Source organism: Miscanthus floridulus, chromosome 7 (genome assembly GCF_019320115.1).
Source record: "Miscanthus floridulus cultivar M001 chromosome 7, ASM1932011v1, whole genome shotgun sequence".
In the NCBI taxonomy this organism is placed as follows: Eukaryota; Viridiplantae; Streptophyta; class Magnoliopsida; order Poales; family Poaceae; genus Miscanthus; species Miscanthus floridulus.
The window spans coordinates 96,888,443-96,960,531 of record NC_089586.1 but is presented as its reverse complement, the minus strand read 5'-3'; the positions used below and the strand labels follow the sequence as shown (position 1 = coordinate 96,960,531).

Sequence of the window (72,089 nt, the reverse complement as noted above, 5' to 3'; positions counted from 1 at the left end):
AGAAAAATCAAGGTTTGCTATTGGAGCAACTGATCTCAGATGAAAGCGCTGCTAGCAAAACAAAGATATTCTCATTGGAGGAACTAGAGGAGGCGACTAACAACTTTGATGCTACTCGTGTTCTTGGTCGTGGAGGACATGGAACAGTTTATAAAGGGATTCTATCAGACCAACGTGTGGTGGCCATAAAAAAATCCAAAATAGTGGAGCAAACAGAGATAGACCAATTTATCAATGAAGTTGTCATTTTGTCCCAAATCATCCATCGTAATGTGGTGAAACTGTTTGGTTGCTGCCTAGAAGATGAAGTTCCCTTGCTTGTCTATGAGTTCATTTCAAATGGCACTCTGTATGAACTTCTTCACACGGATACTACAGTAAAATGCTTGCTTTCATGGGATGATCGCCTGAGGATTGCAGTGAAAGCATCCGAGGCTCTGGCTTATCTACACTCAGCAGCTACAATACCAATTTTTCACAGAGATGTCAAGTCTTCAAATATACTCTTGGATGACAACTTCACCACAAAGGTTTCAGATTTTGGTGCTTCAAGATCTCTTTCACTTGATGAGACCCATGTGGTTACAATTGTTCAAGGAACATTTGGTTACTTGGATCCAGAGTATTATCATACCGGTCAACTAACGGAGAAGAGTGATGTATACAGTTTTGGAGTAATACTTGTGGAACTCTTGACAAGAAAGAAGCCAATTTTTATTAATGATTTAGGTGCAAAGCAAAGTTTGTCCCATTTCTTCATTGAAGGACTTCAGCAAGGGTCTCTTATTGAAATAATGGATACTCAAGTTGTGGAAGAAGCAGACTAGGAAGAGATTAGTGAAATTGCCTCACTTGCAGAAGCATGCTTAAGGGTAAAAGGAGGAGAGCGACCGTCTATGAAAGAAGTGGAGATGAGGTTGCAATTCTTAAGAACAATGAGGCTGAGAAAAAGACATCATTTACCCGAAAAAGATGGAGATATTGAGCCTTTGCTATGTGGAAAATCTAAGAACTCACTTAAACATATCGATCTTATTAATGCTGCACATATACCACCTCAAGAGACCTCGATATGCTATAGTTTGGAACAAGAATTTGTATCTTCGTTTAGGCGACGCTAACTGCATTAGGGTAAGATTATAGAGGGCTTGCTTATATACTGCTGCACCTGAGATATCATATATTTAGAAGTTGCATTTAATTTCATATCTTTGGATGAGATTGTATCACACAGATTCATTTTCTGTGTAATATGCACAATGTATTGTAGACCAGATGGCTTGTATCCTTCTATATGATGGCTTGTATCCCTTCTATATTTTCTGTAGATGCATATAGGGTATAGCATCAGGTCTTGTATTAAAGATAAGGTTCTATAAGAACATAGTTGTGGTTGTCGACAAGTCTATTGATAATTGGATATCAATTGCCAATGGCTCAATCAGTGGCTCCGGTAGGCATCAGACTAATACATGATTTCAACTGCAACACTTTGCTGCACTTTTTGTCATAATCAGGCTAGCACATGATTCCAGTAGGCATCAGACTAATGTGCATTGACACTCATATATGAGAACAGAAAGATATGTCAAACTCACTCTTCCCTTCAATGTCCTTGCATGACAGTACCAACTTCGTTGTCCTTTCATGACATTATCAATAGCACGGCCATCACGTGTATTCAACACAGAACTTCAAAGTCGCATTTGCAGATACGAAAGTATGTACAAGTCTACCCTATAGATGCAACTGATCTGCATATGGAAAATCTGAATTACTAGCTTGTCGCATTTTAGACTTTTAAAACTTCTGCAAGTGTGAGCGCGCGTGGATCATCAATACCTATATTTTGAATATTTTGTACCAACTATCGGTATTACATACATGAAGCAATACATTCCACTGAAAATGACCATGGCGCAAGGGAGCCTACCAATTCAAGGAGGCAACAGTAGCCAAGGCCACGGGGGACGCCTCAACCGGCTGCTCGTGATGGGAGCCATGAAGGGGAGAGGAGGAGATCCCGAGCCCGAGGGGAGCAGTGGAGCAGGCCCCGCTTAGGCGCTCAGCCTGTTCCGCTTGCTCTACTGACTGGCGACTACCGACCTTGCGACGACCTATCAACAGCAAAGTGCAGCACTCAGCAGCGTCGGCGACGAGGAGTGGAGGACGGAGTAAGTAGCATTGACTGACGGCTTGGTGCAGGAATTGTTGGGCCTCAAAGGATTTTCTTCGGTGGGCCAGGGTGGTGCTTGTGTAAATATGGCCAAGAACTGCTGTCAGCAGCTTCGGTCAAGGAGGACTTTTAACACGGCAAGCATCCAGGTAGCCAGCATGGTCACCGCGCTTGGGCCTCATCCTCACGTCACCAGACAATCCTACTACCAATTCAGTGTTGTTGGTGCTTTGCCTTGATTTGCTAGCAAGGTTTTCCTTAAGTCACTGGATCACCTAACATGATTGGATCCAAGTTATGGCTCTGACCACACTGCGATGCCTGCAAGCGTGACCCTAGTAATTGGGTCGTGGTATAGTGTAACCAAATGTTTAAAGCACTACTCTGCAAATCCAATGCTAAGCACAGGCACATTTCAGTTGTCCGAGGATATGAAGTTATGAACTTTGTTCTAAATTCAGATTTCAGAGTCGTGAGTGCATCATGGTAGGTGCCTGCTCTTTGTTTAGGCATCCTTTTCATAAACTGATCCTCTCAGTCCATATGGATTAGAGTGAAAAATGTACTAATTTTCTACCTTGAATTGAAGGCCATTGATATGTTTTCAGACATAGTGGAAGCCACTAGAGAGTCATGCCTAACGTAATGACCCACAAAATTCTGAGAAGCAATGGGGCACTTAATCGTGATACTTTGGTTTTGTCGTTTTCCATACCTACAAACGATCACGATGAACTAGTGGGCTCTAATGGTGGTAGATGTTTCAAGCGACAGACTTGACTTGACTAAGAGCATCTCTATTAGCTTCTCATTAATAATCTATCTATACTCCAATATATAAATACTAAGGTAACATAATATACTTTTTATGGATATAGACAGTACATATGTGTACATAACAGCTGAAAAGTGATGGTTCAGGTGGGCCATTATTCGGCTGCCTTCCACTCTGTAGATGATGAGATGCCGACCCTATCGAGTTAGGATGGATGCTCTCCGAGTAGTGGACATTTTGTTGGTTTTTAATTTCGGTATTAGAAAACTTTCAACCACCTTCAAAATTACTGGAATTCAGCCAAAGTTTCGCCATTTTAGAGAGTTAAACATGAAGTACGGTTTTTTCCTAGAAATTTCTAGATCTAAATAAAATATTAGCACAGTTTAAGACCACATGTATTGTGTAAAAGAATATGCAATATAAGACATAGAAAATATGAGTCTACAGTTGTATTGCATGTATAATATGAAATGTTAGAATTTTTATTAGCCGCCATCGGAATTCATGAAATTTCGCCAAAAGTTGGAACCCTGGTTCATGGCCTTTAGGTGTGGAAACACGGAGACGTGTATCTGTATGTGATCCAACCCAGTTAATAACTGTGTGATATCCGGACCATGGCCTTTCTCAACCGTGTATCCTTTTGGGCTTTGCCTATGTATACACACCGCTGTAGTGACAGCTGCTAAAAAACTAGCGATGGAACGTATCGAATACACATATGAAATTGATATATGAATGTTACTACTCTCTCCATACTGGTAATTAAGGTCGTTTTGGACAGGATTTAGTATACCAAGGAGCAATTAATTAGGGTGCATGTTTCCTAGTTTTTCCATATTAAATAGGGTTGCGGGTATGGTACATGCAACAACGGTTTACAGCTAGAGTGGTTAGCGTATCGAGACCGAAGGCAAGAGACCAATGTTCTCGAACCCTCTTTGGCGCGGTATTTTTGCTGGATGCGTGAATTTTCCCTGCCAGTGTGCGTTGGCGCTCGTAGAGGATTGGTGCTCGCGTTGCATGTTGCATGGAAGGGGGAGCGGAGGGACCGGCTACCGAAGGGTCGTGGTTAATGCGCGTACAGTAAACCATGAGTTGAGGGGCATTAGCGTACCAGTTTCGTTCAATCATGCGCGGGCGCAGACGGCTTCGCACGCGCGCCTACATGGAATTGTCCAAGTTCTTTTCACGGTTGGTTCTTTTGACGTAGGTACTGGTGGTTGGCTGACGTGTCACCGATCAAGTTTGCCCCTGAACCCTCCCTCAAAATCGTGATTACTCGTGACCATGAATGGTGAAGTGCGCCAGCAGCACACGAACAAGATGTTGTTGATGGACTCCGTGAACTGGACCCACTCGGGCCCTCGCAGGTACCGTTGACAGCGCACGCGTGCGTGCTGAGCCCTGCGACGAAGAAGAAGCGCCAGTCGATGTTCCGCGGCGCGGTGGCCACGTATTTCGATCTCGCGAGGCTGCGGAGCTTCGTGGTTTGATCTGCGGCAAGATCCGCACGAAGGGGTTGGGGTCCTCGTACTCAAGGACGCCGACGACGGTGGTGTTGTCGAACGTGCCTAGCGTGTCGTGTACCACCACACCTTCCCTTCATGTAGTAGCTCGCGCCGGGGTACATCGGGCTTGACATAGAACGCGTCGACGTCGACGACGGTGAGCATGTGGTTGGCAATAGAGAAGAAGAGCTCATCGTTCAGTGTGGCGTTGATGAGCCGTGGCGTTCATGAGCCGAGGCAAGAATTTCTTGTCGGGCTTTATGTACAAACAAAATTCATGACTCCGTGCGACGCACAGGCACATATCACGTACTAATACTAAACATCTAGTTCTCGTATGGATTCGCATCTAAGTACCCATTTAACTTTGTTATATGTAAATATCCATGTAATGAATTTTAGAAATAAATCATGTAATGAGATATCAAAATCTCTACTATAATGGACCAATCAAAATTATACTAGGTTCCCCCCAGAAAACGTCCCCCGCTGAGAGCTTCCAACCATTGTGTACCCAGAAAAATACACACAGCAATTCATCTCTATTAAAATCAAGGGCTAATAAAACACCTAAATCAAATCCGATGGCCACGATTCGATGTGGGATGCCAGGCTTCTCACCCTGCGCCCTCCATCCCACGCACGCGGGCTGTTTCTTCCCTTCAAACGCCCACGCACGTCGCGATCAGGGTTCAAGGATCGAGCCTGCGAACACGGAAAAAAGAAACGCACCACGCCTGACTCCCAACGCTCCACGCCGCCGCCGCCAATGGACGCATTGAGGACGCCATGGATCCCTCTTCTCCGGCTTTGAACCAACCGCTCCGCCGCCTCCTCCCGGATCCTCCAGACCATCCCGCCGGCCGGCCGCGCCTCCTCCCGGATCCGCCAGACCAAGCAAAGCACACGCTGGTCCCGCACGGGGAGGCGGCGGCGGCGGTGGCGGCAGGTAGGCAGGCGAGACCCGACGCCGCGGGGACCTGCTGGCGCACGACGGCGCTCGCGTCCATGCCGTCGGCCGGGGGTCGTAGTCCGCCAGCGTCTTGCCGTCCTCCATCTCCGCCTTGCCGAAGAAGAGGGCCATCCTCCCTGCTGTCCCCATCTCATCTTCGCTGCCGCCACCGCATTGGCGTCCCCGGACTCCCACCGCCTCGACCGATCCACAACTCCTCTGCTGTCACCGTCCGCATCTCCTTAGCCGCCACTGCATGTGCAAACAGTTGCGTCGGTCACATGTTGGGGCCTCTGTCTGCGCTCACCCATCCTGCCATCCCCGACGCTGGCCGCTCCGCCGCTGCCGAGCCCCCACACGGCAGCACGACGAGGGATCCATCCTCAGCCCCTCCGTCGCGGCATGCCTCGGCCCCCTCCGTCGCGGCATATGGCCGTACGAGCAGGACGGCGGCCAGCCATGGACGACGGCGACCTATCCTGCCATTGCTCCTTCAGGTATAGCCCCTCCGTTCCTGCCACCATCTGTCCAGATTACATTGTCATAATGTCATACTCAAATTTCAGTGGGTCAACGGCATGCTCTTGAAAATTATTTTGCTTTTGGCATTTTACATTGGCATGCTCATATTTAAAAAATCTCGAAAAAATCAATTTTGTTTCATGTATGGCATTTTCTGGATTGTTTGAACAGATGGGCTCTTTCTCAGGTGCACTCATACGTGCTTTCTCAGCTCTAAGGTGCAAAGCCCATATGCTGAAACTCTAGAACCGAGAAGAAGTGCACTTCAGGATGATTTTGAGGAAGAAGAGGAAGACAAGGAGGATGCCCACAGCCTGACACTTTATTCAGAGTATATGACCAGCAGGTTTACCTTTCCTATTATTCCAATGCTTCATTCAACAAATTGCTTTCAACAACAACAACAACAACAACAACAACAACAAATTGCTTTCACATCTTTAGATTTGTGGTAGGATCATGGATACCATATCTGACATTGGAAAATACAGTTTGTCACTTTTTCATAATAGGTTCTTGCTACAAAATAGCAAAATGCGTCAATTGTGGGCCACTGAATTTTGTGGGCAGTTCCTTCATGTTATAGCGGACTTGCAACCATGGGGATTTGAAACGACCTGATTTTCGCGAAGGGAAATCCACAGAGTCGAAGTGTAATAAGACCGTTGTAGATCATATTACCCAATTTTTCCAGTCGAATACCACATCCATACAACGATAATATCAGAGTTCAAATAGTGCGGAATTACATAATTTATTACATCGCCGCATTGGCGGAATCAAAAGTAGCATTCATTCAGAACAGCTTGAAGATAAGATTGCCAACTCGAGCATAGGAACGAACCCCTCAACCGTCAAGCTCCTCGGAGCTATACTCCTCAGCAGAACCTGTGTGCCAAAATTTAACAGTACGGTTTGTACTGGCCACTCCCACCCTATGAGCATTGCTTTGTGGAAATTGGATGCAAGTTGGATATAATCAAAAGGAACCTATAAGGCTGGGGTTTCCTATGTATTAGCATATCAAGTATATAATAGTATAGTCAAGTTTTAACACCATTCCCACACACGTTCCACCCTATTCCCATTTAGAGCCAGGTTTCGATCCTGGGATTGATATACCACCATCTCCATGTCATCACCACATCACCACAATACCATCGCTTAGTCGACAGGCAACTCCCTCTTGGCACTGTCTCATGGCCTGTAGCCCCTGGCTACGACCGACACTCTCTCACGGGGGAAGAAGAGAAGGACTCATCTCGTTATCTAGTTTAAGCAAAACCCAGGAAAGGTCCATAGCCGACAAGTCGGCACATGTATCGATCGATCAACCATACACTCTGCAGAGGTTTTACATAACCACAAGATCTGTCTTCCTCGCTGACCGTCGTCAACTAGGCTGATTTCGGCCGCTTGCTAGCCTAGGATGATGCCACTCTACCATTCAGCCCTGGTTCACCCCAAGTCTAGTCTGGGGTGGCTGAAACTGTGAGTCATGAGCCGGGTCCACAAGGTCTCCATGAAGTCTCGGAAGGGTGTGGGGGAAATCCTCCACGCCCCGTACCTTCTTACACTATCCGCTATCAACCTAGCAGTAGTGGCAAAATCCTACCAAGTAGTCCGGCCATCCCGCACCATATAGGGCGAGTGGTACGTAAGGCTTCCTAGTGAATCTGAGTACTAGTAAGTCCTTAGGGTTGACCAAGCTAGAATGTCTCCATCAGAGTTTCCATTTATCGTGCCACCACAACACCTCCATCCCGGGCTCCTCCCATCATAGGTTCACACCCAGGACCACCTCATATACCATTTACCCACCACAGGTATCCATTCCCAGGGGTGCCCAGGTAGCACCCCATGGCAAGACTTGCCCCAGGCTCATCGTACACTCCAACTTGGTCGACACAACCCTCATCCTCCACACACATAAGTCACACACGCAGCACTCTCCCCATAGTCCAGATAACATCAGTTTCCACCACACATTAAAGTAGTATAAGCGTAGTAGAAGTGTAAGTAATGAAATGTAGCAGCAAGCGTGTGTCTAGCCTAATAGCAGGGTATGCAGGGGTAAGGTTGCGTCAAGGTAAAGGCCATCAAGTAAGCAAACTACCATGCAAGTCCTAACATGGTATGATTATAACAGTAAAGTAAAGCAATAGCAGTTCTATATTAGCCATGCATAATAGGTGCTACGAGATTGGGTGGGATGTGGCACCTTCAGTGTAGTCGTCTCCATTCTCCTCACGGTACTCACGATCCTCGTCCGTCTGGTTCTCCTCCGAGTCTGCATACGTTCGTATTATAGTCGCGTTAGCGACGTCTATAGAATAGCACAAAGAGCAATGAAAATTCAAAAGATCCAAATGCACACAAACATGGGTTCTTTGCGTAGAGCTCGATTTTAGATGAATTTTGGTCCTAGTTTCATATTTTTCTGAGGTCGTATGAATTAGTTATGAATTTCCAAAGTTTAAATCCTCTCTGAAAATAATTAAGGCTGATTAATTCAGGGCTGACACGTGTTACACTGTGACTGGTCGACGCGGCATGCTGACGCTAGCATGACGTCATTATCTCGGTTCTGAGCTGACTGGTGGGGTCCCGCATGGCGGTGTCACTGACATGTGGCCCCGGTCAATGGTCAACGTTGACCGGCCAATGGTCAATACAGGCCGGGCCCAAACTGGGCCGGTTGGGCCTAGATACGGGCTGGGCTTTGGCCCGCCACGTGGCGCGCGCTGGTGCGGCCATGTCATCTTACTGGGCCACTAACGGGCCGTGGTCCACGGGCGCAGGTGAGGCGCAGTTCATGGTGAACCCGCCTGCGTTGGTCCATAGACCGCAGAGCCAGTCTATGATGGACTTGGTCTACTTACTCCTTCCTAGGGTTTGGCTCACGTGCACAACGTGGTTGTGGTCGGGGCTCGGCGGAGCTGCTCAGGACATGGTTGGCGTGGTCGTGGTCGGCGAGGTCGTGATCGGCGAGGTCGTGGTCGGCGAGGTCATGGTCAGCGAGGTCGTGGTCGGAGCTGCTCGGCGGAGCTGCTCGGGACGTGGTCAAAATCTCCTTCTCTTCCCCGACGGGGCTCCTGTCGGCGGTGAGGTCACCGGCGAGCTCCCACGGCGGTGCTAGCGTCCGATTAGGGTCGGCAATATCTTCCCCAAGCCTCGGCAAGTGCAGTGGTGGGGTCAAGGTGGCGGCTAGGGCTTCCTAGGGCTCTGGCCACGGTGATCGGCGGCGTGGGTTCGTCGGCGTGCATGGATAGGGTTGTAGTGGTAGCGAGAACCCAGTTGGAGGAGCGTGTGAGCTCCACGGTGCTTCTACTTCCATAGTAGGCGTGTTGAAGGAGCTCCTGGTGCTCCCAGTGGTTCCGGCCATGGTGGTGGGGGCAAAACAGAGGTGGTGGCGCTCCGACGAGGTGCGGTGCGACAACACAGGGCTTCGTTGGGCTTCTACCTCGGCTAAGGTGAACGCGGTGTGTCTCTCGTCATGGCGGAACGAATTGGGGTGTCGACGTCGCCTTTACCGCGACGTAGAAGATGCGGTGGTCCCGCCAGGGTTGTGCTCTCGGCCATGGTGAGCGTGTCTATGCATGTGCGCTCCTGCTTTGATGTTCAAAGTCATGGCTGGGGTCCTCCTTTTGGCTGATGGCAGTGCGCATGGCGCGTCCTAGGTCTCGGCAATCGTGGCCATGGCGGTCTCCCTATCTAACCAGTTGGGCTAGGCCGGAGCTCAAAGCTTCAGCAAGGTTGTGATCATGGCAGTGCACGTTCCATTTGGCTAGGGAGGTGGTCTCAGCAAGATGGCTCACCGTAGGGTTCGTGGCGGTAGGATGGCGGTGCGGTGGCGAGGCGAGGCCATGATGAGGCGATGCAGTGCTATGCCGAGCAGCTACGTCGCTGTAGCTGATCGGGGCGGCGCTCCTAGCTCCGGCGAGGTCCTCCCGCAGCGGCTTCCTTCTCCTCCTTGCTTCTCCCTCCTCCCTCTCTCTCGGCTTGACGCTGTGTGGTGCTGTGCCACCAACGGCAGCAGCGAACGGGCTGAGGGTTAGGGCTCATGGACATTGGCTTTTATAGCCGAGCTCTAAGGGCTCCAATGGCGGTCGGCGACCGGGTGGTGGTGATACGTGCAGCGCATCCGATGGCCCACATGCGGTAGCGTAGGCGCGGCGCAAGAGGAACAAGGTTAGGCGATTTGCGTGACCCCGTGCCCATGCCTACCATGCTGGTCGGCTCCTGGTCGTGTGGTGGAGAATGCGTAGGCGAGAGGAAGAAGATGCTACTGTGCTGACAAGCGGGGTTGGGTCGTCAGGCGCTTGGCGCGATGTGGCTACGTGCTGCGCGTGATGGCTGACGAGCGGGCTCGGCTTGTCAGCGGCTGTGCACGTGCGAGCGGCGATGCTGGGCCGGCTTCGTGGGCTACACGCGTGAAAGGGCAGGCGAGGCTGGTTCGCAAGGCCGAGCAGGCCTGGGCTGCTGCTGCTCCCTCTTCTCTCCTTTCTCTTTTATTTGTTGCCAATTTGGTTAGGGTTTATCATAAATATTAAGTAAGTTAGTTAAACATCACATAAGGCAAAAGAATCCAAATCACATGTGGGTTTAAGGATGTATGCATGATTTATTTATTTAGGAATTTAATTACACATGTGGCATCAAACCAAACTATGCTTATGATTTCTAACCTAGTTGGGTCACTTCCAATCGAAAACTAGGGTTGGGTTTCTACATGTGTCACTCAACATCACATAGGGCTAAAACAAAAAATTTGTAGTTGTGATTTTTGATGTGTGGATTTTTGGGTTGTTACAGTCCTACCCCCTTAAAAGAATCTCGTCCCCGAGATTAAAGCGTAACGTACTCTTCGAAGAGGTAAGGGTATTGTAGCCAGAGGTCAGACTCTTTCTCCCATGTTGCTTCTCTCTTAGTGTGATTGCTCCATTGGATCTTGCACATAGGAATAGTTTTCCTTCGGGTCTCTTTGGTGTCTCTCCCTAGAATTCTGATAGGATGTTCTTTATACTCGAGTGTATCTTGAATGTTAAGTGTATCAGTTGGAACTACTTCATCGGGCATTCTCAAACACTTGCGTAGCTGTGAGACATGGAATACGGAATGTACACCCGCCAATTCCTCAGGTAGCTCAAGTTTGTAAGCGAGTTTTCCAATCCTTTTGCGGATCTTGTATGGCCCAACAAATCTAGGGACTAGTTTTCCTTTCACATGGAATCTGACAGTTCCACGTAGCGGGGATACCTTGAGATAGACAAAATCTCCCACATAGAACTCAAGTTCTCTTCTTCTTTTGTCAGCATAGCTCTTGTATCGACTTTGGGCAATTCTCAAATTCTCCTTCACTTGAGCAACTCCTTCTTCAGCATCTTGAATCTTAGCGGAGTCAAAGAACGATCTTTCTCCTAGTTGGGACCACATTAAAGGTGTCTTACAAGGTCTGCCATATAGAGCTTTAAATGGTGACATCTTGATACTGGCTTGGTGGCTGTTGTTGTAAGAGAACTCTGCATAGGGTAGGCATTTCTCCCAATCAGAGCCATAATTCAGCACACTAGCGCGAAGCATGTCTTCTAAGATCTGATTTACTTGTTCTGTCTGTCCATCTGTCTGTGGGTGATAAGCAGTACTAAAATCAAGTTTGGTTCCAATGGACTAGTGCAGAGCTTCCCAAAATCAGGACACAAACTGAGGACCACGATCAGATACAATACTAGAGGGAACTCCATGCAGTCTAAGGATATGCTCAACATATAGATCTGCTAATTTTTCGGCATCGGTCTTGGTCTTAACTGGTACAAAGTGAGCAATCTTGGTCAAACGATCAATAATCACCCAGATGGAATCATTGCCTTTCTGTGAACGGGGCAATCCACCTATGAAATCCATGGATATTCTCTCCCATTTCCACTCAGGAACATCAAGAGGCTTCAGCAATCCTGCAGGCCTTTGATGTTCAGCCTTGACTCTATTACAGGTGTCACATCATGCCACATGTCCTGCAATGTCTGTCTTCATGCCCTTCCACCAAAAGTGTTTCTTCAAGTCTTGATACATCTTTGAACCTCCAGGGTGAATACAATACTTAGAATCATGGGCTTCAGACAGAATCTCCTCTCGTAGTGCTGGATCGGAAGGGACACAGATTCTGTCCTTGAACCAGATGGTTCCTTGTTCATCTTCTTGGTGGTTGGTCTTGTAGCCTAGTTTCATCAGACCATGGAGATATTCAATCTCTTCACAACTTTTCTGAGCTTGACGGATGCGATCTGTGAGGTCATACTGTATGCAGAGCTCATTCAACAAGTCATGCGGTAGTATCTCAAGTTGGAAATCATCAATCTCTTCTTTGAGCTCAGGTGGTACGGATTTAGTGATCAAAGTGTGACAGTAACTCTTGCGACTGAGAGCATCTGCGACTATATTAGCTTTTCCTGGATGATAGTGAATTTCCAGGTCATAGTCCTTAATCAACTCTAGCCATCGGCGTTGCCTCATATTTAGATCTTCCTGAGTGAAAAAGTACTTCAAGCTCTTATGGTCTGTATAGATATCACACTTGTTGCCTATCAAGTAGTGTCTCCAGATCTTCAAGGCATGCACAACTGCTGCTAACTCAAGATCATGGGTTGGGTAACGGTTCTCGTGTTCCTTCAACTATCGGGAAGCATATGCTATCACTCTTCCACCTTGCATCAACACACAACCAAGTCCTTGACGGGATGCATCACAATAGACCACAAAATCCTTGCTGATATTAGGCAATGCTAGCACAGGAGTTGTGGTAAGCTTCTGTTTCAATTTCTGGAAGCTTTGTTCGCACTCGGGCATCCATTCAAACTCCTTAGTCTTCTTTAGAAGGTTGGTCATTGGACGAGCTATCCTGGAGAAGTTCTCAATGAATCGGCGATAATATCCAGCCAATCCTAAGAAACTTCTGACTTCTGTCACATTACGGGGTTGATCCCATCCTTTCACAGCTTCAATCTTAGCTGGGTCAACTGCGACACCTTCAGCTGATAGTACATGGCCTAAGAAGGCAACTTCCTGTAGCCAAAATTCGCATTTGCTAAACTTTGCGTAGAGCTGATGTTGTGCTAATTTCTCAAGCACGGTTCTCGGATGATGTTCATGTTCTTCGGCGGTGGGTGAATAAACAAGAATGTCATCAATGAATACTACCACGAACTTATCTAGATCATCCATGAAAACCTTATTCATCATGTTCATGAAGTATGCGGGAGCATTCATGAGTCCAAAGGACACCACGGTGAACTCAAACTGCCCATACCTAGTCACAAAAGCTGTCTTTGGGATGTCACTCTCTCGAATCTTCATCTAATGATAGCCAGATCTGAGATCAATCTTGGAGAAATACTTGGCACCTCGAAGCTGATCAAGCAAATCATCGATCCTTGGCAGAGGGTACTTGTTCTTGATGGTGACTGCATTCAAGTTCTGGTAATCAATGCACATTCTCACCGAGCCATCCTTCTTCTTAACAAACAGAATAGGGGATCCCTAGGGTGAAGCACTGGGTCTGATATACCCCTTTGATATGAGCTCATCAACCTGTTTCTTGAGCTCGGCTAGTTCGTCCACTGACATGCGATAAGGTCTCTTGGCAATGGGTCCTATTCCCGGCAAAAGATCAATGATGAACTCCACATCACGGTTTGGTGGCATACCCGGTAATTCTTTAGGGAATACAGTAGGATAGTCTCTAACCACAGGCACATCATGAACTGTCTTCTCCTCTTTTTGTGATTCTAAACTGGCTTTAAGGGCACATAGGATAGAAGTGGACTTTTCGGACTGGGGTTCACATCTAATAACTTGGCCTGATGGGTGGGTCACTTGGACGTATCTAGGTGAACATGATATGATACCTCGGTGAATGGTTAGCCAATCCATGCCTAAGATGACATCTAGGTTTGTGGAAGGTAATAGGGTTAGGTTGGCTTTAAAGATAAGACCCTCAATGTTAAGACTCACTCCCTTACAGATGTGGGTGCATTTTAGGTCTCCTAAAGGTGAACTGGTGATGATAGCCTTTTCACGTGGGGTTACAGACAGGTCATGCTCTCGTGCAAACTTGGATGATATGTAAGAACAAGTTGCTCCAGAGTCAAATAGAACTGATGCAGTATTGCCATTAACTAAAAACATATCGTACATAATGTTAGGGGCAGCCTGTGCTTCCTCGGCGTCTAGATGGTTGAGATGTCCACGAGTAGCAGATCCCTTGAATTGAGACTTCTAAGTGGCTGAGTTCTGAGGGCACTCAACGGCTTTGTGACCCGGTTGGCCACAAGCGAAACAGGTGAAAGGTGTACCGCATGTAGGGGTTGGCGCGGGTGTCTTCCAGTTTCCAGTGCTTGGTGTGGAGCGGTTCTATGCTAGGTGTTCATTCACAGAGCGGGAATGGTTGAAACGGTCTTGAGTGTTGCAGTCCTGAGCATAACGGTCCCGGGTGTAACGATCCTGAGCAGGGCGGGAGTATTTGGTGGTGTAGCCTCCACTACCCCTTCTCGATCTAGGGTTGTCATCCCTGTCGTGGCGAGAGCGTTCCCTAGATGGTGCTTCTCTGCGGAACCTCTTATGATCACGTCCACGGAAGGACTCCTCGGGCTTACGCTTCCTCTCCCTATACTCCTCTCTAGCTTCAGCACGGTCCTTCTCGATCTGAATGCAACGATTCACCAGAGCATGCAACGTGTTACTCTCAATACCGCCAAACTTCAACTTGATGTGTGGGTTGAGTCCCTTGCGGTAATAGTACAACTTCTCCTTCTCAGAGTTCACAACATAGGAAGGTGCATAGTGCAGAAGGTTGGTGAAATGAGTGGTGTACTCAGTCACCCTGTCCTTTCCCATCTTGATGTTGTGGAACTCCTCAGCTTTGGCCTTCATGATACCCTTGGGAATGTGATACTCAGTGAATGCTTCGGCAAACTCATCCCATGAGATGTTGGCAGGGTCCTCATGGGAATCACTAAAACTATCCCACCAAGCGCATGCTGCACCTGTGAGCTGGTGTGCGGCTGCTCCAACACACTCATCGTCGGTGAAAGTAGTGAGGTCAAGCTTCTTCTCCATCTCCTTGAACCAGTCATTGGCTACGAGCAGGTCAGGGTCAGTGCCATCATAGGTAGGTGGCCTTAGCTTCAAAAATCCTTCCAGCTTCCTTTGGAAGTCATTCTGCTGACCTCCCTGGCGATGGTTTGCTCTGTTAACCAGAGCTATAAGAAGTTGGGTCTGTTGTGCCATCACTTCTTCCAGGTTCGGTGGTGGTGGTGGTGGAATGTTCTCCTCAAGCAGCGAGGTATTCTCCAGGTTGAAGGGTATCCCTCCACGTCCACGGCCACGGCCATGGCCACAGTTGTTGCCACCATGCCCCCATTTGGTTCGACTGGTTTAGGGGTGGGCGCACGTCCACGGTTCATTAGGCGATCAGATCGGCGGTTCGGCATCTGCAACACGGATCATGGGAATTTTAGTGCTTGTGCCATAAGTGCTTATAATTTAGTATGATTACATGATTTTGACGATTTAAAGAGAAACATTTATACTATCCGACATTCATTACAAAGAAGCAATAAGATCCATAAAATGCAATACGATCCAAAACATTACATGGGTTTTATTACATAGCATCATCTCCAGTAGCTACACTTGGAGACTCACGAGAATCGTACTACGCATAGTGTCTCATATTACATCTCATAAGGGGTACATCATGGGGTACAACTTATGGAAGCCACTGACATGACTCATGACCACATAGGGTCATCTACTCTAACTCGTACACCGCAGCTGGGATACGACTGTTCTGGATCTCGATCTCCTCGTCAAACTTGTGAAGTCAGGACACGTACTTCAAGGCCTTGGCGAGCTCCTCAGTAGGCTTGGCTCTAGGTAGGGTAGGGCAGACGTCTAGGTTGAGGCGAGTCGGGGCTAACTCAAACTCCTCTATCCTAGGCTTCGTCTTGCGACGAATCTCCTTGGGTAGCTGATCCCACATACCCTTCATCTCATTGAGGCGCTTCCTGTTAGACTTCTGCCAAGCCTGCCATGTCCTCTCACACTTGTCCTGTAGGTACTCGTTCTGCCTGAGTGCCTCGATCAGGTGACCCTGGTTGCGAACAACCTTCTTCCTGAACTCCTCTAAATCCTAAGTCATGGTTTTGTTCTGAGATTGGATTTTCAGCATATCAATCCCCTTGGACCTTTCTCTGTCTCCTCTACAGTTGAACTCGGCCTTCTTGTCGTCCAACTCTCTCTGCAACTCCAAGACCTTGCTGTCGAGGTAGCAGTTCCTATTGCCTAGGTCGGTGGCTTTGCCCTGTAAGTCTGCGACCTCGGTTCTGTGGACTTCTTTACGATGGTTGAGCTCATCCTGTAACTTGGCAACTGTCTCAAGTAGACTAGCTCACTCCTATGCTCCCTGCGAGTCTCGCTCCTAGTACTCCCACAGAAGGGCCTGGTTCTGATGTCTCCTCTGCTCTAGCTGGGTCACGTACCTATCCTGCTCTAGTAGGTGGATAGCCGAGACGCGAAGGCATCTGTCCTCCTCGGCAAGGATAACTCTACCGGCTGTGAAACTCTACTCACTGGGGGTAAGGCTAAGGTCAAGGGCCTAGGGAAGTAGACGAAACTCGGTCATCTTCAGGTGCTCGTAGTGGTCCCTCATCACTCCGCGAAGTGCCTTGTGTGAGATAGCTTGCAGTCCCTCCTCGACTATGTCCTCTATAGTCAACTCGGTGAAAGCTGGGACAGAAGGTAAGGTAGTGCTAGCTGGGAACTCGACTGAGGTGACAATCGGTCCTTTGATTCCTCCTTCCTGAGCTGGCTTCCCGGTGTAGGTGACCTTGACAAGCTCGTCGTGGACTCCTAACGTGACAAGAACTCGATAGAGGGTTTGTGCAAAACCCCCGAGCTCACGTAGGTCGAAGGTAAGCTTGGCGTGGTCTAGAGGTAGCGGTCCTAGAGGCGGCCAATCGACGTTCGTTGCCATCTGCATGTTTTAAGGAACAGGTGTTAGCAGGTCAATAATAGATAAGCCTTGCATAAAAGTAAATGCAGGGTCGGTATATAGCCGAAAGAAGGGCTATTCACATCCTATTCTATCATCCATTTCTGAGGGTTTCGTCCTATGGTCAAGTATGGCTCTGATACCAACTGAAATGAACTGATTTCCGCAAAGGGAAATCCACAGAGTTGAAGTGTAATAAGACCATTGTTGATCATATTACCCAAATTTTCCAGTCGAATACCACATCCATACAACGATAATATCAGAGTTCAAATAGTACGGAATTACATAATTTATTACATTGCTGCATTGGCGGAATCAAAAGTAGTATTCATTCAGAACAGCTTGAAGATAAGATCGCCAACTCGAGCGTAGGAATGAACCCCTCAACCATCAAGCTCCTCGGAGCTATACTCCTTAGTAGAACTTGTGTGCCAAAATTTATCAGTACGGTTTGTACTGGCCACTCCCACCCTATGAGCATTGCTTTGTGGAAATTGGATGCAAGTTGAATATAATCAAAAGGAACCTATAAGGCTGGGGTTTCCTATGTATTAGCATATCAAGTATATAATAGTATAGTCAAGTTTTAACACCATTCCCACACAAGTTCCACCCTATTCCCATTCAGAGCCAGGTTTTGATCCTGGGATCGATATACCACCATCTCCATGTCATCACCACATCACCACAATACCATCACTCAGTCGACAGGCAACTCCCTCTTGGCACTGTCTCATGGCCCGTAGCCCCTGGCTACGACTGACACTCTCTCACGGGGGAAGAAGAGAAGGACTCATCTCGTTATCTAGTTTAAGCGAAACCCAGGAAAGGTCCATAGCCGACAAGTCGGCACATGTATCGATCGATCAACCATACACTCTGCAGAGGTTTTACATAACCACAAGATCTGCCTTCCTCGCTAACCGTCGTCAACTGGGCTGATTCCGGCCACTTGCTAGCCTAGGATGATGCCACTCTACCATTCAGCCCTGGTTCACCCCAAGTCTAGTCTGGGGTGGCTGAAACTGTGAGTCATGAGCCGGGTCCACAAGGTCTCCATGAAGTCTCGGAAGGGTGTGGGGGAAATCCTCCACGCCCCATACCTCCTTACACTGTCCGCTATCAACCTAGCAGTAGTGGCAAAATCCTACCAAGTAGTCCGCCCGTCCCGCACCATATAGGGCGAGTGGTACGTAAGGTTTCCCGGTGAATCTGAGTACTAGTAAGTCCTTAGGGTTGACCAAGCCAGAATGTCTCCATCAGGGTTTCCATTTATCGTGCCACCATAGCACCTCCATCCCAGGCTCCTCCCATCATAGGTTCACACCCAGGACCACCTCATATACCATTTACCCACCACATGTATCCATTCCCAGGGGTTCCCAGGTAGCACCCCATGGCAAGACTTGCCCCAGGCTCGTCGTATACTCCAACTTGGTCAACACAACCCTCACCCTCCACACACCCAAGTCACACACGCATCACTCTCCCCATAGTCCAGATAACATTAGTTTCCACCACGCATTAAAGTAGTATAAGCGTAGTAGAAGTGTAAGTAATGAAATGTAGCAGCAAGCGTGTGTCTAGCCTAATAGCAGGGTATGCAGGGGTAAGGTTGCATCAAGGTAAAGGCCATCAAGTAAGCATACTACCATGCAAGTCCTAACATGGTATGATTATAACAGTAAAGTAAAGCAATAACAGTTCTATATTAGCCATGCGTAATAGGTGCTACGAGATTGGGTGGGATGTGGCACCTTTAGTGTAGTCGTCTACATTCTCCTCACGGTACTCACGATCCTCGTTCACCTGGTTCTCCTCCGAGTCTGCATACGTTCGCATTATAGTCGCGTTAACGACGTCTATAGAATAACACAAAGAGCAATGAAAATTAAAAAGAGCCAAATGCACACAAACATGGGTTCTTTGCGTAGAGCTCGATTTTAGATGAATTTTGGTCCTTGTTTCATATTTTTCTGAGGTCGTATGAATTAGTTATGAATTTCCAAAGTTTAAATCCTCTCTGAAAATAATTAAGGCTGATTAATTCAGGGCTGACACGTGTCACACTGTGACTGGTCCACGCGGCATGCTGACGCTAGCATGACGTCAGCATGGCATCATTATCTCGGTTCTAAGCTGACTGGTGGGGTCCCGCATGGCCGTGTCACTAACATGTGGCCCCGGTCAACGGTCAACGTTGATCGGCCAATGGTCAATACAGGCCGAGCCCAAACTGGGCCGGTTGGGCCTAGATACGGGCTGGGCTTTGGCCTGCCACGTGGCGCGCACTGGTGCGGCCACATTGTCTTCCTGGGCCACTAACGGGCCGTGGTCCATGGGCGCAGGTGAGGCGCGGTTCATGGTGAACCCGCCTGTGTTGGTCCATAGACCGCAGAGCCGGTCTATGATGGACTTGGTCTACTTACTCCTTCCCAGGGTTGGCTCACGTGCACGACGTGGTCGTGGTTGGGGCTCGGCGGAGCTGCTCGGGACGTGGTCGGCGTGGTCGTGGTCGGCGAGGTCGTGGTCGGCGAGGTCATGGTCGGCGAGGTCGTGGTCGGCGAGGTCATGGTCAGCGAGGTCGTGGTCGGAGCTGCTCGGCGGAGCTGCTCGGGACGTGGTCAAAATCCCCTTCTCTTCCCCGACGGGGCTCCCGTCGGCGATGAGGTCACCAGCGAGCTCCCACGACGGCGCTAGCGTTCGATTAGGGTCGGCAATAGCTTCCCCAAGCCTCGGCAAGTGTAGTGGTGGGGTCAAGGTGGCGGCTAGGGCTTCCTAAGGCTCTAGCCATGGTGATCGGCGGTGTGGGTTTGTCGGCGTGCATGGATAGGGCTGTAGTGGTAGCGAGAACCCAGTTGGAGGATCGTGTGAGCTCCACGGTGCTTCTATGGCCATAGTAGGCGTGTTGAAGGAGCTCCTGGTGCTCCTAGTGGTTCTGGCCACGGTGGTGGGGGCAAAACAGAGGCGGTGGCTCTCCGACGAGGTGCGGTGTGGCAACGCAGGGCTCCGGTGGGCTTCTACCTTGGCTAAGGTGAATGCGGTGTGTCTCTCATCATGGCGGAACCAATCGGGGTGTCGACGTTGCCTTTACCGCGACGTAGAAGATGTGGTGGTCGCGCCAGGGTTGTGCTCTCGGCCATGGTGAGCGTGTCTGTGCATGTGTGCTCCTGCTCCGATGTTCAAAGTCATGGCCGGGGTCCTCCTTTTGGCTGATGGCAGCGCGCATGGCGCATCCGGGGTCTCAGCAATCGTGGCCATGGCGGTCTCCCTATCTAACCAGTTGGGCTAGGCCAGAGCTTGAAGCTTCAGCAAGGTTGCGATCATGGCAGTGCACGTTCCATTTGGCTAGGGAGGTGGTCTCAGCAAGATGGCTCACCATAGGGTTTGTGGCGCTAGGATGGCGGTGCGGTGGTGAGGCGAGGCCGTGATGAGGCGATGCAGTGCCGTGCCGAGCAGCTATGTCGCTGTAGCTGATCGGGGCGGCGCTCCTGGCTCCGACGAGGTCCTCCCTGCAACAGCTTCCTTCTCATCCTTGCTTCTCCCTCCTCCCTTTCTCTCGGCTTGACGCTGTGTGGTGCTGTGCCACCAACAGCGGCGACGAACGGGCTGAGGGTTAGGGCTCACGGACGTTGGCTTTTATAGCCGAGCTCTAAGGGACGGCGATCGGGCGGTGGTGATACGTGCAGCACATCCGACGGCCCGCGTGCGGTAGCATAGGCGCGGCGCAAGGGGAACAAGGTCATGCGATTTGCGTGACCCCGGGCCCGCGCCTGCCACGCTGGTCGGCTCCCGGTCGCGTCGTGGAGAATGCGTAGGTGAGAGGAAGAAGATGCTACTGTGCTGACAAGCGGGGTCGGGTCGTCAGGCGCTTGGCGCGATGTGGCTGCGTGCTGCGCGTGATGGCTGACGAGCGGGCTCGGCTTGTCAGCGGCTGTGCGCGTGCGGGTAGCGATGCTAGGCCGGCTTCGTGGGCTACGCGCGTGAAAGGGCAGGCGAGGCTGGTTCGCAAGGCCGAGCAGGCCTGGGCTGCTGCTGCTCCCTCTTCTCTCCTTTCTCTTTTATTTGTTGCCAATTTGGTTAGGGTTTATCATAAATATTAAGTAAGTTAGTTAAACATCACATAAGGCAAAAGAATCCAAATCACATGTGGGTTTAAGGATGTATGCATAATTTATTTATTTAGGAATTTCATTACACATGTGGCATCAAACCAAACTATGCTTATGATTTCTAACCTAGTTGGGTCACTTCCAATCCAAAACTAGGGTTGGGTTTCTACATGTGTCACTCAACATCACATAGGGCTAAAACAAAAATTTTGTAGTTGTGATTTTTGGTGTGTGGATTTTTGGGTTGTTACAGGATTCATATACACACTTGGCAACATTACTTTACTAGATAAGGGTTCTCTTTTTTAAAGGAAGGTTTATGATTTTATTTACTAATCCATCTTAGCTATTTCAACAATATTAGGCCATATGGTACCAAATGCATGATTGAGTAATCTTCGCTATTACATATTCTTATCATTTTGGAATTGATGGCAGTTACATTCTTTTCATGGTCTGGTAAAAAAGTCGATTTAAATTCTTTTGTAAAGACCCAAGAGCGGGCAAGGCAGCTATTACTGCCAAGGTTTCGAGATGAAAGGGCCCCAGGGCAGCACCGCCCCCACAGTGCCAGGGGTAAACCTGCTCTCGCTCCTTGCTCACTGCCTCACTGGTGTTGGAGAAAGATGAAGCTACTCTCCATCAGCGTCCGATTACAGCTCCACGTCTGCTACAGGTTCAAGGTTTCTGAAAAGAACTTTAACCTGGAATGGAGCATTTAAAAATCTAAAACTTGATACTGATTTCATTCTATCATTGGTTTGGTTCTGAACCTTTCTTTCCTTTCACATTCATATGTGTGGATTCGTAACATACTCTCAAAAAAAATATTGTGTGCCTGTGCAACTAGATTTCCATTTGCATTCATTTGTTGCCTACTGCATCTGTTTTCCTCACCGGCCAAAACCGGTTCTATCAGTTACCATGTTCTTTGTAACTGACAAACTTTTAAAAAAAATTGTCTTCATGTTTCCTTTTGCGCATATCTCTACTATAATAGACCAATCAAAATTATACTAGATCCCCCTAGGAAAAAGTCCCCCGCTGAGAGCCTCCAACCATTGTGCACCCAGGAAAATGTACACATGAATTCGTCTCCATTAAAATCAAGGGCTAATAAAACACCTAGACAAATCGGATCGCCGCGATTCGATGTGGGAAGCTAGGCTTCGCACCCTGAGCTTCCCACCCCGTGCCCTCCATCCCATGCACGCAGGCTTCAACGCGCACCACGCACGTCATGACCAGAGATCGAAGCCTGGGAACACCAAAAAAAATGAAACGCCACGTTCGATTCCCACCTCCCCCGATCTTATTCCTTTTTTCTGAAAAAACACAAGGCACGTGCGGACAGGCTATGGCGCCTGGCTGCGGGGCTCTAGGGGTGCACGCGGCGGCGGCGGCGCCAGGCTCCCGCGGTGGCTGCCCTCTGACGCGGACGGGCCCCGGCGGCTGCTAGCCCTTTACCCGCGCCCCGCGCGCATCTCTGTCTCCCTCTCTCCCGATGCGAGCCGGCCTGTGGCTTGGGGGCCGCGGCGGGCACGGGCGAGGAGCTGGGCGCCCTGCGCGAAGTGCTGGCTCGACTGGGCTTTGGAGGAGCAACCGCCGGCGTCGGAGCGGCGCAGCCGCAGGGCGGCACGACGTGGAAGGGAGTGGAGCGCGAGGAGGAGGAAGAGAAGGTCCTTGATGCGAATTTGCCGTAAGTTTTCGATTTTTGACACATGTTGTGGTTCCTGGACGAGATCTGTGGCTGGGGCTGCAACAATCCCGCCTGAATTTTAGCTTTTCGGAGAGGTAGTTTAATTGCTACGGTTTCTCAAATCTTGGGGATTTTTTTCTCACCATTTTCTATCACAATTTCTCTGTCCAAATTGGGTGAGCACGCCAATGCCATCATGGCGAACGGGAGGCTGCAGAAGCAGGCGTTGCTTCGCCGCGGAGCCTGTTCCTGGTAGCTGCGCCAGCGCCACACGCCGAGCTCAGCCCGATCGCGTGGCCGTGAGACGCGCACCACCGGCACAGCTACCAGTGCACGTCGTCCGAGAGCTTCCTCGCCGACGAGTAGGCGTCGTCGCCAGACGACCTTCTCAACGAGCCCAAGACGCCGTCGTGGCTGGACGACCTACTCCAGTATATTGCATAGGTCAAGAGAAGAGTTCAGCCCTTACAGGTAATCCTTTTTTTCCGGAAACCAACCATATTAGTCGTTTGTTGCATGAGTTAGAAACCTTAAACATCCTATATAATTCTTAAATTTTTATGATTGCAGACAGATGGGATAGAAGTAACTGCTTAAATGGATTTTCTCGGACAGCAAAATATCATGTTAGACTTAGAAAATAAAGCCTTGAAGCAACTGCTTGAGAGTTTGTCTCACGAGCATTTCATTAAACACTGTAAGTATTCCTCTTTCTTTCCCAGAGTTTCTTTGGTGACATATGTCTCCTGTACTTAGGAATTATGATAGCAGTCAGGTTTCTGATCTCTGAGTTTGGTGAATGGATGTTATATGTTAAAATTTTATTTTGAAAATGATTCTTGTGATGGAGCTGTAGATATGTTAGGAACCTGTAAAAAATGTTTTTTTGTTGTAAACTAAGTGCCAACTATATGCCTACAGTGCACATGTTCTTATAATGTTTTAGTTCTAGCTAAAAACAGAGAGGATTACCATATTTCATCAATATTTTTTTCATTCTAGATCAATATGTACCAGTGCCAGTGTGCAACACTGCAACTTGACTGATATAAAAAAATACTAAATAATATTCATGTGTTGCAAATGTCAGAATTTCTTTTATTTGTGAACTGAGGTACTATAGAATTCTATATACAACTCAATTTACCGAAACCAAAAGTTCAGTATTCAGATGGGACAAGAGTAACTATCCCATGATCAATAATCCTGATTTGTTCTAATTGTTCTGAATTTCATTGCATGACTATGATGAATGCTTGAGCTACATATCAGTACTCACTTTTGGGGTCTGTCTATATAAAAGAAAAATAAGTAGAAGGAAAGAGGAAAAAGATATACCTCCCTTGCATGTTTTTTAAGATCCTACTATGTGGTCCTCCTTGACTTTCATGCTTTGAAGTTCCAGTCATGTGCTCTGTCTGGTACTCTGGTTACAGATTCAGTTACTAGCACAACTTATAGCTAACACAGATAACATATGTTTCTGGCTTAATTTTGATGCATACCACGAGTCTATTAAATTTGTATTTGACACATAATGTCAAATTAGTTCTGTGCCAAACCAAATATCCACTTAAATCTGTACCCAGTTATCTTATCTTGGAGGAAACCCTGCTGCCCGCCACTACTGCCGGCTGAAGATCCTCGCTGGTACTTCGCAATGTCTACGCCCAGAGATACACGCGATGCGCTAAGCAATATCACCAACATCGCAGGTATGCTTTCAGTATAAACAACACTTTCGTCTGAATTATGACATCTGAACTTTGGGATATTTACACAGACACCTTTCATTCAGCGGGTTGAATGGAGATGTATCATTTTACTTTGCCAAACTCAAAGCACTCGAGTATTTGTAACTACATTTTTTCAGTCACGTTAATTCTGCAGTGAATTTTAGTTAGTGAAGATAAATTTGTGTTTCTGAATTCTGATATATTTTTAGGGATTTATCACATAATAAGTTGGAGGGCTCAATTCCTGATGTCTTTTCACAGCTGCCATCTCTCATGGTTATGTGAGTTTTCTGATCCACTGGTCCATAATTTTTAGGACTACACTACTTGATTTATGGTGGAGGCGGGTGCCTGCTAGATGCCTGGCCTGCAGCACCAGGATCGCCTCTGCCATTGCTTGCTCTTTGCGAGTTTTACTGATGGGTACGATTTATGAATGACAGGTGTCAGGAGCTGTTACGACGAGGAAATTAATAATTTAGCTTATTATCTGCCATGTACAACTATCAACTTCACTGAGGATGGAATTCTTGGCGAACATTTTGAAGAGCCATGCAAACGAATGTTTTGATAGCTTCCCTAAAGATCTCCAAGTCATGATTAAGGACTTAGGCAGAATGTAACTTAGATGGTTAATATGAAAAATAACTTTACTATGCCTTCTTATGCAAAAGTGTTTCTCGGATTGTAAACATGCTCAAATACAATTGTGTAAAAGTTGAACTATGAAAAAAATCATTGGTTGTTTTCATGTGGATCCCCAAGATAAAGCCGTGGCGTTAGCACGTGCATTATACTAGTATAATAAGTATACTAGACTTTTTGGGGCTCATGTTTTCTTAAATTACTCCCTCTATTTTAAATTGTAAGTCATTCTATCTCTTTTTAGTGTATATCTAGGTATATCGCAATAGTAATATGTCTATAAAAGTCAGAATGATTTATAATTTAGAATGGAGGGAGTACTAAATAGTGTTTATAGCAGCTATAATTATTCCACAAAAATAATGTCTAGTAAGATATATATAAAAATGACACTATTACAAGATAACATTCCAAATATCATTAGAATTATTAAGATAAAATTTTCTATTTGACACTAAAAAAATTTATGCTCTCTTATTTGATAACCAAACTTGAAATCTTTCTTATTTGTCTACCCTTTCAATTTTTTTACCTATCTGATACTTCCATCAGTTTCAAGGTGTAACGGTGAAAGGTCCTAATGGCTAAAGTGGGGTGAATTGCCTATAAAAATTTCTATAACAACACTTAACAAAGTGGTTAGACAATTATGAAGCAGAGCGAGTGTTGTGCTAGCCTACTAAAAAATGTAAGCCACCTACCATAATTCTAATTACTATAGTCTCTAATTCACACAAGGGGCTAAGTCACTACTAATAAGTTAGTGAGCTCTCAAAGACTAACTAAAGAGCCTCACTAACCACTACACAAACAAGAAAGGAAGCTCTCAAAACTAACTACACTAAAGAGCTTAGCTACACTAGAGAATGTAAAAACAAGTGAGGGTAGTGAAGATATACCGATGTGGCAAGCGATGATCAATCAATCAATCACAAGAAAACCAATGAAATCCTCGGGACAAGATGACACAACGATTTATCCCCGAGGTTCACTTGCTTGTCGGCAAGCTACGTCCTCGTTGTAGCGATTCACTCACTTGGAGGTTTACGCGCTAATAGGCATCACATGCCTAATCCGCAATCGGGTGCCACACAACCAACACAAGATGGGGATCCACAAGCTACGAGCAATCCACTAAAGTACCTTTTGGCTCTTCACCGGGGAAAGGTCAAGAACCCCTTATAATCACCACAATTGGAGCCGGAGACAATCACCTTCCTCCACTCAATGATCCTCGCTGCACCAAGCCGTCTAGGTGGCAGCAACCACCAAGAGAAACTAGCGAAATCCACAGCGAAACACAATCACCAAGTGCCTCTAGATGCAATCACTCAAGCAATGCACTTGGATTCACTCCCAATCTCACAAAGATGATGAATCAATGATGGAGATGAGTGGGAGGGCTTTGGCTAAGCTCACAAGGTTGCTATGTCAATACAAATGTCCAAGAGAGTGAGCTAGAGCCGGCCATGGGGCTTAAATAGAAGCCCCCACAAAATAGAGTCGTTGGGCTCTCACTGCAGCCCAACTTGGGGCGACCAGACGCGCGCAATTAGGTATGATTGGACGCACGCCTCAGCGTCCGGTCAACCATCGCCATCCACGTGTCACCTCCGTTCAACCTCGCGCATACGATTCCAACAGTCAAATTCAAACCCTCGCGTGTTAATTTAAGACCAGACTCGTGGCAACATGACCTGACATGCCAACACGGCATCTGATCGCTCCTACGCCCGAGCCAGCCACACAGTGATCGGACGCGCTGCTCCTCGCAGCTTCTCAGCATTAGGTCACTTCCTGTAAGCATCTAGAGGCAAAATTTCATGACCGAACACGTCAGATCACATGTGACCGGACGCATCGGTTAGTTAGGTCAACTCTGCCTCGCTCTATTGCTTGCATCAGCGTACGTCATACACGACCGGACACACCTCCATCGCGTCCAGTCACTACTTGCGCCAGCGTCCGGTCAGGGACTGACGCCACGCTCTTAACTGCACCGATGACCGGACGCGCCGAACCCCGAGTCCGGTCACTGCGTGACCTGCGTCTGGTCAGAGGAAAACAGCTCCTCCACTTCACCAACTTCTCCACCCTTGAACAAATATGCCAACCACCAAGTGTATCACCTTGTACACATGTGTTAGCATTTTTTCACAAACAATTTCAAGGGTGTTAGCACTCTACTAGATCTAAATGTACATGCAATGAGTTAGAGCATTTAGTGGCACTTTGATAACAGCATTTCGATACGAGTTTCACCCTTCTTAATAGTACGACTATCTATCCTAAATGTGATCACACCCACTAGGTGTCTTGATCACCAAAACAAAAGGGCCCTATCAAATTCACCTTTGCCTTGAGCCCATTTTGTTTTTCTCTTTCTTCCTTTTCAAGTCGAGCACTTGATCACCATGGCCATCACTACCATCAACAAGATCTTCATTTGCTCCACCATTTGGAATAGTGCTACCTATCTCATGATCACTTAGAGAAAATAGGTTAGCACATAGGGTTTCATCAATTCACCAAAACCAAACTAGAGCTTTCAAACGGTGTTAAAATCCAATGTAAAAGACCGTTTTGCCCCTGCTGCCTCACGTGCCGCCATAGCCACCTCACCGACGGTGTGGTTGGAAGCCGATGCGATGCGTGGGCCGGGTGCGCAGGGGAAGCCGGCAGCCGGTTGCGCGGGGCATGGGTCGACGGCCAGGGAAAGGGCATGCGGGCGAGACCGGGCATGCGCGGGCGGCGGCCTAGGCATGAGCAATCATCGGCGCCGCATGGGGCCATAGGTGGTGGCAGCTCCGGGGCATGAGGAGGCTGTGGCGGCGCGTTAGGAGGCAGGGCGTGGGCGGTAGCAGGCCGTGGAAGCGCGTGGGGGCCACAGGGCGCATCGGCAACGGGCCATGATAGCACGGGTGGCAGCGGCGACAGCTAACCACGGCGAAAGAGATGGCCAGTGGGGACGGCCAGTCACGGCGAGAAGAAAGGGAGAGAGAGGAAGAAGAAAGAGACAGAGGGCAAAAACATCATTTCACTAATGTTCTCTCTCCTCCTAAGCCAGAAATAAATATTTTAATGCGTCTGGTGTCCTTCGGCAAATTTGACACAAACTAGAGTGTTTGCCAGCAAATCAATCTTTTTCGGTGTCCGCTGGCAAAGCGACCTCACTTTCAGTGTCCGCTAGCAATTTTTGCCATGTTTTTTTTTCTTAATGCTAGAGATAAGTTCTTTGAGAATAATTATATAATTGAATGCATATTTATACCCATTATTCATCATATATATGCTTAAATTTAATGTGATTACCATATGCCGCTATTAGAACTTAGCATCCGCAATAGTGCCTCCTATCTCGACACCAATTCACTACCAACTCGCGCTATACACTTTTTAGTACCTTGTAGTTCAAAGACTACAATGACTATTCTGCCTATATACCACCAAAACAACGCTTGACCTAGTATTAAGGTTTCGTATTTCTTATGTTGCCGATTCCCACTTTCACATGCAAGACTGGTGAACAAGATAAGGAGATCTCACTTCTTTTCTTGTTTGGCTAAAAATAACCATGCATGCAAGATCTAAAGAGACTCGCATACACGTATTAACTTTGCAGGTTAGCTTCTCAAAGAAGATAGCGTGAGGAATTGATTTCAGTTCTCTCTTTTTTTTTCAATCAAAAAAGAAAAAAGATACATAGCATGAGATGCAGACCAGACGTGTAATCCTTAATCATCCAGCATGACTGTGTTGCCAAATGAACGCACTTGGCGAGCCGTTAACTCGTTTATTTGGTTCTGCCATGGCCCATTAGCAATGAGCTTTGGGAGCTAGCTAGTGAGCAACGCACTTGGCGAGTCGTTTTTGGTCCCAGCGACGACTGAATTATAGCTTGATAGGTATGCATTTAATAGAAATGAAGAGCTCGTAGATTTGTTTTTCAACTCTAGAGTAAACTAAAATTCGAATTTAATCAAAATCTTTGACCGGTATAGTATTGTTTCGGACCTCACCAAAATAGATAAATTTCACAGAAATTCGATCATTTCGGGCCTGAACCCTGGTAAACTTTCAATCACGCACTGTGATATGCCTCATAACTACCAGACCACACACAGTCATATAGACGCTAGCCAAAGCGACCGCGCGTGATGTACCTGGCAGGCGACGACCATAACATCTGCTGGGACAGGAGTATTATGGCGTTGGTGTGTTAAGTTGCTCCTGACAGGAGTATCTACGCGTGCACGAAACTGTATCGATGGCCTTTAAATATGCGTAGTCCCGTAACCCAGAACCCCGACACTAATAACACCACGAAGACAAGCTGATTGGCTTAATGATGAGCTCAAGGAGAGTAATGGTTTGTGCCATGGCGTTCGCTCTGGCGTGCTTGGCGGCCATGCCGGCTGCATCTGCAGTGTCGGGTGTCGACAGAGGGATACTGTATATCCCGTCCGCTGCCTCCTTAGCTCATCACTGCCCCTCCAGCTGTGGGAACGTCGACATCACCTACCCCTTCGGCATAGGAGCCGGCTGCTTCCGACGAGGCTTCGAGCTTACCTGCAACTACACCACTCAACCTACAAAGTTATTTCTGGGCAACATCACAACTCAGGTTAATCACATTTATGGTACCAGTACCACAATTTACACCCATGCTGTGTTCTTCAACTATACTCCTAACTTGGAGGAATCTAGTATGAACACCTACAATATATCTTGGGATGCTCCCACTAAGGGCTACTTTGGCAACGATAGGGTAATTAACCCTCGGAAGTAATCGGAGGGGAGGGATTTCTGTGGACAATGCAATCCCTCTCCAATCACATGGGGAGATTCCACGTGTGGGGAAGTTTCCCTGCTGCTATTTGGAAGGCATGTCCCGGAAAGTTATTAAGTTACGCACAGACTAGTCAAAGTCTATATTAGATATCCACGAGGTAAGATATGATATATATATAAAATGCAAAATGCTAAACCTAATTGGAACAAGCTAATACATCATCACCACATCATAAACAGTCATCTCCATCAACACATCGAGACAGATAATCCAAAATAAATCGTAATGAGTCTCTTTAACAGAACTTTGACACTGAAAATCATGGCTTTCATTGCCTTTCCAGAAGCTTCTCATATAGGCACTTAAAACATCCAGAAGATTACAGATGGACGTATGTTCATCTCCGTACATCCCGATATATCAAAACCCAAACAGAGAGATTAGTGACACAAAGGCTTCTCAAATCATGCATTGCTGTGACCCAGAGCTCTGCAGTTAACATAAGGAAAGCCATTAGCACAGCCAAAATTCTGTTGTACTACAGTAACTATAACTAAACACAGTTTAACAGTGTTATCACTTATCAGAGTAAAGTAATATGAACACGCCGACACAATGAGTGACCTAACATGAACACATGCACCCATAAAACTAAACTGCTCGGTATATATATTTAGACGCCAGAAGCCCAGAAGCCTGAGGGGCCTATCAGTACTAGCTTACATGAACACAAATGTACTAACGTTCCATGATAACACAAACACAGTAGCAGATGAGCACCAGGTTGCTGTCAAGAATTCAGATCAGACCAAAAAAAAAAAAGAAGTTCAGTTGTGCAGAACAAGCTATTGCTGAATGGACAATAGTAGGCTGCTTGCTCTGAACTGAAACAGAACATAGGACTATAATCGAGCTGCAGTTCAGACAAGAAAAATGAAAGTGCCTAAACTAGCACTAACAATGTACCTGCATAGCTTGTTCAATTTAGCAACACATAGCTTAAACTAGCACTAACAATGAAACAAGGATTATAATTTCATATCATGAACTGGTGAAGTTTCATATACAATTATTCAGAGGAATGGTTAGCATATACAATTATTTCAGAGTGAAGTTTCATATATGCCCTAAAATAAAAGTCAGGGGTTGTCATAAGCTAACAACCTAGAGCTATTGTGAGGAAAGCTTAGATTTTTCTCAGACCATCTCATGAAAAAACTTGCATTAATCTTTTTAACTTATTACTCAAAAATGCTAAAGAGAACAATACAGTGAGCGGAACACTTCAAGATACAGCCATACAGATAGACTAGAAAGCTGGAAAAAAACTGCTAGTGAGAAATCCAGAAGAGTATCCAGGAAATTTCATTAGTTCTAATGCAGCAGGAATCATTGTACACCAGCATAGAGCAAAAAACAACAGATGCAGCAAGCAACAGTGGGGGGAACTAACCTGACACCAGTCACCCCATCCCAAGACACAGCAGAAAATCACTCCTGCAAAAGCATCATGCCCTTATTAGTCGGAGAGATTTAGCAAGCACTTGTCTGAGATTTAGCACGCAAATTATTAGATTGAGTGATTGACGACTATGGACGCCACTGGAATTAAAAAACAAACTCTGCTTAAGATCCCACGTCGTGACTTCTGACTCACGTCGGGACTTTCGACGGCCACAGTCACTGCGCAGGCTAAGGGACTGGGCGTTAGGACTTCCGGCATGAGTCGTGACTTCCGACGGTCACGAGTCCCGGCTTATGTCGGGACTTCCGACACCAACAGTCACTGAAAAAAATTCTACGTGCCCGTGGAGTGCTAGAGTGTCTCTCTTTTGATTTTATTTTTATGCTTGAGCACTCTATCTTCCTCAGACCAACTAAGTTTGCATCCCTCTTTATAGTGCGGCGGATCCTAAACTCAAAAACAAAAATAAAACCTTTGGAGAGCGCTTTGAGTTCGTCCGCCTTTACAACTTCAAGAATTGAGGAATACCATTTCATCTTTATCAACTCTTTGAATCTTTCATGGGACTAATAGCTGCGACATATCACATGAAGATCACATTAGTCCCTAATTTGGATGTCATCAATACACCAAAACCCACATAGGGGGCAAATGCACTTTCAAATTCTCAGTCTGAAACATACTGAGTAAGCAACTCATCATCCGAGTACCAGTCCTCTACCACAACCTCATTGCTATGGCTAGGCTCACCTACATTGCTCTGACCTGCGTGTCGCCTGTAGTAAGCGGCCTCCGCTTCATCTACAGCCTCTACGGCCTGAGTGAAGAACGCGTCGTCATCCTCCTCCACCTGCAAGCCCGCCTTTGCTAGAGCGATTAGCTCGCTCAGCCTGCCAGTGTCGTCCTCTGCCTCCTTCGCTTGCAAGCATGCATCAGCAAGAGCGATGAGATCGCTCAACCTGGCAGTGTCGTCCTCATCCTCGCCCCCTGATTAGACAACACAATCGGTGATTGAACAGTGCGACCAGCTCGCGTTCTTTGCTCATCTAACTTCTTGTCCCCATACCTTGCACGAGCCACCTCTGCGGCATGGTCCTCGTTGCATCCAATCCCTTCATGTATAAAATACAATCAGTTAGCAACGCGATTATATTACATTTAAAATCAAGCAACGAAAAAAGGCTTTCAAGCACTCACTGGTACATAATGCAACAACATGCTCGTTCAAGACTTGAATCTGTACTCTTGTCTTCTTCCTTGCCTCCTTTCTTGCCCTCTCCTCCTCTAATGTCCTCCGTCTCTCCAATCCCCATTTGTCAAGCCCAACATCGATCGTGTTACGAATACCGCACTGTCTAGCAAACTCACGCATCTTGTTTTTGTGATGTTTAACGAATAGGTTGACGTAGTCAGGTCCATATCCCCTCTTCCATGCAATTACTTGCCTCCCCTTCAGTTCATCCAAGAACTTAGCTTGACCATCATAACATTCCCACCTGCATTTCCTAGTGCTCTGTTCAAACAAAAAATTATATCATATATGTCTTAGCAAAAGAAACAAAATACGATTTCATGTTTACCACAAAAATAATCAACCTCATCATAGTCAAGCATATGGCCGCAATAATGGCATATTCCAAGCTTCGAAGGGACTAGACCGTAGTTGGATTTAACACCACATTCGCACTAGACTGGAGGTGCTTTGTAAATTAACCTTTCTTTCTTCTTTTCCTTTGCCTTTGGTGGCTCCGGCCATTGATTCTTAGGACCGTAGAGCCACTCATTGAAATGACACTTCACAAATCAATAATGCTACAAGATAATACATTAGTACACACACCTATAGAGATAAACATTTAAACAGATACACTTTCCACTTACTTCATGTTTGTTCGGACACACAAACTCCAACATAGTCTTAGGGTTTATCACATCTCGATCTCCGCATTTGCACAGAGGAGGTTTCTCGAGTTGTCTCACTACGGCTAGGTGCTTCTCCTTAGCCGTCTTTGGCGGGGGGTTAGGGGGGTTGGAACCCAACGCTGGAAGTGCTCACGTGGATCTCTCCTTCTACACCAATCGTCGAAAAGGAGGTACCTAGGGCCAAACTTCTCTACACCGTCGATCCACTGCAAGAAAAAGCACCTCTCGTGGTCCTACACAACAAGATTCCAACAAAATATTAGTAGCCTACTTACACAAATGAAGAAAAAAAAGATAGTGGAAACAATTACTTACATTAAAACGACTGCATGTGTGGAAGCAACACGCCGCTGTGTCTGGATGTCTCGATTGAAACACGTCGGCCGGAAAACCACAGTCACAGTTAGGGACAGGGAGGTCAGGAGGGATGGGGGCATCTTTGCTAGACGCGTCGGGGTATAATTCTTGAGGATGTCGACACAGAATTTTTGTCCCGTGCCGAGGACACACACAACAAGCCGGAAGGGTCCGCTCGATGGAGCAGATCCGCCTAGCTTCAGCGCAGGGGTGATCGATCTTGCGCACTCCTCCCGAGACGTGTTAGTCAATTTGACCCTATAATTGACAAGGAGAGAAAGTTCATTAGTAATTAAGGGCGAAACTTACCGGTGTTGCTAGACAGTCCCGAATGTGCGGCTATGAGAGCCGATATGAAAGGAGATCGACTAAATAGTCAATTCCAGCATATTCATGAGAATAAATCGATTAAAGCTCATTGGGTTGTATAAGAAGAATCGGTTATCATTTAGGGCAAATATCATTAATCGAACAGATATCAATCAATGGCAATAAGATGTCAACAATGATCGGTTTGTGCTGAGCCAATGATTATGTGTAACCGAACCCCTTTTATATAAAGAAACAATTCAACATCACTTAACCGTTTAATAAAGATAAATCTAATGAACATGTTAGATCTTATCTATCACTATGACCAGTGGGGCATGAGGCAGAATCATTACTAATATCAGTGGGGCATGAGGCAGAATCATGTAGGCCATAATACAATAATAAGATCATGGGGCTAACATATCTTTCAACCTATCTTTACTTCAACGATCTCGTGATGTGAACTGTTCGTGAAAGCACTCGATATCGGCTAAAATAGCCGATTCAGGCATAATGCATAGTTAAAGTCATGCCTTACCAGGAATAGATCTACTAAATAACGATTCCCACTCCATGGTGCTAACGGTGGGGTGTGAGGTAGAATCACATAGGCTATGATAATGGGCCATGGAACGATTCTCGCTAGCCAATAGATCTACTCGAGATGCAACATGCCTTAACCGCACGTTATGCATGATTAAGATTGATGTAAAACAGCCGATAAAACATAACTCATCGTTTAAGGTGTAGATTAGATCAGTTTTAGGTTAGCAAACGATGGGTCAAATAAGATATAAGGCCGATCTAAATCAATCTGAACGGACAGAGTGATATTGCTGTAATTAGATAAATAATGAAAGCAATAAGCAATATCGGTAACTTAATGAATCTACCAAAGACTGTCATTCTAAGGTAGAGCCGATAACTTGACCTTGATCTAATTCAAGCAGTGGGGTGTGAGGCAGAATCACACAGGTCATACTTGAATTAAACAAGAGTCGATAACTAGCTTATACCAGAGCCGCAGTGGGGGTCGGCCGGATCGATGCAGCCATACGAATAGAGGTATAAACCATGACGGTACTTATAGACAAGCAGTGGAGGTCGACCGGATCGATGCAACCGTACTCACTGAAGAACTCACCGAGATCTACTCTACTCCTACTCCTGAGGGGTGGCCGGAGCTGAAAAAGTAAATAACTTGTATATTGGATTGATTGGTTGTCCCCTTACAATAGCCGGGGTTTGGTATTTATACCCGGGACCTGTGCATGACTTCTGTCTAAGCATGACTCATTACAATTTTTTGACCCTAGAGAAAACATTCCTAATTTAAGATAACTTGGACTCTAATCTTTCCCTTTCTGTAGAGTCTGTCATGTTTCGTCCTGGCGCCGAACGTAGCCTTTGTTGTTATCCGCTGGAGCTAACTGAGCAAAGCCGATTCCAATTTCTACATCCGAATCAGCTGTTTCCGATCTGCACGCAACTGATTCCTTAGTGACATGATCTTGGGAGCTTTCAAGTCCCCGCAACATCTTCTTCCAAATTTTGGTGTAAACACAAGCCCCCCAATTTTGGGATAAAAGTAATTTTATTCCAAAATTATCATGTCTGTATCTCTGATTGGTCCACAGTCATGGGTAGAGAACCTTGATATGGGGCCCATTGTTCGTCGCCGCTTGCGTCAACTCATGAGCCTATGCCTCAAAACTTTTACAAGAGCGTTACTGCTTCAAGGGCACGTGGATTCATCTTTCCGAGCCAGCTATAAAACGTCTATCTGACCCTAGCGAGAGCAACTCAACAATTCAGCCATGCTTTTTTTCCACGTGCTCCCTCAAGTGCTCCCGGCTCCGCTGGACCCTCCATGGTCTATCTTATGAAGATCTCAAGCGGTTAGAAGAATTCTTGTGTATAGGGTGATTGGGTCACTTATCCTAGCGCCTCGTTGAGCAAGAAGACCAGCCATTGCGGTTAGAAGAATTCTTGTGATATCACCTGAGTCTTCTCTTCATGCTCACAAAGCTGTTCTAGTGTTTGCGAGGGCTAGAATGTGTGATCACCTTCCCCTTATTACTCCTCCAAACACCCACCGGGAAAGCCTTAGGCTTCTTCCCCATAGTTTCTCAATTTATTGAGAAATTTATTGAGCATATGTTAGGCGGGCGACCTTTCTTCTTCTCGGGTATAACTTTATTGATGGGCCGATGTGACTTGGTTTACGATGACCCTCGGCCTTATGGGGATCCGGACTCCCTTCAATCCAAAGAAGCCTTAGTGGGTTGATCTCTGCTCCATGTAAATTCTTTGTATCCGTCCCACGATGCTTCATAATTTGGGGAAGCGATAAGTTTGAGTCTGTTACCTCTTCGTTATCCGTCCCCTAAATTCTAGGAGTGTCGATCCGTCTCCATCTCTGATTTCAATTCCACACCCCCGGTGAAATCTATCTTCTTGCCTTCCTAGGCTATATATACAGGTTACCGCTGTGGATCAGAGAACAACTCGCTTCATCTCACGCCTTCTGCGTCCTTAGTATAGCTCCTGCTTTTTCATAGGTTTGAGATTATGGAGAACAACAAGAGGTCTACTAAGGAGGTTTTCACTGGATCTGCATCATCGCGCCAGCGTCTTCGCCGCTAAGAGGGTACAACTCAGGATGCTCCTTCTGTTCCAGAGCAGAGGGCTGACTCTGCTCAACCTTTGGGGTTACTGGCAGCACCAACTTGTCGCCAGCTCCCCTGCTATCAGAGGAGATAGATTGACAATGATGACTTTCTCGCCGCCACTGACCGTCACGGCCAGGGCCTCGCCAAATGTTTCTCGCTTGCGGAATCAACCCTGGCCATGGCTTGATGTCGATCGCCTCCCGAGGCTGATTCTGTGGAGGATAAGTTGGCTAGAGCCGAGGCTAGAATCACATGTGAGATATCATAACTTTTACTTCCTCTTAATCTCATCTTAAGGATTTTGATCATTTCCTTTTTGAACCCCTTCAGATCTGTCTGCTCAACTTGAAAGCCTCCGATCAGCTGCAGACTATGCGGCAAGATTTGTCAATGCTAGGGGCACCGTTCTAGTGGTTCGTTTGAATGACATCCCAAATCACGTCAGAGAGGTCGCTCTTCATGGTGTTCGTCATGGTGCTGCCACGGCGTTGGCTATTGCACAAGCCCGTTCTGGCTACAATCTTTGGCTTCTTCCTCCTAGTTTTCCAGACACGGTGCACCCTAGACATCATGAACGCTTGATTGAGGATTTCCTTAGCGCTGCCAACTCCGTAGCCTTTAACACCCTGGCCGATGATGTAGTAGGAAAATTGTTTTCCGGCCCATAACTTGTAATAGGTGATATTTAGCAAACAGTTTCCCCGTCTTGAGCGATCTTTCCTTTGTCTCATACTTCATATTATACGCATCACTCTGTCTGTGTTTGCTTTGCTTCTACGGGCGATACACATTGTACTGGCTTTTACCCCTTTGGGTTTATTTTCATACCAAAAGTGATACCCTTCTGATATCGGCTATTAGAGCCGACAACCGAGCAAATTGGCTGCCAAGAATTGATCCAAACGTTAGGACAATATTCCTTCAAATATTCCCTATTAGATTGCTCTGCTGAATTCCTTTTCCTCTTTCAGTGTTTCTAAAAATATAAATGTTACTAGGTGCGCATCATTTGATCCGATAAGGTCCTTCCTAGTTAAGTGATCATTTGCCGTATTTACCGCCTTTTGACCTGATCGGCGGTTTCACCTTCCAAACCAAGTCTCCTTCAGAGAGTTGCTTAATCTTGACCTTTTTATTGTAATATTTTGCAACTCTCAGTTTATTGGCTTCAATGTTTCTTCAAGAGCCTGCAGCCGAAGGCAACTCAAGTCTTTTAAGTCATCCATTACAAAATTCTAGTAGATTTCAGCTGATAAATCATTCTGCAACATAACACGCCTTGATCCAGTTTGAACTTCCCAAGGAGAGACTGCATTGTGTCTATGCACAAGTTCATAAGGCGATCATATCAGCTCCTTTGCTCTTGGTCATCAAGGGCAACCTATTCTCGGCCTTCCCTAGAGTCTCGTCTTCCTTTTAGTTTTTTAAAGATCAGGTCCTGAAGGTGAAACAGGCTCAGAGGGGTTTGTTTGATCGTGAAACCCTTTTGGCCAAGGGGAACTCGAATAGGCAAGAGGCTTAAAGAACCACCACAATTGATCAATCACATCCGTTTTAGCTAAAAAGTCGATTTTTAAAAATAGCCGATTCTAGACTCCCAATCTCAATCCCGCTTAGGTCTGAAAACATGGCCTTTATTAAGGGAGCCCTTCGATCTCCTATCCTCAGTCATATGGCATCGTATTCTCTTTAACATTAGTGAAGTGGCGTTTCGCCTTCTATTAATTGCGGTTGCCTTTTACGCGTCCCGAGGCATCCGCCTCTTCGCTTCATGTCTTCAAATACCAACCGTGGGCTTTGGCCTCAAACACATCTCTATTCGCAACTGTTCCTTCGCTCTCTTCCACCTGCCAAAACCCTGTAGCAGTTTCCTTCCTTTCTTCCGTAGATCCAATCATTTCTCATGGCCGGCGAAGATAATCGAGGTAAGCGCGCGATAGAGGAGATCCCGGCAGAAGACATGTCGAGGAACCAGCGTCTATGACGCATGAGGTGAGATTGGCAATCTCTGTTCATGATAATGACCTGTTCTAATTTGCCTATAGGTTCGTTGTGAATGACAGCCTTCATCCTTTCCCCAGGACTGGCAAACCCACTGATGTTGCGTCTTCCGTGCCGGATTCATCGTCGGGTTCTTCCAACTCATATGACGGCGATGATGCCCAGAGCTTCTTTCTGAGAATGGAGGGCGGCCGAGGACCGCTGTTCTGAGGCGATTTGAAATAATGGCTAGCTTGAGATCCGTCTAGGGGTCTTCCAAGCGGCCCTTAATGCAGCTGAGGAGGAGGCCAGCGCCGTTCGAGCGCGACTGGCTGAGTCTGACGCCACGGTAGTAGGTATGATGAGGTCCATGAACGTTTCTATTATTGTTTCCATTACCTTTGTCTTGATATCCTTCTGCAATCACCAGCTCAAACGGTGTAATTGGAGTCTCTCTAATTAGCAACAAACGCGGCCGCGGACGTCGTCAATGCTAGGGGTTCCCTCATTGACGCTCGTCTCCAAGACATCCCGGCCCGTGTCCAGGAGATTGCCCTTCATGGCGCGTCGGTGGCGCTAACTGCGGCGTAGGTCCAAACCGGGCATGATCTCCATGCCATGGAGGTTGGTTTCCCGATTGACGATGGCCCTTAGGGACATGAAGATTTGATAGAAGATTTCACCACGGCGGTGGAGGCCATCGTAGACATCACATCCGCTCAGGATGTGGTGAATAAAGTCTTCGACTAGATTGTGCTTAGGGGAACCAATGAACAAAGACTTCTATTTCATGAATGCGCCTTGGTACAATGCTCTTGTATCTGACTGTTTTTGCTCTATAGGCGATACATATCATATCGACTTTTATTATCCTTGAAGATTTTCATTTTTTTGAACTAGAGGCTATACCTTCCTGGTACCGGCTACTAGAGCCGAGAACGAATCGGCTATCAAGTGTTGATTAAATGTTGGGACAACACCTTCGTACAACTCTTCATATCAAAGGTCAAATGATTAACCAACTCAGGTCAAGCGTCCTATTAAGTGGAACAGAACTTCTTTAAGAAATCCATTAACTCTGAATCACACTTACACTTCGACTTAGCATTCACATACGTTGGCCTAAGTTCATCTCAACACTTATTTTTTTCTTTAATCCAATGGCCGATGTGAAGCCGTGATTTTTTCTACTAAAACAAGCTTTCAGAGCCGATCGCTTGCATCGGCTGTTTACTTTCATTACTAATCTTAATGAAGCCCCCTTCCCATGACTTGCAAGAAAAACATTCGAAGTCTCCTAGTTTCTAAAAGACCAGATCGGCTGTTGCGATGCTCACGGACTCATCAGCGTGAACCAGTTCGACATCATCTCCATGCCATTGAGTCAAACACTGATGCATGGTCGATGGTATACATCAATTCGCATGAATCCAATCACGACTGAGGAGCAAACTGTAAGACCCTATCCCATCGATGATGAACAATGTAGTGAGCAGAGTCTTGCTTTCGATTGTTAGCTCGACGTTTATTGCCCCCCGGGTCTTAGACGTATTACCTCTGAAATCCTTAAGCATCATATCAGTCTCCATCAGATCTTCTGGTCCTTTGCCAAGTTTATGAAAAGTAGTGTAAGGCATAAGATTGACAGATGCACCTTCGTCCACCGACATCTTGTTCATCGGCTTCCCATCGACAAGACCTTTCATATATAATGCTTTTAAGTGCCGATGTTTGACTGGTTTGTCAAATATTGCTTGCTGTACAACCGCTAACTTGGCAACTATCTCCTCATACTCTGATCTACTGGAGCTCTGAATTCCAATGGCAATAGAAAAGCCATTTGGATATTAGCTGATGGTTGCTTTCTATTGGCTATTTGCTTAGTACACCACACTTGAGTGTTACCAGATGCCTGAGCCTGTTCCATCTCTTTATTCCTTAGGCATTGCACCCTTCTCTTCTGGCTTCTTGTTAAACCTCCTGGACACCACTGGCCTTCCTGTCACATGTATCTTCTTTCAATGCCTCCCTCTTCATGATCAGCTCAGTTTTGATCAACGACTCTTTTTCCAAGCCGATCATGAACACTTTTATTTTTTAAGCACCGATCCATGTTACTATGATGATATGCATCTTGAGCATGGATAGACCGGCGGTTGGTTTGAGGCTGCCTATACTCCCGATATTGATTGCTGCATTCTGGACAGTCATGTCTGGTAGGTAATTTCAAACCTTCATTCCAGCAATGTCTGAAGAAGGGACAATTCCAATGTAATTCAGCCTGTTCCCTTTCATACCTCTCTTGTTTTAGTTGATGTTGGTATGCTTGATCTTTCAACTATCGCTGATAATTTTTTTCTTTCTGCCACTGCCATTTGCTCAATAGAATTTGAGATGTGACCCACGGCCTTGTCGTCTCTGCTTCAGATGTTTTCCCTTACTCGTATCGGCTCTTTTGCTCGGCACGACGTCTTCTGATCTCTCTGTACTCGTCAACCGATATTTACATATTGGGATCAACTATTCTAGCTTCTTTTGATTTGGTCGGTGTTAAGACCTTGGTTTTTCCTTTAAATAGCCCAACATCAACCATGTTTTGATCTCCTAGGAAAGGATTATCATCGACTTTCATCTTCCGAGGTGTATCAAATTTGAGCCTCCCCTGTTGAATAGCTCTCTGTATATGCTGCCTGAAGATTCTGCATTCATTAGTGGAATGAGAAGTAGCATTATGGAACTTGTAGAACTTCTTATTCTTCAACTGATCAGGGGGCAACATGACATGACCATTGGGCAACTTGATCTGCCCTTTCTCAAGCAAGAAATCAAAGAGCTTATCTGATTTGGTGACATCAAAGTCATAGCTCTCCTCGACTCCTATTCCCCAAGGATTTGGCACCATTACTATCTTCTTACCCCAATTCCATTCAGCTACAACAACCTCTTCTTCTTCATCTTCATAGCCGTCATCGACTGAGTATGGATCATAAGCTTCGGCTACTAAGGTGCTCTTCTAGAACCGGGTATCTCTGTGCATACTCTGGAATTGGCTATTAAGCGCTGCTACTCGTTGAGCCAATTGTCCCAAGTTGTCAAATTCTTGTCCTAGCAGCTTTTCTTTCCACATCGGCAGCATTCCTTGAACAGCTAACGTAGCTAGTTGATCATCGCCCAAGTTTAAGGAAAAGCACAAGTTTCTGGTTTCTCGGAACCTCTGAAGAAATTCAGTGCCCGATTCATTAGTCCTCTGTCTTATAGTTGTCAGATTGGTAATTTTCTTTTCTCCAGTCCCAGTATAAAAATATTTATGAAACTTCTTCTCCAGGTCAGCCCAATTGGCAATGGAATTGACTGGCAATGATGAAAACCAAGTGAAGGCTGGCCTTGAAAAGGACAGAGAGAAGAAACGAACTCGATGGGCGTTCTCAACTGACGCTTCGCCCAATTATGTAAGATACCGACTGACATGTTCTATCGTGCTTGTACTGTCTTGGCCAGTAAACTTAGCGAATTCTGGGAGCCTGTAATTTGTTGGAAGAGCGACCAAATCATACCATTCTGAATATGGGTGTTTGTACGAAAAGGTCTGCTTTATTGGCTTCAGATCAAACTGATTCTTCATCATCTCAGTCACCCTCAGCAATAATTCATCAGCTTGCGAATTTGGATTTCTCTGCACCTGCTGACCCATCTATGGATTGAAATCCTGCGTGCCTTGATATTCTGGGTTTAGCATCATGTGGAGGGTATTATAATCTGTGCCATAGTGATACCCTTGTGGAATCTCAATCTGCTGTGTCCTTTGCTGGCTTGCTATTTGAAGTCTCTGATTATAGACATAAGGATCTATATATCTACGGATCCTTTGAATTGATGGTGCTATTTTTTGAGCCAACGACGATATATGGCCTGATGTGCCAAAGTTGATCACCTGGTTCTGATTTTGCCCCATCGGCTGTTGCACATGCTGTACTGATGGTCCATGATTGTACTGTGTTTGATTTACAGTAGTTCCTTGAGTTTGTTCAGATGAACCCTAGACTGTCTGGACATCACCACTACCAGCTGGTGCTGCTTCTTGATGGCTGGTACTGACTTGATTGGTTCCTTGGGTTGATGGATCTAGAATGTTGTAATAAACCGGTCTGCCTTGACCAACTGGAAATCCATGAATCGCCTCTTTCAAGGCGTTATGGAATACATGCACGAAAGCTTCGTTATGGCTTGATATGGCATCATGAATAGATTTGTCCACAACCCCTTTAAAGAAACGCCTGTCTTCAGCTTCAGTTGTGTCCGTCTGCCCGTGTAACCGAACTCTTGGTAGTGGAAATTTCTGAACAATTGTGTTGTTACGTGTTTTGGTGTAGGACAACAAACATTTGTTCTAAAACTCTTCTATAGCTTTGTAGCATAAGGATGTCGTCGTTGTTGCGAACCGCCATGGCGATTGTGGGGTCCCATCGAGCGTGCTAGAAACGTGTGTCGACACAGAATTTTCGTCCCGTGCCGAGGACACACGTAGCAAGCCGGAAGGGTCCGCTCGATGGAGCAGATTCGACTAGCTTCAGCGCAGGGGTGATCGATCCTGCGCACTCCTCTAAGGACATGCCAGTCAATTTGACCCTATAATTGACAAGGAGAGAAAGTTCATCAGTAATTAAGGGCGGAACTTGCCGGTGTTGCCAGACAGTCCCAAATGTGCGGCTATGAGAGCCGATATGAAAGGAGATCGACTAAATAGTCGATTCTAGCATATTCATGAGAATAAATCGATTAAAGCTCATTGGGTTGTATAAGAAGAATCGGCTATCATTCAGGGCAAATATCATTAATCGAACAGATATCAATCAATGGCAATAAGATGTCAACAATGATCGGTTTGTGCTGAGCCAATGATTATGAGTAACCAAACCCCTTTCATATAAAGAAACAATTCAACATCACTTAACCGTTTAATAAAGATAAATCTAATAAATATGTTAGATCTCATCTATCACTATGACCAGTGGGGCATGAGGCAGAATCATGCAGGCCTTAGAAATAACAATATACTCGACGACCCTAACTCATTACTAATATCAGTGGGGCATGAGACAGAATCATGCAGGCCGTAATACAATAATAAGATCATGGGGCTAACATATCTTTCAACCTATCTTTACTTTAACAGTCTCATGATACGAACTGTTCGTGAAAGCACTCGATATAGGCTAAAACAACCGATTCAGGCATAACGCACAGTTAAAGTCATGCCTTAGCAGGAATAGATCTACTAAATAACGATCCCCACTCCATGGTGCTAACAGTGGGGTGTAAGGCAGAATCACACAGGCCGTGATAATGGGCCATGGAACAGTTCTCGCTAGCCAATAGATCTACTCGAGACGCAACATGCCTTAACCGCATAACAGATTGATGTAAAACAGCCGATAAAACATAACTCATCGTTTAAGGTGTAGATTAGATCATTTTTAGGTTAGCAAACGATGGGTGAAATAAGATATAAGGCCGATCTAAATCAATCTCAACGGGCAGAGTGATATTGCTGTAATTAGATAAATAATGAAAGCAATAAGCAATATCGGTAACTTAATGAATCTACCAAAGACTGCCATTCTAAGGTAGAGCCGATAACTTGACCTTGATCTAATTCAAGCAGTAGGGTGTGACGCAGATCACACAGGCTATACTTGAATTAAACAAGAGTCGATAACTAGCTTATACCAGAGCCGCAGTGGGGGTCGACCGGATCGATGCAGCCATACGAACAGAGGTATAAACCATGACGGTACTTACAGACAAGCAGTGGAGGTCGACCGGATCGATGCAGCCGTACTCGCTGAAGAACTCGCCGAGATCTACTCTACTCCTACTCCTAAGGGGTGGTCAGAGCCGAAAAAGTAAATAACTTGTATATTAGATTGATTGGTTGTCCCCTTACAATAGTCGGGGTTTTGTATTTATACTCGGGACCTGTGCATGACTCCTGTCTAACCACGACTCATTACAATTTTTTGACCTTAGAGAAAACATTCCTACTTTAAGATAATTTGGACTCTAATCTTTCCCTTTCTGTAGAGTCCGGCATGTTTCGTCCTGCGTCGAACGTAGCCTTTGTTGTTATCCGCTGGCGCTATCTGAGGAAAGCCGATTCCAATTTCTGCATCCGAATCAGCTGTTTTCGATCTGCATGCAACTAATTCCTTGGTGACATGATCTTGGGAGCTTTCGAGTCCCCGCAACATCTTCCAAATTTTGGTGTAAACAGAGGACGGCCCCTTTTCGCCAAAACTCCTCCCGATACATTTCTTGCATCTAACAAAACGGTTGTAATTTAACAAACAAAAATTAAAACATCACAAATTAATGTCAATGAGAACCATTTGCATTACAACAAATAAAATATAACCTACACTTTGTTGTAAACTCTATCTTAGATGCAAACATGAAAACTATATAAAAACTATACTTTGGTCAGTAAAAAATAAAATTTAGTACATCAACAGTGTGTACATATATTTATTCACATATAAAAGTAGAGATGCAAACTCAAACAAGCAAAATACATGGTAATCATAATTCTAACTAACCAATTAACCTTAACATTGGCAATCCTAATCCTAATCCTTCAATCCAACGTTCTAACGAACTCATATTTTTCTCCATACTCTACCTACTCATTCAAATCATTCGATCCACCGTGGAGGCCGAGGAGCTTTAGGAAAGGTATGGAGGGGAACGCCAAGGGATGAAAATTCGACGGCCGGCCGTGGGGGAGCCAGGAGGCAATGGCGCGGCGGTGCGGGCTGGGAGGCATGCCGGCGGGGGCAAGGCGGCACGGAGGCGGCTGCTGTACCCTGGCGACTAAAACAGAGATGGAGGGGCGGGACTGGGCTGCGGGCCTATATTAGGCTCTGCCGCGCCTTGAACGGTGGTGCGCCACTGCTGCGCCATGATGCGTGGCGCGCCACCGCCACGCCCTGATCGGTGGCGCGGCAGAGCCGGCCACGTCACCGATCAGGGGCCCTGGTCGCTGCCATGTGGGTAGCCTCGCCGCGCCCCATGCATGGCGCGGCAGCGTTAAATCGCCGCGCCGTGCGAATAGGCGCGGCCAAAAGTGTTAGATTTGAAAAAAAAAACAGTATTAGTTTTAAAATTAGTTTAAAAATGTGTTAAAAATAAAAAAAAATCACTAGGGGTGCCCAAAAACCGTCATAGAAATCCGACATGTATACTCGGTAACAAAAAAAAAGTATACGTGCAACCGTCAGGCGTGGCGCGTGAGCGTCTCCGGCTTCCTGCCGATAACTGGGACATGCATACGTGCAACCGTCGGCGTGCCGCGTGAGCCTGAAAAATACGGAGGACTTTCGTCAAAAAAAAAAATCTGGTGCGCGCGTCTCCGTATCTTTCCCAGATTCGGAACAGCAGCAACCGCTAGGCCACATCTGGGTACCAGTTCGAACCACTGGCACACGAACAAACAAAATTCATGACTCCGTGCTAATACTAAACATATAGTTCTCGTATGGATTCGCATCTAAGTCCCCATTTAACTTTGTTATATGTAAATATCCATGTAATGAATTTTAGAAATAAATCATGTAATGAGATATCAAAATATAATAAGTATACTAGACTTTTTGGGGCTCATGTTTTCTTAAATTACTCCCTCTATTTCAAATTGTAAGTCGTTCTATCTCTTTTTAGTGTATATCTAGGTATATCACAATAGTAATATGTCTATAAAAGTCAGAATAATTTATAATTTAGAATGGAGGGAGTACTAAATAGTGTTTATAGCAGCTATAATTATTCCACAAAAATAATGTACAGTAAGATATATATAAAAATGACACTATTACAAGATAACATTCCAAATAACATTAGAATTATTAAGATAAAATTTTCTATTTGACACTGAAAAAATTTATGCTCTCTTATACTTCCATCAGTTTCAAGGTGTAACGGTGAAAGGTCCTAATGACTAGAGTGGGGTGAATTGCCTATAAAAATTTCTATATCAACAATTAACAAGGTGGTTAGACAATTATAAAGCGGAGCGAGTGTTACGCTAGTCTACAAAAAAATGCAGGCCACATACCATAATTCTAGTTACTATAGTCTCTAATTCACACAAGGGGCTAAGTCACTACTAATAAGTTAGTGAGCTCTCAAAGACTAACTAAAGAGCCTCACTAACCACTACACAAACAAGAAAGGTAGCTCTCAAAACTAATTACACAAAAGAGCTTAGCTACACTAGAGAATGTAAATACAAGTGAGGGTAGTGAAGATATACCGACGTGGCAAGCGATGATCAATCACTCACTCACAAGAAAACTAATGAAATCCTCGGGACAAGATGACACAATAATTTATCCTCGAGGTTCACTTGCTTGCCGGCAAGCTACGTTCTCGCTGTAGCGATTCACCCACTTTGAGGTTCATGCGCTAATAGGCATCACATGCCAAACCCGTAATCGGGTGCCGCACAACCAACACAAGATGGGGATCCACAGGCTACGAGCAATCCACTAAAGTACCTTTTAGCTCTTCGTCGGGGAAAGGTTAAGAACCCCTCATCATCACCACAATCGAGCCGGAGACAATCACCTTCCTCCGCTCAACGATCCTCGCCGCACCAAGCCGTCTAGGTGGTGGCAACCACCAAGAGAAACAAGCGAAATTCGCAGCGAAACATGTAGCACCCGGTTTTAAGAACAAAACTAGATACACACCATATGTGAGCCTAGGAAGTCAAATCTCACATATAGCTAAAAATAAAGGTAATATCAATAGACAATGCTCAATATATAACGTACTTAGTATAAAGAATATAACCTTAAATAGCAATCAGCGGAAAGACAACTCCGATCTTCGGGTGAAGACTCCAATTCCACAGGGATAACTGACTGGTTGATTACAAGCCTAATTTCTCCAAACTAGCAATCTGGTACCCATCCGGGATTTTTATCCAAATAATTGAAAAAAATAAAGCAAGCGTAAGTACATGTCGTACTCAACAAATATAACATGGGGTTCATGAGGCTCAAAAGGCTAACACTGGTTTAACTGCGATTAGCTTTTAATGAGTCGTCTTTTAGCAATTGAGTAGCAACAAGTTTATCACAAGCCCATATAAACACATGATCGGGTAAACATGAATAATGAATAGCATAAACAGTAATCATTAATGAGCATCTTTATTATCAGTATCATCAGTGTTCATCATCTATTCCGTAAGAGTTCCAAGACCGCTCGTGACCATGAGCATGGCTGATATACCAGTTTTACACTCTGCAGAGGTTGTACACTTTCACTGTGAGTCATGATTTACCCTTTTGCCCGAGGTGATCAGCCTCTTGACCCACTACCAAGGAAGATTGGTAGGGTTCACTATGAAGCCTTTTAAAGATTCGTCTAATAAGTTAGGGCCATTAGATTCACTCGGCAAACAAATGTAGAGCCCTCCTTCCTGATGGTACAATGACACGCAGCCTATACACAAGGGGATAGAGGTCGCACTATACCCGATTCGACAAGCCATTCTTACGCCAATAAAGATAACCACTAACAAGCTAGAAAATGTCCTCATACAAAGCTAAAGCCAGAGCCATATAGCCCTCACAGCTGTACTGTAAGTTCTGGATGATCACTTACAGATAAGTCCTTAGGGAGAGGAATCTAGAGCACCATAAAAACAGCCCAATGCTCTAGCCCCCTTGATTCCATGTTGCTAAAAAGCATCTTTTAATGTTTATTGCATAATCCATTAGTCAAGTTACAAGATCATGATTGTAGTTGAGCACTAGCATCATACTACCCAATGCATATCCCATAGGAGTCAAGGTACAAGATATCAAATATATAGGATATCCTTATTGGCAACAAGGTAGACACATGCAATATGAATTAAGTGATTAAAGGTGAATAGGACAACAAGAAAGATCCCATGCTATACTTGACTTAAAACACCGATCCTTCGGTAATCTTTAATCTTCAACGTTCTTCTTCTTCTTCTTGATCACCACGTATATCTCACCGACTGGACGAAATCATAAAGCACCACACAAGCATCCATACAATCATACACGAAGCAAACAATAGATCTAAATTAGAATAGTACACCAATCATAAAAAATAAGTAAAAGAGTTTGAAATACGATTCTATGCATCGCTACGAACATACAAACGTGAGAGGCAAGCTAATCGGAGCTACGGTTAAAAAGATACAACTACCGAAAGATTTGCTTTATACGTGGAAAAGCAAACTATAGGCTTCATTTATTTTAACTATATAAAAGTATATATATGAGATATTTTATAAATAATATAAATCAAATCAAGTCAATTTTAGATTTGAATTATAAAACTAAAGTAAAACAAACCATATTTTATTTATAAAATCTAGTTGCATAATTATTATTCAAATTAGAGTTTAAACCATGAAATTCCAGAAATAGTGCCATGGTAACCATTGTCACTAACGCGTAGATCTCGTCGCTATGAATCTAACGCAACTTGAATAGGCCAAAACGGAGTTAAAACGTAGAAGATATGAAATAAACAAGATTTTCTTTATTAAAATAATAGATTAAATCTAACCTCGAATTTTAAAAGTTGAAAACACATCTAACAGTAGTATAAACATGTAGATTATGAAATTACAAACCTAACGCAATTTGAACGGATCAAATCTGAGTTAAAACGGAGAAGTTATGGCCAAAACAAAATCAGTGGCAAATCTGTAAATAAGTGAAAACGTATTTTTGAATCTAAACCGATGAAACTACGCTTTCAAAACAAGAAAACGAAGTCTAGAAAGCCGCTGGGGACTGTAGATTCAATAATAGAAAAACTCAAGGGCTCTTTTGCAATGTTGACCAGCGAAGAGGTATCGGTTGATCTGGACTCTTGATTTAAGAACGGACGGCGGGGATTAGAGGAGGGAGGGACAAAGGAGAGCCGACCGGCGGCTATAGTGCCTGGCGCGGCGGCCGTGGCCGGAAACAGAGCACCTCGCCGGAAATTTTGGGAAAATCAACGAGGGGCTAAATTGGACTCGGAGTTTGGCACAAGGAGCAAGAATGGGAGGCGTCAAACTCAATTCGGCCACCTACAACAGCTATGGGCGAGCAGAGCAAGCTGGCGACGATCTATGGCGGTGGCGGAGCAACTCCTACGTGGAACAAGCCAGAACAGAGCGAGAGAGAGAGAGAGGATTAAGGGGCTCTATGCACTTTAGAATCCAATGCGAAGCTCGTAGATGATCTTACCTTGACAGAGAACCAACTAGGCGGCTCGGCGACGTCAGGCTCCTTCGGTGGATGCGGGGCTACGAGACTCGGGCTCCTGGCGGTGCTATGGTTCAATCTAGGGCACGGTGGGGGACGCACGGCACCGGGAGGCTGCTATTTAAGGGCCAGGTTAGCTTAGGGCGCAAGGTACCGAGGTGACTCGTGTCGAAGAAGGATACGGCCATGGCGAGTCCGTGCCAGTTACGAGCTAGGAGAAACATCTGACGAGTGGGCCAGGGCAGTCAGCGAGGGAGAGAGGGCGCGTGCAGGCGATGCCAAGCAGCTGAGCGGGCTGCGGCTTCAGGCTTGCTCGCTGGGCCACGTGAGAGAACAGAGAGGGGAGATGGCGGCCGCTGGCTGCTGGGCTGCGCGGAAGGGAAGCAGGCAGCTAGGCCAAACTACGCGAAAGAGGAAAGCGGGGGCAGGAGCGGCAGCTGGGCCTGTGCGCAAGAGGGGAAAACGAGCCTGCACGCGAGAGAGTGGGCAGCCGGCACTGGAACTGGGCCAATGGGCCAAAAGGGAGAGAGGGTTTTCTTTTTTTCCAAATGCTTTCCTAGTTTGTTTAAAAAAACCAAATTCAAATGTAAACCAAGTGCAACTTCAAATAAAGTTTTAACATACTTTTCAATTCTAAATAAAAGTGAATAAATTTTAGTAAGTTTTCAAAAATAATTTTTACAACTTTTTAAATTCTTTTATTTTCAAATTTTCTTTTTCTTTTACTTCAAAACCATTTTTAATTTCTTTTTGCAAAAGCAATTCTAACTATTTTAAATTTTATATCAAAACCACTCAACCAAATACATTAAATGCAAAGGCATGTATGCTCAAACATGTTGCTAAACCTTATAATGAATTTTAATTTAATGAAAAAATTTATTTTCCTACATTTCATGTGCACAAAAATTCACAAAAAAATCATTTTAAACCTATTTTCAAAAGAGGCAAATTTTAGGGTGTTACAAAACACAATCACCAAGTGTCTCTATATGCAATCCCTCAAGCAATGCACTTGGATTCACTCCCAATCTCACAAAGATGATAAATTAATGATGGAGATGAGTGGGAGAGCTTTGGCTAAGCTCACAAGCTTGCTATCTCAATACAAATGTCCAAGAGAGTGAGCTCGAGCCGGCCATGAGGCTTAAATAGAAGCCCCCATAAAATAGAGCCATTGGGCTCTCACTGTAGCCCAACTCAGGGCAACCGGACACGTCGATCAGGTATGATCGGACGCAAGCCTCAACGTCTGGTCAACCATCGCCATCCATGTGTCACCTCCATTCAACCTCGCACGTACGATTCCAACAGTCAAATTCAAACCCTCGCATGTTAATTTAAGACCAGACTCGCAGCAACACGACCTGACCACCAAGTGTATCACCTTGTATGCGTGTGTTAGCATTTTTTCACAAACAATTTCAAGGGTGTTAGCACTCTACTAGATCTAAATGCATATGCAATGAGTTAGAGCATCTAGTGGCACTTTGATAACCGCATTTCGATACGAGTTTCACCCTTCTTATGTGGTAGAACTGCCTAATCTAATGTCTTCCAGGGGTACTTGTCTTCTATTAGATACTAAGCACTCAAGGGAGGACACCAAATTACGCAGTCCCATCGTGCACACCCTAGGGGAGAACTCGAAATTCCACATTTTTTCATCAGGATCACAAATGAGAGAATAAAGCTTACAATATTTTAATCATTTCTTACATCACTTTTCTTGCAACATTAGAGTATAATATTTATTGTTATAACAATGGAATGTAATCATGTTATCAGAGTTATGAACAATTTAAATTAACAGCGGAATATAAACATGTGATCAGGATTACAGCGGAAATAAATAACTATTCATGGCATGATGAAGCATTGATAAATAAACTATGACAACAGATTATAAAACTTCTGTTTATAAAAAATATTTGGTGAGAGTTATAAATAAAAACTATGAACGTAGCGTAAAGAAATCTTCTCTGAGCCCAACAGGAGGAATCCACACACAAGGCTCAGCTCTAGCATCCACCTGTCACCTGCAATAGGGGAAAATAAAACCCTGAGTACTAAATTATACTCGGCAAGACTTACTCGATAGGAGGAAAGAAAAGACTCCAAGGATATGCAAGGCTATCTGGCTTGTGGGTTTATTGTATTTGCAGGAAGCCTTACTAAGCGTGCGTCCTTATATTCGATTTTTATTAGTAGTCGCATTAGTTCATTAACTAACCATTCTATGTAAGCACCTGTGCCACTTTCAAGCAGGTGGTAAGCAATCAGATTTCCTCTTACCATCTTTCATCTTCCAGTTCTTACTACGGTGCTAGACCGTAGACAAGCCATACCAGATTACCCGGCGATTCACAAATCAATGTGCCTAGCTAGGTACCCCAAAAACACATGCCCCGCTTGTACCCCAGGAACAAGCAGGACCAACCCACCACCCTCCTGTCATGGGGTCTAGATCCCCGTCCAAACTGGGACTCCAGGCCCCTACCCCTGAGTCCAATGCAACGGTCGATCCTTAATCGACACAGACTGGGAAAATAGTGTAAGCAAGCAATGCCCTGTTAGCCACAGGACACAACCTCTTACACCCACCAATACCCAAACCATATCCCTGCCCGGTCACCATTTATCATTTCCACCATTTATCATGAGTGATAATAATATAGTAATATATTTCCTATCTCTCGCGAGTGACAGGCAATCACTCGACTTCTATCGGAGTCTTGTAGCATAGCAATCTACATGATCATGTCATACTAGTAAGACTCATAGGATAAAGATATTTATATATGCAAGTGGGTTTCAATCAACTCCTTAAAACTTAATGCACAAATATAATTTTAAAGTGCAGAAAAGTAGGGGTTATGCACCGGGGCTTGCCTGGGTAAGATTTAATCAGAAGTTAGCTTTCCATAATGGCGACACGATCTCCAATAGTACCATTTTCCCACAACTCCCGATGACTCTGTGATCCATCGACGTCCCTATTAGGATATGCAATGTGATGCAATGCAAAGACGTAATTAATCAACTGCAACAGTGACTCATAAAATATGATTTACGCCTCTCAAGTTAACAAGCAAGTTCTAACGACGACCATACTTAGACTACATATCCATGCTATCGAATAAGGCGTTATTTCCGAACAAATGTTTTAGTCATAAAACTCAAGTTGTTTCTTTATCCCATTCTATCAATTTAATCTTTATTCAAAATAAAGCATCATTATCTATCTAGCAACTAATTATTCTAGAGTTACAAAAATTACAGTGAGCAGCTAATAATATTAGTAATTTACTATAAAATTTTTAGAGTCAACACTATCACCGATTTATCACGGAAATTCCTATAAGTTCACCTTTCAACAATATTAAGCATGTTAAAATAATTAGAGCAACCCTAAAATAGCACCAACTAGATGAACCAATTACGCTAATAGATAGAGCATGATTTTAGAAACTCAACAAAATTTATTTCATAATTTTTGGACACCTACACAATTTTATTTTGAATTCACAAATTTACCTTATAAGCTAAATTAGAAATTGCTTTAGAAAACTAAAGGGGCAATGGCCACCAATACGGCCCAGCGGCCCGCGATAACAGTGCGGCAGCCTAGAGCACACCGCACGCATGTGGTCCAGCGCAGGCGGCACTTGTCCGGCCTAGGCGGGGCGGCAGAAGTCCGGCCCAGCGCATAGGCACGAACAGCCCAATCGCGGCGAGCATGGCCCAACATGGGGACATGGCACGCGTGGCGCAGCATGGCGCAAAACAGTCAGGCGGGGCTTGGCCGTGACCGCAGAGGCACAGGGTGAGTGGCTCACGCGGCATGGCCCAGCACGGCGCACATTTTTGCAGAAATGACCCCGCGCTTTTCCCTATTCAACCCGAGATCCAGCACACGGTGGCAGGAGAAAGAAGTGGCTGCGTTGTGGAGCGCCGTGGGGCCAGGGGATGCGGGTGTGCTCGTGCGCGGTGGCCGAGCTCGGGCTCGCGTAGGACAACGCTACGGGGCTGCAGGACCCGCGCGGGCCGAGGAGCTCATGCGCGCACGCGAGGGGGTAGGGCAACGGCGAGCATGCCCATGGTGACTTCAGCGTGCCACGGCAGCGCTAAGGAGGCTCGAGGCGAGGCGGAGCTATGCGCGGTGGTGAAACCGTTCCAGCATGGACGGTGGGGGGACGTGGACGGGCAGCGCTATAGCTGTAGCTCCAGCGTGGAGCCATGGGGTTCGAGTGCGCTCGCACGTGGTGGCCGGCGATGACGCTCCTAGGCTCGGGTGACTAAGTGACCTGGAGGTGGAGCTGCGTACATGACAATTCGAGAGATGGTCATCGATCCCAGATGAATTTAATGGAGCGGCTGCATCGACCTTGGTGGCAGAGGAACAAGGGAGGGAGGGAGAGGCAGGTCTGACCTGGCCTGACCTTATCTTCGCGTGACGTGACTGAGCGACAGTGGAACACCTGCTAGCGCAGACACGTCGATTGCTCAGCTCGTCACAGAGGCAGACAGCAGCGGCAGGCAAGGACAATCAGAGATAGAGGCAAGCCGAAAAAGAGAGGGTGGACGAAGGCAGTGCAAAGCAAGCACGAGAGGGAAAACAAGGAGCGACTCGGCAATCCTCCTATAGGGCGTTCCAGAGCAAGGCCACGACGAAGCAAGCGCACATGGCCTACTGCACTCGTCAAGTACAGCAGCAGTATCTAGCAGAGAAAGGACAAGTAGAGGCAGGCAAGCAGAGAAAAGAAAGAGCAAACGATGACTCGACAACACGGCACGACGCAAATAAATTGGATGACTGACTCCGAGCAGGGACGCACCACATCGCCTAGCAATTAGGACGGCAGTGAGGTGCCTTGTCACCCCAGAAGCCGGGACCGATGGCCACTAAGCGACGACTGCAAAGCGACATGGATGTACAATGGGATAGATGGATCAAGAGGCGCGGAATACTCCACGATCACCATCGGCGACAAGACCCTATGCGCAGCCCACGTCCCGATGCGGCTAACCAGCATGAGATTAGGACGTGGTAGTGGCAGCGGGACAGCCCACTGAGAAGCGGTGTTGGCAACGCGGCCACAGAGGCGAGACTGGCAACGAGGCCAGCGCGCAGCCAGGCAGTGACGAGGCTAGGCGTGCACACAGACGTCCTCGAGTGTGTTGTGTACGTGCGCGGCGTGCGTGTGTGTTGCCGTAATTTTTAACATGCCTAAACTAAATTAATTTCAATAACTACGCATCTCATACACTAGTCCATACATCATACTAACTCATAGAAACATAACATCAAGGAACTAATTTACCCGTTGTTCAATATAATTCACCAAAATGACACTTTTAAACATAAGTTAAATTTTAAAATTTGAGAAAATCATTTTGGTAAATCCTCTTAGGTCTAAATCTTGGTGCTAAGTGAGCTCGCAACACCAGAGGTGTTACAACCAACCCCCTTAAAAAGAATCTCATCCCGAGATTCAGAGCAAAAATCAGAAGAGGGGAAAAACGTGATTACAATTCGTAGATCAGAAATTACACGAAAGATTACACGACTTCGAATACCAAACCACACAGGGATTTAGGGATACAAGGTTAACAGCAACCTAATACAACCGAGACTTAATCCAAAAGTCGAGATAGACAAGGACAATGGAGAAACAGCAGGAAGATGATTATCCAAAACATGGCGTAGGTCCAACAGATCCAGAAACAGGAGAGTGTGAAGTCAAACATCTTGAACCCTAAAACTGAACTATCCAAAGGAAACTTGAACTTCTTCAAAACCAGATCCTCCTTCTCAAATTACATAATCAACACAGATTGATGAACCCAGTCCCACGAACGACGACTAGACCTCGTAGCTCTACTCCGAATGCGAGGGGAATGGGGATGAAGAAGAAGAGCAAGGACCAAGGACATCTTATAGTGGCAAACGGAGGTGGAGCGCAACACGTCGGAAGTGGAGACGCCGTGGATGGGATACACAGATGGTTCATGCTGTGGAGATAAGGTCGGATATGGTGCGCTTCCTGCGTGAGCGGCAGAGGGGAAATAAAGGAGAGGAGAGGGGTCCGCTCGATGAGGCAAGCATGCGGGCGGCTGTGTCCCCAAAAGAAGAAAGAAGGGAGGGGGAAGGGGGGTCCGATATGGGGGATGAGGCGTGGGGTCGAGAGCTAATCGGATGCTGGGAAAAGGAGAAATGCACAGAGCACAAAGACGGCGAGTGCGACACGATGCCGCGGCCACGCGAGAACGAGGTGCTAATGGACCCGACATAGACGGCGGCTGTAGGGCACACAGTGAAATAACCTAGCATGCATAGCGTGGTCAAACTAAACACAGGTCTTGGGACATGACATCCACTCAGGCTTTTCCAAGCACTCCCTACTACCCAAGACTAACTTTTCTTACTACTCTTATTTTTCTTTCCCTTCCTTGACCACATCCGCCTTTCATGCAGACTAAGACCATGTCCTACGTTCTTCCTCCAACACCACCTCCTCTTGTTTACTTTGAGAGAACACTATTTCATCAACCCATTATGGATTTCCCGTTCGAACACCCAAATATTTCCAAGGAGAATATTTTGTAGCAAAATGGTACGGCGGTGTAACTTCGTAAAGGTACTTGGTCAACAACCTCGATACCAGCGCGTGTCGAGCAGCGTCACCATATGGCAGCTGTTCCATAAGGGAGCCCTCGGTTTCGTCGTGCCACCATAAGCTATTAACCAGGCAACTACTACCAATTTACACGTAATGAAGGCAGTGGGGTCATAAACCACAGAATAAGAGGAGTATTGCAAGGGAAGATTCAAGCAACAAGGGTTCCTTTTACAACAAGGAACAAGGAATTCAAATCCAATAACGGATCTGATTTAGAGAGATTCAAGTGTCCTGCTGGGACATCCATAATTAGTCGACATAGTGTCCTATGTTATCCAATCACGGCAGGTCTGTTGGCATCTGCATGATAATTTCTCCTGTAACCCACTTAACATTGTCTTTGAAAACTCTAAGCACATCTACTGAGACCTAAGGGCAGATGGACGCAATAAACACAGCGGAATAAACAAAATGCACATTCCAACGGCCTAACATGGGTACATCATACAGGCATTCACTCTCCCCTTCTCAACACCTCATTCACCTATGGTTGGATGATCTCAACAACTACGGACGACAACAACAGCAAGAGTACAATACCGGAGGACAGCGACAAAAAGCACTACTACTACGGGTACAACTTCCCAAGGCAACTAATCTACTTTGGACCACGCATCTTCATTCCCGAGCTTGGCGGATTCTTCTACCGCCCTGACTATGGATCTGCCTCTTCTCTTGGCTATGGCTGAGTGAGAGGAATCAAGGGTTCTACTTCTGACACTTTCGAGGGTGGGGGTGCTGGCGGCACTGCAACACTGGTTCTCCTTCTTTCTAGCGGGTGGATAGGGATCCCCTCCATGATCAAGGGATCCTGCCATTCAGTAGCCAGCGTCCTCCACTTAGCCCTGGTGACAAGTTAGGCCTCACCTAGCTGATGGACATGCCGATCTTTAGCCTCCTTCAAAGCTTCCAACATGGCAGTCTCCCAGCTCTCAGCAGCTGCCGCACTAGCATGTGCTTCGGTGAGCTACACCTAGAGCATCCTAGAGAAGATCTTCGCTTCCTCGGCTCGATGAAGGCACGTCCTCACCTCTGAGGCTTGTTGATCATACTGCTCATCTAGAGGAAGCAGGTATGTGGTCAAGTGCACCATGGTAGGACTATCTTCTTGCGCATCCCTCCTTTGCAAAGCCTCCATGCGAGCCCTCCATGCCTATCGATTCTTTTCCAAAGGTGGAAAGAACCTCATGGGGGTATGGGCAATGGGCTCTTCATAGATCTAGTAAAGATACCGCAAGGCTTTGCGGGCCACAACCTGGTAGGTGTCGATGAAGCGAAACCTAGTTGCGGTCACATTCCATGCTTCAGTGAGGTTGGGGAACTCTTCACTCTTCCCAATGTAGACGGTAACCTCACACCACTCGGTGCCATGCTTCTCATACTCACGGCCCTCATACTCGGGACGATCTTTGACTCCGAGCTTTTGCAGGGTGGCATGCAGGATTCTAGGAAAATCCTCAATGTTCAGGCAGTAACTACTAACCTAGGCTCCTGCCATTCCTGGCGATGGTTGTGAGGAAGAACTGAGCGAAAAGCTTGCTCAAAGGAAAAGCTAGATGAGCTAAAGTGTGTCGAATGGTGGTACCAACGGCTAAGCTAGGCCCTGCTTATAAAGGCAGAGTGGTCAGTGGTCCTAGCGCAGTCCACCAGGGTTCCTACGTGGGATTACTACGAATGAATCGACCAAAATCCCGTGCGATCGAGGCGAGCGATGTCCGAGGCCATTACTAACTAGTACATCTGTAGGCCAAGTGTCCGACAAAAGCGTAGAAAAGAGTATGGGGAGACGTGGGTCACGATCGTTGTGAACCACGGGCGAACACGGAGCACGAAGCCACAGTGCAAAAATAACTCTAGAACAGGAACGAGTCAGTCGTGCACAATACGACACACGTGACACCTATGAAGGGCGTATCTGCAAGCAATACGGGCACTACAATGCACAAACAGGATATGCATGAATGCACATTCTATATGTCCTTCCACTGTTGCCAACATATAGGGCAATCGTTCTTAGATTTTTAGCACATCGTTCTCTCCCTGTAGCTAGCCGATACTATCGGACTATGGTCGGGGTCAGTATACCTGTAGAAAAATTGATTAAACCTACCTAAGTCAGCAGAGTGTCATCTATCCTGAATACATAACCATAGTAACAGGGCTACTTATATAACTTCGCATAAAGACATCCTATTCTTTTGAAAGAAATTTGTTGTCAAATTTTATTTTAGGAAAGGTTTTCGAAGCTTTATTTCCTTATTTATGCTCTAATACCACATGTGGCAGAACTGTCTAATCTAATGCCTCCCAGGAGTACTTGTCTTCCATTAGACACTAAGCACTCAAGAAAGGACACCAAATTATGTGGTCCCATCGAGCACACCCCAGGGGAGAACCCAAAATTCCACATTTTTCCATCAGGATCACAAATGAGAGAATAAAGCTTACAACATTTTAGCCATTTCTTACATCACTTTTCTTGCAACATCAAAGTATAATATTTATTATTATAACAGCGAAATGTAATCATGTTATCAGAGTTATGAACAATTTAAATTAACAACAGAATATAAACATGTGATCAGAATTACAGCAGAAATAAATAGCTATTCATGGCATGATGAAGCATTGATAAATAAACTATGACAATAGATTATAAAACTTCTGTTTATAAAAAATATTTGGTGAGAGTTATAAATAAAAACTATGAACGCAGCGTAAAGGAATCCTCTCTGAGCCCACTAGGAGGAATCCACACACAAGGGTCAGCTCTAGCATCCACCTGTCACCTGCAATAGGGGAAAATAAAACCCTGAGTACTAAATTGTACTCAACAAGACTTACCCAACAGGAGCAAAGAAAAGACTCCAAGGATATGCAAAGCTATCTGGCTTGTGGGTTTATTGCATTTGCAGAAAGCATTACTAAGCCTGCGTCCTTATATTCGATTTTTATTAGCAGTCGCATTAGTTCATTAACTAAAAATTCTATGTAAGCACCTGTGCTACTTTCAAGCAGGTGGTAAGCAATCAGATTTCCTTTTACCATCTTTCATCTTCGAGTTCTTACTACGGTGCTAGACCATAGACAAGCCATACCAGATTGCTCGACGATTCGTGAATCAATGTGCCTAGCTGGGTACCCCGAAAACACACGCCCCGCTTGTACCCTAGGCACAAGCAGGACCAACCCACTACCCGCATGTCATGAGGTCCAGGTCCCCGTCCAAACTAGGACTCTAAGCCCCCACCCTTGAGTCCCGGACTCAGTGCAGTGCAAGGACCTCCACCCAAAAACCACCCTGACAGTCAGCCCGGAAAGAGCCAGAACCCATGACAAGAGAGTAACAAGTCTTCCTTACGCCCATACCCAAGTATGTGGCCCGGATAATAAGTGTGTGACCTGCCTAGAGTCCAATGCAACGGCCGGTCCTTAACTGACACAGACAGAAAAAACAGTGTAACCAAGCTATGCCCCGTTGGCCGCAGGACACAACCTCTTACACCCACCAATACCCAAACCATATCCCTGCTCAGTCAACATTTATCATTTCCACCATTTATCATGAGTGATAATAATATAGTAATATATTTCCTATCTCTCGCGAGTGACAGGCAATCACTCGACTTCTATCGGAGTCCTATAGCATAGCAATCTACACGATCCTGTCATATAAGTAAGACTCATAGGATAAAGATATTTATATATGCAAGTGGGTTTCAATCAACTCCTTAAAACTTAATGCATAAATATAATTTTAAAGTACAGAAAAGTAGGGGTTATGCACCGGAGCTTGCTTGGGTAAGATTTAATCAGAAGTTAGCTTTCCAAAATGGCAACACGGTCTCCAATAGTACCATTTTTCCAGCAATTCCCGATGACTCCGCGATCTATCAACGTCCCTATTATGATATGCAATGCGATGCAATGCAAAGACGTAATTAATCAACTGCAACCATGACTCATAAAATACGATTTACACCTCTCAAGTTAACAAGCTAGTGCTAACGATGACCGTACTTAGACTACATATCCATGTTGTCGAATAAGGCGTTATTTCCCAACAAATGTTTTAGTTATACAACTCAAGTTGTTTCTTTATCCCATTCTATCGATTTAATCTTTATTCGAAATAAAGCATCATTATCTATTAAGCAACTAATTATTCTGGAGCTACAAAAATTATAGTGAGCAGCTAATAATATTAGTAATTTACTGTAAATTTTTTAGAGTCAACACTATCACCAATTTATCACGGAAATTCCTATAAGTTCACCTTTCAACAATATTAAGCATGTTAAAATAATTCGAGCAACCCTAAAACAACATCAACTAGATGAACCAATTACGCTAATAGATAGAGCATGATTTTAGAAACGCAACGAATTTTTTTTCATAATTTTTGGACACCTACACAATTTTCTTTTGAATTCACAAATTTACCTTATAAGCTAAATTATAAATTGCTTTAGAAAACTAAAGGGGCAGTGGCCACCAATACGGCCCAGCGGCCCGTGATAACGGTGCGGCAGCCCAGAGCACAGCACGCACATGCGGCCCAGCGCAGGCAGCACCAGTCCGGCCTAGGCGGGGCAGCACAAGGGCGGCCCAGCGCATGGACGCGAACGGCCCAGGCGCGGTGAGCACGGCCCAACGCGGGGATGGGTGCGCGTGGCCCAGCGCGGCGCGAACGGCCAGGCGGGGCGCGGAGCAGGCCATGACCGCGGAGGCGCAGGGCGAATGGCCCACAGGCCGGCTCACGCTGCATGGCCCAGCACGGCGCACATTTTTGTAGAAATGACCCCGTGCTTTTCCCTATTCAACCCGAGATCCAGAGCACTATTTAAATGAGTCACGTATTTTACACCTAGCGCCTCGGACAATCTCGTATTAAATTTCTACGTCCTCACCTTCTTCTCCAGAGCAGAGTACGCGGTGGGGAAGCCATCCGCCGGCCAAGGGGCAGCTCGCCAGCGGTGGTGTAGTCACGGGGTGGCGTGGGGAGGTGCATGGACCACGGCTGGACCCAGGCCTGGCCACGGCGCGGAACGAGGTGGGGCACCGCACGATGGCCACGCGCGCACACCGCGACGGTGCAACTCGGCAACTCCGACCGCACGCGTGGGCGGCCATGGCGTAGCGGAGGGTGGCGCGGAGACATCGGTGGCGCCGTGAGGTACCGCATGGAGGTGGAGCGGCGTAGGGCGACGTGGGCCCAGGCGCGCTCACGCGCATGGTGGCAGGCGAAAGAAGCAGCTGCGGTGTAGAGCGCAGCAGGGCCGGGGGACGCGGGCGCGCTCGCGCGCGGTGGCCGAGCTCGGGCTCACGTAGGACAACGCTGCGGGGCTACCGGACCCGTGTGGGCCGAGGAGCTCACGCGCGCACGCGAGGGGGCAGGGAAACAGCGGGCGTGGCCATGGTGACTTTGGTGCTGAGGAGGCTCAAGGCGAGGCGGAGCTGCGCGCGGTGGTGAAATCGTACCAGGGCGGATGGCAGCGGGGACACGGACGGGCAACGCTACGGCTATAGCTCTAGCGTGGAGCCGTGGGGTTCACGTGCGCTCGTGCATGGTGGCCGGCGACGGCGCTCCTAGGCTCGAGTGACTAAGTGACCTGGTGGTGAAGCTCCGTACGTGACGATTCGGGAGACGGTCAGCGATCCCAGACAAATTTAATGGAGCGACTACATCGACCTTGGCGGCAGAGGAACAAGGGAGGGATGGAGAGGCAGGTCTGACTCGGCCTGACCTTGTCTTGGTGCGACATGACTGAGCGATAGTGGCACACGTGTTGGGCAGAGACGTCGGTTGCTCGGCTCGGCACAAAGGCAGACAACAGCGGTAGGCAAGGACAATCAGAGACAGAGGCAAGCAGAAAAAGAGAGGGCGGACGGAGGCAGTGCAGAGCAAGCGTGAGAGGGAAAACGAGGAGTGACTCGGCAATCCTCCTATAGGGCGTTCCAGAGCAAGGCCGTGAGGAAGCAAGCACACATGGCCTACTGCGCTCGTCTAGTAAAGGAACAGTATCCAGCAGAGAAAGGACAAGCAGAGGCAGGCAAGCAGAGAAAAGAAGGAGCAAACGACGACTCGACAACACGGCGCAACGCAAATAAATTGGATGACTGACTCCGAGCGGGGATGCACCACATCGCCTAGCGATCAGGACGGCAGTGAGGTGCCTTGTCACCCCAGAAGCTAGGACCAACGGCCACTAAGCGACGACTGTGAAGCGGCATGGATGTACGATGGGGTAGATGGATCAAGAAGCGCGGAATACGCCACGATCACCAACGGAGACAAGACCCTACGTGCAGCCCACGTCCCGACGCGGCTAACCAGATGAGATTAGGACGTGGTAGCTGCAGCGGCACAGCCCGCCGAGAAGCAGAGTCGGCAACGCGGCCACAGAGGCGAGACTGGCAACGAGGCCAGCGCGCAGCCAGGCAGCGACGAGGCTAGGCGTGCACACAGGCGTCCTCAAGTGTGTTGTGTACGTGCGCGGCATGCGTGTGTTGCCATAAGTTTTAACATGCCTAAACCGAATTAATTTCAATAACTACGCATCTCATACACTAGTCCATACATCATACTAACTCGTAGAAACCAAACATCTAGGAACTAATTTACCCGTTGTTCAATATAATTCACCAAAATGACACTTTTAAATGTAAGTTAAATTTTAAAATCCGAGAAAATCGTTTCGGTAAATCCTCTTAGGTCTAATTCTCGGTGCTAAGTGAGCTCGTAACACCAGAGGTATTATAACAGTATGGCTATCTATCCTAAATGTGATCACACCCACTAGGTGTCTTGATCACCAAAACAAAAGGGCCCTATCAAATTCACCTTTGCCTTGAGCCCATTTTATTTTTCTCTTTCTTCCTTTTCAAGTCGAGCACTTGATCACCATGGCCATCACTACCATCAACAAGATCTTCATTTGCTCCACCACTTGGAATAGTGCTACCTATCTCATGATCACTTAGAGCAAATAGGTTAGCATATAGGGTTTCATCAATTCACCAAAACCAAACTAGAGCTTTCAAACGGTGTTAAAATCCAATGTAAAAGACCGTGTTGCCCCTGCTGCCTCACGTGCCGCCATAGCCTCCTCACCGGCGGTGTGGTTGGAAGCTGACGCGACGCGTGGGCCGGGTGCGCAGGGGAAGCCAGCAGCCGGTTGCATGGGGCATGGGTCGGCGGCTGGGGAAAGGGCATGCGGGCGAGACCGGGCATGCGCGGGCGGCGGCCTAGGCATGAGCAATCTTCGGCGCCGCATGGGGCCGCAGGTGGTGGCAGCTCCGGGGCATGAGGAGGCTGTGGCGGCGCGTGAGGAGGCAGGGCGTGGGCGGTACCAGGCCGTGGCAGCACGTGGGGGCCACAAGGCGCACCGGCAACGGGCCACGATAGTGCGAGTGGCAGCGGCGACAGCTAACCATGGCGAAAGAGACAGCCAATGGGGACGGCCAGTCACGGCGAGAAGAGAGGAAGAAGAAAGAGACAGAGGGCAAAAACATCATTTCACAGCTGTTCTCTCACCTCCTAAGCCAGAAATAAATATTTTAATGCGTTTGGTGTCCTTCAGCAAATTTGACACAAACTAGAGTGTTCACCAGCAAATCAATCTTTTTCGGTGTCCGCTGGCAAAGCAACCTCACTTTCGGTGTCCGCTAGCAATTTTTGCCATGTTTTTTTTTCTTAATTTAAGTATGTTAGAGATAAGTTCTTTGAGAATAATTATATAATTGAATGCATATTATTCCCAATATTCATCATATATATGCTTGAATTTAATGTGATTACCATATGCCCTATTAGAACTTAGCATCTGCAATAGTGCCTCCTATCTCGACACCAATTCACTACCAACTCGCGCTATACACTTTTTAGTACCTTGTAGTTCAAAGACTACAATGACTATTCTGCCTATATACCACCAAAACAACGCTTGACCTAGTATTAAGGTTTCGTATTTCTTAAGTTGCTGATTCCCACTTTCACATGCAAGACTGGTGAACAAGATAAGGAGATCTCACTTCTTTTCTTGTTTGGCTAAAAATAACCATGCATGCAAGATCTAAAGAGACTCGCATACACGTATTAACTTTGCAGGTTAGCTTCTCAAAGAAGATAGATAGCGTGAGGAATTGATTTCAGTTCTCTCTTTTTTTTCAAAAAAGAAAAAAGATACATAGCATGAGATGCAGACCAGACGTGTAATCCTTAATCATCCAGCATGACAGTGTTGCCAAATGAACGCACTTGGCGAGCCGTTAACTCGTTTATTTGGTTTTGCCATGGCCCATTAGCAATGAGCTTTGGGAGCTAGCTAGTGAGCAACGCACTTGGCGGCGAGTCGTTTTTGGTCCCAGCGACGACTGAATTATAGCTTGATAGGTATGCATTTAATAGAAATGAAGAACTCGTAGATTTGTTTTTCAACTCTAGAGTAAACTAAAATTCGAATTTAATCAAAATCTTTGACCGGTATAGTATTGTTTCGGACCTCACCAAAATAGATAAATTTCACAGAAATTCGATCATTTCGGGCCTGAACCCTGGTAAACTCTCAATCACGCACTGTGATATGCCTCATAACTGCCAGACCACACACAGTCATATAGACGCTAGCCAAAGCCACCGCGCGTGAAGTACCTGGCAGGCGATGACCATAACATCTGCTGGGACAGGAGTATCTACGCGTGCACGAAACTGTATCGGTGGCCTTTAAATATGCGTAGTCTGAGTCCCGTAAACCCAGAACCCCGACGCTTCACACAACGCACAGACAAGCTGATTGACTTAATCATGAGCTCGAGTAGAGTAATGGTTTGCGCCATGGCGTTCGCCCTGGCGTGCTTGGCGGCCATGCCGTCTCAGGGTGTGCCGGCTGCATCTACAGCGTCGGGTGACGACGGAGGGATACTGTATATCCCGTCCGCTGCCTCCTTAGCTCATCACTGCCCCTCCAGCTGTGGGAACGTCGACATCACCTACCCCTTCGGCATTGGGCCCGGCTGCTTCCGACAAGGCTTCGAGCTTACCTGCAACCACACCACTCAACCTCCAAAGTTGTTTCTGGGCAACAGCACAACTCAGGTTACGTACATAAGCATAGGAGATAGTAACTTAGTTTACGTCCCTGCTATGTTCTTCAACGGTACTAGCATGGAAGAATATGGTACGAACACCTACAATCGACTCCTGCATGAGCAGCTGCCACGGCAAGGTATTGCCGAATCAAGGGCCTTGCAATGGTTTTGGTTGCTGTTCCATCCGTCTACAAAACGACATCTCAGGCTTTCAAGGAACAACTGTTCGGGCTGATAATATGGCAGCACAGTCACATCCTCTGCACCCTGGCATCATGGCTTTCATGTCGATTGGAGATCATTACATGGAAAATGCGACTGATCTTTTCTCAAGTTGGACAAATGCAAGCAAGATTGATGACGCTGCACTTTGGGTTCCCATCATGGACCAACCAAGCTGCAAAATTGAGCAGATGAACAAGGCAAGCTATGCTTGTGGTGGCACCGACAGCATTTGTAGAAATGCATCACATGGAGGTTACACCTGCGGCTGCTCCAATGATTTTTACACGTCCAATGCTTACCTTTCAGATGGATGCATGCTGAAACAAGGTTCTACTTGCTTGCTTTTCTCTAAAAAATGAAAATATCACAAACATATCATTTCAATCATCTTGTTCTTACTCCTTGTCAATTTATTATGGTGCAGATTACAACCCGAAGCCTAAAGAGCATTGCCGGAGGTCATGTGGAAACATGACCATTCCCTTCCCTTTCGGCCTCGAAGAAGATTGTTATGGAACAAAAGGTTCAAGCTTAATTGTACAGCAGGTAACACTACACTTTTCAGCTCAGGAAGTGCACAATATCACGTGATTAATGTGTCGTAGAAGATGGGACTCTGATTGTCAGCAACACACTAAACAACAATGCAAGCTCCATGAAAGAAATGGTAACAGTTAATACCAACGAGCAAGGAGATACTGACTTCGAGGGCCCTGTCGAAGATCAATTTGATTTTTCTATGGAATATGACATTGTTATAAGATGGGCAATAACCAATTCAACTTGTCAGCAAGCTAAGCAGAATAATAGCAACTATGCATGCCGTAGCACAAACAGTTCTTGTCTACACGCAACCCATGGGGCCATATTTTTGGGGTATCGTTGCAATTGTTCTTCCGGCTTCCAAGGAAATCCGTACATACGTACAGGGCGGCTGCAAAGGTACATCCCTCTCATCGATCAGTAGTTCAGTACGTCTACAGAGCATTACATCACTCATACCCAAAATGGAATGCATATTAGTCGGATCACATGCTCTAACAGAGCTGTAATTCGAAGTTCAATCGGATCAAATTATATAAACATTGGATTTGTTTTCAGCATAGTATAATACAAGAATACATGATACTCTCACAATTCCAAATTACAAGACATTTTGGTTTTTCTAGATACATACTTATACACTAATATGTCTAGATACATAGTAAAATCAATGTATGTAGAAAAACTAAAACATCTTTGTGGATAGCCAATACAATCCAAAGACACATGACGTAGGGTATTACGTCGATCAGACGGCCCGAACCTCTCTAAATCGCTGTCTCTGCGCCTTGTGTCACCATCCGGTTCCTGATTACGTGCACCTCCACCTACAAATCTAACTTCGTGGGATACCCATCAGAGAACTGCCGAGCATCTTTTGTCGACAGTTGGCGCCCACCGTGGGGCTTGTGCGCGCTGATCCCTGGCGAACCAGATGGCGTAACTCAAGATCAAAATCCTTCACGGCAACTCGGCGGATCGCGTCGACATCCTTCGACAACCACGGTGCACGTCTTCGTACACGGATTGGCACCACCAAGCTCCAACTACGTCCGTACTACTCCAACACGAGATCAACTTCGTTCCAACCGGTAAGCGAGCTGCCCGCGACGCGGACCAGATAACGCCATACGCCGCCGACCAGACATTCTGTCTAAAGCTAAGTCACGCTTTAATATTCTTCTAAATATTCTCCAATCTTCGTATATCGCCATAATGTTTCTCCGAGCTGTTTTCTCCATATTTGCTCTCCAAACGATTTTCCGAACCCCCGAACAATCATATTGATGTTCGGATGTCCCCGGAGACAGCCCTGTCTCTGGCTCCTCCCTACACGTGCACGAGCGTCTATCATCTGCATTATGGGTGGTTGACAGCGGCTCCTTAGCAACACTTTGTTCTTCCTACACGCACACGGACTCCGCACTCCGCGTTATGGTTAACAGGCTAGCTAGGGCTGGAGACTCAGCTACACACTAACTGTTCGGGCGGTTTGTATTAAATATAAATACATCTTCACACCAACTGATCGCCGAGCTACATACGGTATTTCTTCTTCGGAGTTCATATATTTTTACATCATGTACTACCCGTTCTACATATTTGTATTGCAGGATCATCGTCTTGGTGATCGGACCACCTGATGCTCGAACTTCTCCACCGATCAACTGTCGGACCGCTAGGTTCATGGACTTCGTCGCCGACCAGTTGATCGGACTGTTCGCCGATCGCTTCTACTCGATGCTCACTTTGCCGCCGACCAGTTGACCGGACTGTTCGTCGCTCGTGCTTCATCGCCAGCTACACCAGGGACTCCTCGGAGCTCGGACATCGCCAGCTATGCGTGGGGACTCCTCGGTGCTTGGACATCGCCAGCTACGCCGGGGCTCCTCGGTGCTCGGACATCGCCAGCTATGCCGGGGGCTCCTCAATGCTCAGATATCGCCAGCTACGCCTGGGACTCCTCGGTGCTCGGACATCATCAACTACGCCGGGGACTCCTTGGTGCTCTGACATCGCCAGCTCCGCCAGGGACTTCTCGGAGCTCGGACATCGCCAGCTACGTGCGGGGACTCCTCGGTGCTCGGACATCGCCAGCTACACCGGGGACTCCTCGGTGCTCGGACATCGCCAGCTATGCCGGGGACTCCTCGGTGCTCGGACATCGCCAGCTACGTCGGGGCATCCTCGGTGCTCGGACCTCGCCATCTACGCCGAGGACTCCTCGGTGCTCGGACATCGCTAGCTATGCCGGGGACTCCTCGGTGCTCGGACATCGCCAGTTATGCTGGGGACTCCTCGGTGCTCGGACGTTGCCAGCTACGCCGGGGACTCCTCGGTGCTCGGACATCGCCAGCTACGCCGAGGACTCCCTTGGTGGTCAGATCTTGCCACGTCTCATCGGTGTGCTATCAAGCTGCTCTATGCTGTTTGGATCAGGGCGCTGATCATGGGCAGCACGCCTGGGGTCTTGATATGCGCATGTCAGATGACGTCGGCAAGCTTTCAGACTTCTTTTCTTTGACCCTACTACAAGATTCATTCTTCATCTTCCAGCAGGCTCGGGGACTAAGTGGCTACACTTCACATGGAGATGAATGTAGTGCTTATTTCTTGATTTACCCTCCGTATTGACGGAGTCTAAGTGGCTACACTTCTCCTAAGTGGAAGAATTTTTCAGATTTTGAACCTGAGCTCCTTACATCCTTATGGCAAGCCGTACTTGGGATATGCTGCTCGGCGACGGTTCATAGCTGGTCGGTGATGGTTCACAACTGCTTGGCAACTCATCACGGTGGTCGGATCATGAGTTTGGCTGCTCGGCTCTGTTCGCACCTGCTTAGACAAGCTCAAGACGGCGTTGCACAACGAATACAAGGTGCTCGGGGACTAGCTATGGGGGATATGACCTCCGGTACCCACAAGATAAGACATGGGCCGTACCATCAGAGGTGACCCAGCCCACAAGATCAAAGCGTGCACGGTACTGGTCGACGTGCACCGCAAGATATTATATAGTACCAAATAGGATATTTTTCTTGTAACTCTACCCCTCCAGAGTATATAAGGAGAGGCAGGGGTCCCCTAGTCGACATCCCCATACAAATCCTAGGCCTAGCCCAAGACATCTGCATACATACATATTCAATACAATAACCCAAAGACACAAGACATAAGACATAGGGTATTACGTCGATGAGACGGTCCGAACCTATCTAAATCGCTGTCTCTACGCCTTGTGTCACTATCCGGTTCCTATCACGTGCACCTCCACCGATCAATCCACCTTCGTGGGATACCCCTCGGAGGACTGCCGAGCATCTTTTGTCAACAGTCGTATAATTTGGAACGGGAAGAGTATATTTGTAACGGTCAATATAAATATTGAATAACAAATTAGATGTCTACAGATATTGATGAATGCTCGCTGCCAAACTACTGCAATGGTACATGTGAAAATATCCCTGGAAGCTATAAATGCATGCCATGCCCTCACAGTAAAGAATTTGATTCTATTAAGGGGCAGTGTGTCATATCGACTAAGCAACGGAACCTTCTTTTGGGTAAGTCATAGCAAACAAAATCCCCTTGCAATTACATTTTGTAACATTAACATGGTCTTATAACCACAGCAAATGCATATAGGTATTCAGTTGGAATTAGTTGTGGCCTTGGCTCCATATTTATTGCATTGGGTGCAATTCTACTTGTCAATAAGTGGAAGAAAGGCATCCAAAAGAGAATCCGACGAGCATACTTCAAGAAAAATCAAGGTTTGCCATTGGAGCAACTGATCTCAGATGAAAGCGCTACAAGCAAAACAAAGATATTCGCATTGGAGGAACTAGAGGAGGCAACTAACAACTTTGATGCTACGCGTGTTCTTGGTCGTGGAGGACATGGAATAGTTTATAAAGGGATCCTATCAGACCAACGTGTGGTGGCTATAAAAAAATCCAAAATAGTGGAGCAAATAGAGATAGACCAATTTATCAATGAGGTTGTCATTTTGTCTCAAATCAGTCATCGTAATGTGGTGAAACTATTTGATTGCTGCCTAGAAGATGTGGTGCCCTTGCTTGTATATGAATTCATTTCAAATGGAACTCTGTATGAACTTCTTCACACTGATACTACATTAAAATGCTTGCTTTCATGGGATGATCGCATTAGGATTGCAACAGAAGCAGCAGGGGCTCTTGCTTATCTACACTCAGTAGCTACAATACCAATTTTTCACAGAGATGTCAAGTCTTCAAATATACTATTGGATGACAACTTCACCACAAAGGTTTTAGATTTTGGTGCTTCAGGGCCTCTTTCACTTGATGAGACCCATGTGGTGACAATTGTTCAAGGAACATTCGGTTACTTGGATCCACAGTATTATCATACCGATCAACTAATGGAGAAGAGTGATGTATACAGTTTTGGAGTAATACTTATGGAACTTTTGACAAGAAAGAAGCCAATTTTTATTGATGATTTAGGTGCAAAGCAAAGCCTGTCCCATTTCTTCATTTAAGGACTTCACCAAGGGTCTCTTATTGAAATAATGGATACTCAAGTTGTGGAAGAAGCAGACCAGGAAGAGATTAGTGAAATTGCCTTACTTACATAAGCATGCTTAAGGGTCAAAGGAGGAGAGTGACCGACTATGAAAGAAGTAGAAATGAGGTTACAATTCCTAAGAACAAAGAGGCTATGAAAAAGACAACATTTACTTGAACAAGAAGGAGATATTGAGCCTTTATTATGTGCAGAAGCTAAGAATTCACTCAAACATATCAACCTTGTTAATGCTACCCATATAATACCTCAAGAGACCTCTAGGTGCTACAGTTTGGAGCAAGAATGTGTGTCTTTGTTTAGGCCACGCTAACTACATTTGTGCTAGATAATAAAGGGCTTTGCTTAGATACTGATTTATTTGAGATATAATATATTGTAAGCGCGCGTGGGACTAGTACCTATCTTCAGAATATTTTGTACCAACTATCGGTAATGCATGAAGCAATATATTTCATTGACAAATGACCATGGCGCAAGGGAGCCTACCAATTGAAGGAGACGACAGTAGCCAAGGCCCAAGGCCGCGGGGGACGCATCAACCGGCTGTTCGTGCTGGGAGCGTCGGAGGAAAGAGGTGGAGGGCCTGTTCCGCTTGGCAGAGCCTCTACCGACTACGGCGACCTATGAACAGCGAAGTGCGGCGCTGGGGCCTTATGTCCGGACAATCCTTACTCCCAATTCAGTGCTGTTAGTTCTTTGCCTTGACCATTTGCCAGCAGCTTCGGTCAAGGACGACGAGGAGCCTAGATGCAAGCCAATGCTAAGTGAGATACTTATTACTTCATGGTACGAGCATGAAGCATCAAGGACACAGGCTTAGCTGTCTGTGCTCGACTGCTCGTCCGGCCCCCGTTGCGCCTGCAGCCAGCGCATGTACGGCGGATGAGTTTAACACAAATCTTCTAGTAGTGTCGATTTGCTTCCCTGAGCTTTTTGCTGAATTTAAAAAGCACTATCAAATTCGAATACCGGACAACGCACTCCTTTTAAC

The 72,089-nt window shown here is 46.3% G+C and overlaps 2 pseudogenes; both read left to right on the top strand.

Annotated features, from left to right (window-relative positions):
• Positions 1-1,263, top strand: part of LOC136463890 (wall-associated receptor kinase 5-like) — a 3,376-nt pseudogene extending 2,113 nt beyond the window's left edge.
• A 28,266-nt stretch (positions 1,264-29,529) lies between these two features.
• Positions 29,530-71,408, top strand: LOC136465912 (wall-associated receptor kinase 5-like; annotated as a pseudogene).
• Positions 71,409-72,089: the final 681 nt, after the last annotated feature.